Source organism: Pholcus phalangioides, unplaced genomic scaffold, assembly GCF_987345545.1.
Source record: "Pholcus phalangioides strain wild (caught in Gottingen) unplaced genomic scaffold, Ppha-v1.0 ptg000008l_1, whole genome shotgun sequence".
Lineage (NCBI taxonomy): Eukaryota > Metazoa > Arthropoda > Arachnida > Araneae > Pholcidae > Pholcus > Pholcus phalangioides.
In genome coordinates this window covers 8,496,976-8,569,064 of record NW_028301601.1, presented here as the reverse complement: position 1 = coordinate 8,569,064, position 72,089 = coordinate 8,496,976, and the positions used below count along the sequence as shown (strand labels likewise).

At 37.9% G+C, this 72,089-nt stretch overlaps 1 protein-coding gene and 1 long non-coding RNA gene across 2 annotated transcripts; one reads left to right on the top strand and one right to left on the bottom strand.

Annotated features, from left to right (window-relative positions):
* Positions 1 to 17,077: 17,077 nt before the first annotated feature.
* LOC149083602 (uncharacterized) lies at positions 17,078 to 18,370 on the bottom strand. The gene has a single exon (XM_089235210.1). It carries the CDS (start codon positions 18,368 to 18,370, stop codon positions 17,078 to 17,080), a length of 1,293 nt encoding a protein of 430 aa, XP_089091336.1.
* A 25,869-nt stretch (positions 18,371 to 44,239) lies between these two features.
* LOC149083601 (uncharacterized) lies at positions 44,240 to 58,271 on the top strand. The gene is made up of 3 exons (XR_016193018.1): positions 44,240 to 44,298; positions 45,752 to 45,906; positions 57,701 to 58,271. It is a non-coding gene; the product is annotated as an uncharacterized LOC149083601 (long non-coding RNA).
* The last annotated feature ends 13,818 nt before the right edge of the window (positions 58,272 to 72,089 follow it).

Below are 72,089 nucleotides of genomic sequence, written 5' to 3'. Positions count from 1 at the left end.
GTTGCTTTGTCTATTTTCCTAACACTGACCATCAGATCAGGTTAGGATGTAGTAGACCTGATTCAGACCCGCTTGATCCTGGTTGCGTTATTAACAAAATCTTAGGCCTTGTAATTATGAAGTTCCGCAGAGGTTACTGAACGAGGTGCATGTGTGGTTTAATAGTAGCAGTGAAACTTTGATTTAACGGACAAGAGTTGTCTGTAAAATCGTGATTCTTCTCTAGAACAAAAAAATAGGAATGAGGAAGTAGAAATTTAATTTCTTAACATGATTTCACACTTATGGGCGCGGTCTTATTAAAGCTATTACACGCTTATTTCTAGGTAATATTGGACCCATAAATTCATACTTTCCCGGGACCCAAACTTATGTGGAACGAGCCGTGACTTGCTTGTGGCAATTATAACGAAAGAGAATCATTGCGGTGATTTACGATTCATATCAAGATGAGGACTGCTTCCTAAAATGCATTGTGCTGTTTGAGTTTTAGGCAACGGCGATTCAAAAATAATAGGGTAGGGTTCCTATTAAGAATCCTCCAAGGTTCTCATAATATATATCTTTGCTAGCGTGAAAAGACATCGTCACCTCTGTCGGACAGGAGAATCCGATCATCCCCCATTTCGCATTAAGATCGAAATGCATAATTGAATAAAATCGAACATGATTCATTTTGGGATCACACACGCCTAAATTATACCTGTTACTAATTATGATAAATGCACGATTTTTAACGTATAAGGATGAGAAATAAGATGGTCACGTGTGTTACGATACTTCGTGAATCAAGAAATGACCTCAACTCTTTCCTGGAGGTCTAAGAGATCGAAACATAATTATATCAGGCTTCTAGATTTAGCTATAAATAGTATGTAGTAAGATTCATTTCAGCCCGGCATTACACTGTAAATGTTTTATAAAAGTTCTTTTACAAAACTTGAAAAATTGTAACGAATAGGCTTATTGGTTGTTGTTTTTTTTTTCTAACTTTTGTAAAAGATCTTTTGTCCACCTCTTAAGGTGTAATCCCGGCCTTATAGCAAAAAATAGTTCACATTTTATTATTTCAAAAATAGTTCATTCAGGCGGTCTTGTTTATAGCTTAGAGCAGTGGGTGTTAGCGCCCCCTTGGGGGCGATGGAATGTTCCAGGGGGATGGTAGAAGCTACGGGTATAACATAGGATCCTATGGACTAGATTGCGTTGGGGGGCGATGGGGGAAAAACATTTCTGAAGAAGGGGGCGATGGAACAAAAAAGGTTGGGAAACTATGGCTTAGAGCATAATTTTCCAAACTTTTTGTTTCCATCGCCCCCTTCTTTACAATTTTTGCCCCTCTCATCGCCCCCCGACTCCAGTGAGCCCATAGGATCCTATGTTAAATCAGTAGGTTCTATCGCTCCCTTGGACCATTCCATCGCCCACCAGGCGGCGATATTGCCCACTTTGGGAGACACTGGCTTAGAGCAAGAAGAACCCAAAACCCCGAATCAAAAGAGGGTGGAGCCCTTCACTGAGGGGAATATTGGAAACTTTTTTATCCCTTCCGAAATTATTCCTTTCATTAGTACCGAACTTTCATTAATTCTGGAATTATTTCATTAATTCCGAATTTTCATCAATTCTGGAACTATTTTTTTCATCAGACGAATTCTCCTTTATAGCTCTAAATTTTCACAAATTCAAAATTTCCATTAATCTTTTTGATGACTCACATTTAATGTTTTTGCTTGTATGTATACAGTAAAACCTCTCCTTTGCGGACACTGATGAGACATTAAACATTGAAGGACCGGACGCACCCCGCTTCCCATCTTAAGGAGATATCAAAGCGTTCCCGAAAGATGGGTGCATCCGGAATTTTATTAAATATATATATATATATATATATATATATAAATTTGTATAACAGAATAACAAGTCCAATTACAGAAGTAAATCAACGGAATAATTATGATAAATCGTGATCTACGAATCGAAATCTAAATTGATATTATAGCGTCCTTGGCACGTCCGGACTCGATAATCAAATTCCGTTGGTGGCGGTCCGTCCGCGTTCGTTGGATGTCACTAGTCGTGTAGGCCGTACAACGACGAATCGATGTCATGTTTGCGTCACATGTCCTGGTCCAAGTGTCCAAGTCAGCCAATGTTCGGACACCCAGATGTTTTAGCTCATTCTAGGCACACATTCCTGTTCCATAAGCAGCCTACGTCTTAATTCTCCTGGGCAATTAGGAGATTTTCATCATTCCCGAAGCTACATCGGCTGGCTAGCTGGATTATGGGTGGCATTGATTCACCTCATTAGCATGTTAAGTGCACTGATGAGACAAAAAAAAAAAAAAAATTCGACCGTGAATGTAGGTGACCGTTAATCAGGGGTTCGAAATGCATGCCGGGGAAATTATGTGACCGTGAAAAGTTGGGTGACAGCATCTGAAGGGATGTCCGTTAAGAGGGGTTTTACTCTTTATTTTCTAATTTTACAACTTTTTGTTTTTTGTTTTTCTGTAATAATGTGTGTTTTTTGGATTCAAATTCCCACCACCCACACACAGTAAAAAATATAAAGAACTGGGGCTAGATGACGAGACCCAAACATTTTTGGGGCGCCAAAATTGTCAAGACATCTCCGGGCCGGGCCCAATATTATTTACACACTGGGTTCCGCCACTGGTGAAGGCGACCCAAGTTGCCTCCAAATATATTTGCTCTAAAATATTGATTCCCTAATTTGTTTCGAAGACCACAAGAAATGGAATGGCATGAACACGATGACCGAAGCTTTTTTTGTGATCTTTATGACGAGGGCAGCGCAATTAGGGGGAAGCAGGCGGGTCTCGTAGCCCGGGCGCTGGACAAGAGAAGGCACAAATTTTATTCTCAAACCTCTCCTTCAACATTAAAGGGAGCGCCAAAATGCGCGCTTGCCCCGAGTGACCACGCATCTAGTTGCGGCCCTGTTTATGACATGAAACGATCACATCGAATCATGAGTAGGGATCACATTAGTTTGGAACGTTGGAGTAGCGTCATCTATTGTCGGAGAAATGAACTTCATAGAATACATTTTCATGTGTTCATTTATATATTATTATACAATATTCCTTTTTTTTATCATCATAATTTAATTTGTATGAAAAAATGCGCAAACATTTATGAGAATTACACAAGGATGATCTATAAATACAGTATTTTTGTACATCAATTGCAATATTGTAAACATGCGTAATATATTGTCAAAAAATTCATAAGTTGACAGTGAAACTCGGCTGTTGTGCCATCAAATGGCAGTCCGAGCAGATTTTGAGATCTATATATATAAAATTGAATTTGTGTGTGTGTGTAGGCATGTTCTCTATACAAATCTACAATTTTAGATCGATCGTCACCAAATTTTGCATATATACCAAATGGGACCCGACTTGGACGATAGGCTACTTTAAAATTTTGTCAGAGCAGGGCAAATGCCCCGAATGGGCAAAAAACGGTTGGGCAACAATGGTTTTTGGGCCTCAACAATCACTTTCGGAACGTTTACTTTGGTTACCGTGGTTCCCTAGCAATGCGTTTCAGACGTATATATATCTTTACAACGGTTTGTCACTTCTTTAATCCTGTTACCATATGTATAATAGTTTATGCCTTTATAATGGTTTGCCACTTTTTCAATCCTCCCAGTAATGAGGCTTTTCGAATAGAATAATCAGCATCAGTTTGAGGGTCAAGCAAAGGATAATTCCCATAGAAATCAGTGTTAAAATTGCCGATTTTACTGTAGAAATGTGGAAATTTGGCGGGGCTTTCCACCACATTAATAATTTTAAAAATTGTATAGAATTCTCGATTTTTGAAATATTCAGTTCGCTTAGAGATAGATATACGAAGCCCAGGAGATTAAATATGAAGTAATTAGTCGGACCTACTTTCGAGTTGGATATCCATGCAATAACATTGATTTCAACTGTTTATTTATATCTTCTCAAGCATGAAAATTAATGTCTCCGTATTGTCTTTTGATATTTATTTGCATAAAGTCATATGGGTTAGGATATTTTAAAATTAGTTATGAGCCCGTAAAAAGTGGATCGAAAAAATTCCACCACTTTAATTAAGCATTTTTTGAAAGTTAAAACAGGTAGATGGGTAACTTGAAGTTCAGGGGGTGGAGGTTTATCGAAATACCTAGCGCCCCTTAAAAAAGGAAAAATATATATTCATTTCTACGTTTCTGTAAATCTAAATTTCTTTATTTCATGAATCGCGCAGGAAGTCGCCATATTGGTTAACTTGGACACGGTTTATATGTCCCTCAAGAAAAAGAGAGGGAGATATCACGTGATCCAAAAAAGCCTCATTGAAGAAACCCGGGCAGCGCCGGGTATTACAGCTAGTAAAGAATAATGTTGACAAACCTTTTTTTGCTTGATAAAATCGTTGGAAAGCAACCATCGGATATGACGATAATTTATTTCGTCACGTTTGTTTCCGTTTTAAGGCCCGTGATACACATGCTATCAAGAAGCACAAAAGCACGCAACTTTCGAGCATGTGTGACCAATGAAATTATGAGTAACATTCGTATAAATGCTACAAATAATCTCATTGTTTGCATGTACTCGAAAGTGGTATGCTTTCGTGCTACTCCGTGTGCATCACGGGCCTAATGGCATTTTCCTAAGATATTCTAAATTGATATTAAAGCCAAAACAGCATTCATTGAATGTTCGTCTGTTGTTCGGCTGTTATCTAACCATGAAAAAATGTTTATATTGCATGTTTGACGTTCCGGCATTCCCATTGACAAGACCACTGTACGAAAAACTTCCGTATCTTGTCCCTTTTTGACGTGAATAAGTCTTTTAAATCATCTGACGGTACTTGGTGCATTCGTAAAATGTTGCGTAAGAAAATCCTTTACACAGGGCCATCCTTAAGGGGTGGGGGGGGGGGGGAAAGGCAGGTGATGTGAAAATATTTTCGGGGCCCTGACATTATATAATTTGAGTGGGAGGGGAATCGGGCATCCAAACAATCATACATTATCTTGGAATTTTTAGGAATGCTGGAAAATATCTACTCACCAATAAAAGTTCGGAATTAATGAGAGAAAAAATCAAGAATTGATGATAAAAGTTCAAAATTTATGAGAGAGAAAGAGTCTCAGAATTTTCATTATAATTCAGTATAAATGAAAGAAAAAATTCAGTATTGAAGAAGGAAATTTTCCAGAATTGATTCCTACAAAATTGTTCCAGAATTGATTAGAAGTCAGAACTAATGACAGAGAAAGTGCCAGAATTTTGATAATAACTCAGTATTAATGAAAGAAAATGCCCGGGGTTGAAGAAAATTCGGAATTGATGAAAGAAAAAATTCAGTATTAACCTTTTCCCAGCCGAACTAAGATTAGAATTGATTTACTTAAGGGTTTTCTCTAATTTAACCTTTTGATCTCCTTTAGTTTATCAACAAGAAAATTTATGGAAAAAATGTACCTGTATATTTCCTGAACTTGCCCATGACCATGGAAACATTAAAATTAAAAACAAAAAAAAATTAAATTCATGTCATAAGTGCTGAAATAAATGTTTTTTTTTGTTAAGTTGAGTTTGGAATCACTCACATTTAGGAAAAAAACATCGAGTGGTTTCATGAAAGAAAAATTAATTTTTTCCTAATTAATAAAACCGATGTTTCCAAGAAAACATTGGCCGTTATAATACTAATGAAAGAATATTCGCAGAATTGATGAGAATTTAAATGTCCACCGACACGTCTGCGCTCTACCAATGTAAACATTTTCAAAAAATCAAGTCTCTCCCCAAAGGACCCTAGGATAGAGATATCTTCCGGTTCTGGTGCTTCGCTTGCAAATACATTTTCTAGAAGTGGTAAGACTTCCACATCTTTCACTTGAACTCCGTTGGAGTCTATGCGACCCCACGCCACACCGGTACTTTGTATATCGCCTTCACTATTAAAGACTGACGCGAAAAGTCATTGAAAGCACTACAAATACCTACATTGCTAAAGATACTTTGCTCATGCATACACAATAATATTCAGAATAAAAGAATGCAAAATGGAAAAAAAAAATTTCTCTCATACAAGCTCACGGAGCCCTTCTCCAAAGACATCTGGTCAAAACTAACTGTATATCAGTGATTCTTAACCACGATTTTTACTTTATATACAAGTCAAAACTCTATGTTTGATCAATGGTTTTTAAGTAGGTTTTGAGTCAATTATTGAATAAAACGTAAACTGCAGCTCCAACGTAATGACACGAAAGTTTCCCAGTGTAGAGGTTTTCGCCCGAGTGGCGTGGTGGTAAGATGCTCGTCTACCACTGCGAAGGTCGCTGTTAGGTCCTAGGTTGGAACCGGCGGAAGAATATAGAAAGCAAGATATTTTCCACAACAAGCTTGAGTCGCCACCGATAGACGGTGGCTTCATTTCCAACCCAATTCATTAACGGCAGTAAATTGCACTATAGCGATGTGACCGGAGTCGGTGTGTGATGAAGTATAGTGTACAGGTTTCTTTCATTTATGTATTTTCATGTCTGTTACCAGAGGTGCCGACATGAAGAAAACATTGGGGGGGGGGGAGGGGGGGAGTCTGAAAGGTGCTGGTCGTCCCGTCTATACGGGACTCAAGCGCGTACACGGGAGAGTGAAGGCGCATTGAATTTTTTTTCAGAAATTATTGAAATAAAAAATAAAGTTTATAAAAACATCCTTTTTTAAATTCTGATTCGACAGGTGTCAAAGTTGTCAAATTGGAGTCCCTCCTTTTTCACTTTTTATCAATAAACTCGATCGGGGTGTCGATGGGATTGTTAAGAAATTCGCAGATGACGTGAAGCTAATGGAGGTAGTCGAGAATCCAAGAGATAGGGGATATGCATCATCCAAACTTGAATATGAATTGGCTAATGAATGGAGCATAATCTTTAGTGTTGATGAGTGCATCGACGCTCATTTTGTTTACAACAACCAATGATACACTTACGAGTTGAATGGTATTACTATCCCGGATGCACCTAGTCACCGATTTCGGAATTCTCATTGACGAATGACGAGCGGCTTAGTTTTTCTGAACATTGTTCAGCGGTGGTCGAAAAATTCATTCTTAAAAAAATGTCTCTCCGCGTTCTCCTAAAGTCATTCTTCTGCTTTTTCGAGGCTTAGTTCATCCTTGGCTGGAGTATGCCGTCAGGTTTTGCGGAGGTAGCTACAGAGGGCCAGAGATTTGGTTTGTGGGGGGGGGGGGGGGTGCAGAGAAGAGCTACACGTGTTTTTTTCGGCACACAAGGCTTGAGCTGTGAAAACACCAAACATGGTCCCGCTCTGTCCCTTGTGGGATAGGCTTGAGCTATGAAGAAAAACTAGGTGTTTCTTGAACATTCTTAAATTAGGTGAACGCAAGTGTCGGGGATGTGATCAAAGTGTTCAAAATTTTCTACGGGATAGAAGCTATCCATACTTAAATGACACCGCCATGATCTTTTTTATGGGCAATGTATTATACAGTATTAATTATTAATATTTTTGATGATATATGCTTTGTACAACTGTTGTATTTTGGTTATATTTGACATGCATATTTTTAGGACATAATTTTTCCGTCACCTCGTTGGGACAATTGCCCATTGTGACCTCTATATTTGTATAATATTCAGCATGGCCCCCACATCCTGGAGGAGGGCCCCTAGGCTGAGATCTTTGTAGGGCCCCCAAGCCAGACTTTTCACGGGCCCTTCTGTATTGAATTTCCAGCATGAAAAAACAAAAAAGAAGTAGTGAAACTGACCCGGGCCCCAGCTCTGCAGCCTCGTTAGCCACACCCTTGTGGCAGCCATGCCCTTCAGGGCAGGGCCCAATAAATAAAGTATATATGAGTGCTGCTGTAGCGGGACATTGACTATCCTAGGCTATTTCATTATAGGCATTTGTTGAGAAAATGTATTTGTTTGCTTAAACTTTTTGACGTAAAAGACCACCTTCAAAATCGGATGGCCGACAAATAATTGGAAATGATTAGTTTAGCATCACGGTTATTGAGAAGAAGAATACTTGAAAACGATTATTCTTAACGATTATAATCGAAAATCATTATTTATCATGGGACAATACAGAGCGGGGTGGGGTTCGCGATATTTTTACAAAGGTACGCCAGTATTATACTATGAAAGTTGCGTATAAATTCTTTTATAAAACTTGGCAAATGCAACCGACAAGCTAATCGGTTGCATTGACCCAAATGTAACTAATAAGCTGATTGGTTGCATTCCACACGTTTTATAAATCTTTTGTAATGTAATAACGGTCTCAACGATCCGATTAACGTGGGACTTGCGCGTTTAGTGTCGAATCAGATTTGCTTGGTTCCAGACTATGTCGCCTGAAACTGGAACTTTCATTGCTGTGATCATCTGAAAAACAAATAATATAATTTGAATTAATTGTGAATATATAATATTCCTCTTTTTCTAAAATAATTTATATGCTCGAATTTTATTAGAACATTGACTAAACAAAATATTCCAATATGCTTGAGATCACCACATTACCAAATTATTTTTGCCAGAAAAAAATAAATTTGATACTTTCTGTGAAGCGCTAACAGATGACGCTGTTGCTGAAATGCTATATATCACAAGACTCGATACCGATGAGTATCAAAATTAACATGGATCCGTTGAATGAAAGTTCCATTTGACAGAAGGTATATCAATTGATATCGAGACATTACATAAGCAGTAGCGAGAAAATTCTTTGCAATGTCCAATAAATGATCTGGGCGATGTTTATTAATCATTGTATTGTATACATAAAAATTATTTTTGTGTAATTTATTAGCTCCTACTTTGAATGAGGAGCTTATTTTCAAAAAGGAGCAATTTACATTTTTGCTAAATTTGCACACACGCAGTACGAGTAAAAAACGTATTTCTCCGGAATACGTTTGCTTTACAAAAGTAGAAAATAGCCTAACAGGTTGCATATAGAAATGGAAGAATAATATTTAAATATTATGTTTCTCTTGATCAACACACAAGAGAGATATTTACATTTGAATTTTGGAAATGTTCCGTTTTGAAAGAAAATCAGAGGAAATGTTGCCTTTTTCGATTAAAATTTGTGCTGGTCAAGTCTGACAAATTGGGTAGTACTACGCAAAACGTTAATTTCCGAACGTTTTAACTCTAGCCCAAGAAGACTACCCTCTCGTTATTAACATATGATCAGGACTCTCCAGTCGTGAAGTTCATCTTTTTGCTCAAATCCGTTGATTCTCATAAAAAATTTTGAATAGAATCTTTTTACCCAACCTATAAGCCGACTGACCAGAAAATTAAAGTTTTCACTCTTCACCGTGGACTTCTTTCCATTAAGCGGAAGGATTGTATTAGCTTGACTTTGGAATGTCTTTGGAAATAACATTAAACGTAAGTTGCACGTTCAGTGCACACGAGCTCTGAGCAGAGATTGAGATATTCATTGTCTCTATAGTCTAGTGGTCAAGGGCGCTCACAAGGCGTGAGACGAAGGGGGTTCAATTCCCAGCAATGGCAGTTGAATTTTCTCTATTTTCTAAAATTCATCTCCGCATCAGCCAGCTGTTATATACCTTCGTATGGTATGGCAGAGAGACGCATCATCCTCGAAACGTGAGTTGTTTCGAAAGCAAGTTTCAGTCAAATAATCCTTGGCAATGTAAGATGACCATAGTCTGTCAATCACTAGAAGTGAAGAAAATCGGATGAAGTCATTACATGTCCTACATCTACGTTGGCGATGTCTAGCAATAGCAGGAGTTGGTAAACGCATAAAATGAAGTCTCTGTGTCCAAATCCTCTGTTATCTCAGTATAATCTTTGCGAAGAACAAACGTGATTACAAGAGGTGTTATTTCATTGTCAGTTCAATTCTTAAGAAGAAAGAAAAATAAAGTTTTCGAAAAAGTTCTTGACGTTATAACAAAAGTTTTATCATTTTCAACTCGCTATAAACGAATGTTTTTTTTTTCTTTAACGTTGACTTTTTTTAAATCACTCGTTATAAATTGGATTTTAAGTGTTACTAAGTTTACACTAACTGTTACAATTACATAATTGAGTAATTAGTCCAACAACAAAACTAGGACATTGTCACAATACCCGTAAATTTGCAATAATTTTCTCGACGCCGTTCATGTGGCATCAATTACCGTTTGCACTATTTATCTCATTAACTGATAAAGCTTATTTCATTTGAATTCTCGTTATTGCATTTATTTTGTTAATGACATATGTTTGGAAATAGAAATGAAGCGTTTGGCAGAACAACGGTCTATGTGGATTTTTAAACTCCAGAGGAGGCACAATTAAGCCAGTGTGTGCTCTATTAGGTAGAAAACATATTTTTTGCTGGAATGTAGCAGTTAGGTGATATTTGGCGCCATCTGTTGGTTTTTGAAAGAACTGACTTGAGGAACGTGTACCAGAAGCTAAATGGAAGGCTATTCACTCAAAACAAAACGATTTCATAAATATGTATAGCGTAGACTTTTATTTTCGGCTCAAAGTTCTAAATATTCAATCTACGTTTATAGGAATTTTATGTCACTGACTATCTTAGTATCATTCAAATTTATTGAAAGGTAATGTTTTTCAATACTTATTGCTAAGATAAAAAGTATATCAGCTTGGAACTCGATAAATATGGGTTTATGAGCTCTCGTGCTTGCGGGCCATATTCTGCCTAGGATTAGTCTAGCCGGCTGTGAAAGAGTCGAATTCACCGACAGAGTTAAACTGTAAAAGGAAAATATTTTTCGAAAAGTTTTATAATTTTCAAGTCCCTATGAAGTAATGATTTTTATTTTGCGTCTTTAACATTAACTTTATTTAAATCACTCGTTACATCGGATTTTAACTGAACACTAAGTGCATACTAACTGTTACAATGCAATTATATAATTGGTCCGGCAAAAAAAAAAACTAGGACGTTGTCACAATACCCGCAAATTAGCAATAATTTTCTCGGTAGATTGAAGAGTGAAATGGTCTAGTTTACAAAGAGAATTTTTTAGTCATTCTCGAACGTCACAATCATACTATTCAAAGCTTAATTTAAATACGTAACTGAAATGTATTTTGTTAGTCCGAGAAACTTGACGGAAGAGAAAATGGCGTCTAGTGCACGGCATGAATTCATTTGTGTTTCGATTACTATGATATGATTCATAATTATCAGTAGAGCACGGAAGTTCAGCCGCAAGTGCTTTTTTTTTTTTTGCCTATTTTCAAACTTTTTGGGAAAAAAATGCCGTTTTTAAAGTTTTCCTGCCGTAAATGCCTATTTTAACATAGTTTTTAGTTTATTAGTGAATTTCAGAGGCCATATAATAAATAAAATTTGGATATTTTCAGCATTGAGAACAAAAGAATTTGGGGAACTTTTCGTTTCGTCATGAAATTAATTTTGCTTTGACCTGATGGTGTTAAAAGAGAAGAATCTTGTTTCAGATTAACGCAACCCGTGTATAAGAAAATTTACATGCATATTTATTTTATTATTAGTCCAAAATTGACCAGAGTCGTCCTCAGGGGTATGTGACAGATGTGGTCACACGGGGCCCGCTTGAAGGAGCCCCGCATGCGTGGTAATATTAAAAAAAATAATTTTTTTGCGACAATATAATAAGGTAGCTATGTTTCAGCTATGGAAATGATAATGGTTATTCCAATTAATAGAAACAGCTGACGGACTAATTGCAACCAGTTTTTCAGCTAATTTCACACTTTTAATATGTTAGCTTTTATGTAGTTATTTTTTTTTTCCTTCCATATATTACAGTCCAATCCCATTATAACGAACTGCAAGAGACCGGAGAAATCACTTCGTTATAACAAAATTTCGTTATAAAGGAATTCCATGTTTCTCCATTGTTCCCACGTAAACTTATCTTGGGTGATTAGAAAAGTGTTCGTTAAAACGAGATTTCCGCTGTAGTGGTATTCGTTAAAACGGGATTTGACTGTATAAATGCCTTTTTTTCTAGTCCCTATTTCAGGCATTTTTAATGACTCTTCGGTGACTACATTTTAGTATGTAAATTTCCGGGCTCTAGTTATTAGGGATATCTAAAGCAAGTTATGAGGGTTTTTTTTTATTACATTTAGAATTACGATAATTGTTGGGAATTTAGCAGAGATGTCGTTTCAAAGCATGAACTGCTCATCAATTAAGTAACGAAATATCTAGTTTATTATAGATAGATAGATAGAACCGCTCACAACCCCGGACTGATGCAAAGCACCTTACTTCCGTTCCCTCAAAAGAGGCAGAGTTGTGTCGGAAAAGTAAGCAAAGATTTATAGTGATGGCTCCCCTTGCCCCGTGCTCGCAAGTTTCGAATTACTCGCGTCGTTCTCCCCAGGAAGACAGCCATCAACCAATGCAACATACAAGCCATACAATACAGTTTATTATAGAGATTAATATAATCACACGATAAAACACAATACGACCATTTCACACAAAGAATTCAATATATATATTCATATACGAAACCCACCTCTTAAACATATAACGATCAATGCGATTTTCGTGATATAATGCAACGAACATAAACACAATTGACATGAAATGCAACACAAAATTTTGAATCAAATAACATGCATTACACAGAATACAATCCCAGCAGCTTACAGCAATTTTGATGTTTAGTCTTGCCAAGACCTTTGGTGAGCATGGCATGTTCACGATATCTACAGACAAAATGTTCGAAAGCCCGTATTCTGTTCCCTGATTGGTTAATTTAGTACAGGGTGGTCAGGCCTGGCCATTTATCGTTGGCGACAAAATAACGTTAGCAAATATCCTGACATAAATACCACGGGGAAAAAATACTTAAAGCATAATAGCTAGGGATACGTAAATTTCGTATTTACGAAATAACCGCGATAAATGCGAAATTTGCTAACTTTGACGAATAAATGCTGAAATTGATTTTTTTACTACTTTTTCGCGAAATCTAGGTAATTTACACTTTTTGAAGTGGAAAGTAGTAATTTTGCTCAGTACTTGTGAGCGTGCTTGAAAGGGAAACCACAAGCATCACTTTTTCCCTTTTTGGCGTTGTGTTAGAAGTAAATACAGTCGAGTTCGGTTACAACATAGCCCTAGGTGATTCGAGAAGTGGATGTTATAGAGAGGTGTTGAAATTAGATTACGTAGCAATGATATATATGCATTATTGAGATTGCCGTGGAAAAAATAAGCTTATACCTCAATATACCTCACATAATTCAACTATAATATAGCATGAATATATAATTTTTGATTGGTACCTGGAAATTTTGGAAATTTATTTAGAAACGAGATAATATACATCAACATGCAGATATTTTTTGAAATGTTAATGAGAGAGAGATTTTTTTGAGTTTATACTAATGGTTTTTCCCTTTGAAGTTGACAGTATTGTACAATTAAAAAATTCAGAAAAAATAATCCCACTCTGTGATGTTCATGAATTCCCCAATCTATATATATAAAATTGATTTTCTGTGTGTGTGTATGTTCTCTATACAAATCTACAATTTTAGATCGATCGTCGCCAAATTTTGCATATATACCAAATGGGACCCGACTTGAACGATAGGCTACTTTAAAATTTCGTCAGACGAGGGCAAATGCCCCAAATGGGCAAAAAACTGTCGGGCAACAATGGTTTCTCGGCCTCAACAATCACTTTCCGAACGTTTACTTTGGTTACCGTGGTTCCCTAGCAATGCGTTTAAGACGCGTATATACCTTTACAATGGTTTGTCACTTCTTTGATGCTGCCAGTTATGCCTTTATAATGGTTTGCCACATTTTCAATACTCTCAGTAATGAGGCTTTTTGAATAGACGTCATAATCATCACCATCATCGCTTTGAGGGTCAGGAAAAGGGTGATCCTCATAGAAATCAGTATTAAAATTGCCGATTTAACTGCATAAATACGGAAATTTAGTGGGAGGGGGGGGGGTTTCCTGCCACATCAATAATTTTAAAAATTAAATTGAATTCTCGATTTTTGAAATATTGAATTCACTTGGAGATACGAAGCCCAGAAAATTAAAAATATGAATAATTTGCCGGATCTACTTTTGATATCCATGTAATAACATTGATTTAAACTTTTTATTTATATCTTCCCAATCATGAAAATTAATGTCTCCGTATTTATTCTTTAATGTCTTTTGATATTTATTTGCATAAATTCATATAGTTTAGGATCTTTTTAAAATTAGTTATGGGCCCCGTAAAGTGCATCGAAAAAATTCCACAGATTTAATTAAGCATTTTTGGAAGCTGAAACAGGCAGAGACGGGGATAACTTGAAGTTTAGGGGGAGGGAATCGAAATACCTAGCACCCATCAAAAAAAAAAGGGGGGGGGGACTATTCATTTCTATGTTTCTTTAAATTTAGATTTGTTTATTTCATGAGTCGCGCAGGACGTCGCCATATTGGTTAACTTAGACACGGTTTGCATGTCCCTCAAAGAAAGAGGGAGATATCACGTGGTTCATAAAGCCTCATTGAAGAAAACCCGGGCAACGCCGGGTATTATAGCTAGTTAATAATACACTTGAATTGACCACGAATAAAAAAAGATCGCAAAGTTACAAAAACAGGTAAAAATTCCATATAATTAGAAAAGCATAGACGATAAAGTTCTGCACAGCAAGACAGGATTTTATAAAATGTCAAAATTTTATTGCCAAAATAGTTACATTTATCATCGACAGATAGCGCTAAAGTTTTCCAATTATAATATTCAGTGCTATCTGTTGGTTAGAAAGTATAACTATTCCATCCATGTATTTTCGCGTTTATTGAAAAAATTTAGGTCTAAGATATTACCCGTATACAATGAATGTTGTCCATAAAAGGCTGTGTTTTTGACTATATAATTTTGGTTTGTTTTTTTTTGCAGTATTATATCTGGATTATTATTATTTTTTGGTTTGTTATATCCACAGTGTATGTTTTAAGCAGGGTATGTTATAACAGAGATAAAAATCTATAGACGCGAATGGTCTAAATTTTAAGGATTTCACAACCGTATTTTTTATCCACCGGTTATGTTATAAGTGTACCCGACTGTATATGCAACTTTTTTGAATTTCGGAAAATGAATGCTATAAAGAGCATTTGAAAAATAAGGTTAAATTAATAGAAAATATACTTCTTTTTTTTTTAAATGCGCAATTTTTGATTTAAACCGTTTCATTTATTCGAGTTGTTCTTCGCGTGTGTGAACGAAAGTGAATTTTTTTTTCATTTGGAATTCGTTATTGTGAATAAATGCAAAATATATATATGTATATATTTCTGATTTCAAAAAAAAAAATTTTTTGCGAAATTTACGTATCCCTAGGAATAGCAAATATTGAAAAGAAAAGCCCCCCCCCCCCCTTTTCATTGGATTTTTTGTGATATGAATATTAATTTCAAGAAATAATCTTTTTTTTTTTTTCATTTCATCGCTTTTTCTCTTCCTTCTTTATTGTGTAAAAAGGCAAAAATATGTGGATATGCAAACGATGGAACAGATGCGCCACGCTAGGAAAATACAAGCACCTAGCATAATTAAGTTTTTTTACGTTTCTGCCCACCAGAAATGGTCCTATTCGGTTCACGCGGATTTATTATTGCAGATTATATAATGAAAAAAAATTCCCTCCCCCAAGAGTTGAGGGGTGGGGGTTATTTAATGTCTGCTTTGCCCAAGGCCATGGTCCTCACATCCTGGAGCAGGGCTCCCTAGGCTGGGATCTTTCACGGGACCCTATATGATGAATTTATAACGTGAAAAATACTGAGAAGCGTCCCAGGCCATCTCGTCCATATTCCTGGGCCCCAGGGCTGGAGATCTGTCCTCCCCGCTCTGGTGGGGGCCATGCCCAGAGTCCCTTGCAAAAGTTGGTTCCTAAGGTGTATACCCCGAGCAGGGCCGCAACTAGAAACTTTGTTATCCGGGGCAAGCCGGCATTTTGGCGCCCCTTGATGTAGAAGAAACAGTTAAAAGGTGAATTCGGCGCCCCCTTCTGGTTCAGCGCCCGGGGCACCAGACCCACCTGCCCTCCCCCTGGTTAACTAGAAACTGGAGAAACCGCGAGACACCCAGGCTCTTTCGCAAGAAGCAACGTAAGCTCCTCGCCCCCCCCCCTCCCCGAAGGGGGGAGGTCCAGGGCATCTCCGGCAAAACCATTATTTATTGATACGTCAAAAATTACATATAGTGAAAGGAAATTAAGAATTATGTAAAAAGAAGAATCAAATTAATCAAGTTAAAGTCAAAGTGCAACGGGCACGGATAATAAATAATCATGGAAAGTTGTATGAAATCATATCGCAAAGGCGCAATCAGAAATTTGATTAAATTAAATAAATAAATAAATTGAAATTAAATAAATAAATAAATTGAAATTAAATAAATAAATAAATTGAAATTAAATAAATAAATAAATTGAAATTAAATAAATAAATAAATTGAAATTAAATAAATAAATAAATTGAAATTAAATAAATAAATAAATTGAAATTAAATAAATAAATAAATTGAAATTAAATAAATAAATAAATTGAAATTAAATAAATAAATAAATTGAAATTAAATAAATAAATAAATTTGATTGATCGAGGATTGTTTGACAGAAAGGCAGAGCACCCCATTGCGCTCGGGCAGTTTAGTACACTCTGTCCAATTCCCTTTTGATCACAGTTGAAGGTATTTAAAATATCTCTTGACACTTGATTATAGATTTAGGAATCATCCTGCTCCCCGCCTTCAAACAGTGCCACCAGCGCACTGTCAGGGAAAAAGACGCGGCGATCTCCTTAACGGAGGTGCTGGTACCGCAGTTGCAGGAGGAGACGGATCCCTTATCTTCCCACGATGTTCCTCACGGAATTTCACAATTTTTCTTATCTTTTCTCTTGATTCCTCTCGACGTAGTATGCCAAGCATCCATGGTCTGTGTAGATGGGCAGCCGGCGAACGGAAGTGATAGGGTGTCGTTTCTCAACAGCATGTGGCGTAGTGCAGGGGCGTGCCAGGCTCAAAACAAGAACACTTGTCAATGGCAATCACTTTAAAGCGATGTAAGTTTGCCGGGAAAGGTCCATGACCGGTGACAAATAAGATGAGCTCGCGTGACCAGCCCCTGCTCCTAGTATATACTTTCTTTATAACTTCATGAGTTGATCTTCCTGATGCCTCCGGTATATCCCAATCCAGTTGCCACTTTGCTATCATGTCCCTCCAGACGAGAGACTTATCGTACGAAGCTGGATATAAGAGTTCCTCGCAAAAGTCTCCGGTATCGGTCGCTTCTTTAGCGCCGCATCCGCTAGCTCGTTTCCCCACTGGCCAGGAGATGCGTATTGAAGGGTGAGATACAAGTATACTCCTGATCCTTCTGGCCATTGCGTTTTCAGAGAGTGGATTTAGAATGGCCTGGATACTCGAACGGCTATCCGATCTTATTACAGTCCGTGCCCTTTTTGTAGCTGCATCCAGAGCTGCTGTAAATATAGCGAGCATTTCAGCTTGATATAATGAATTGTTTTCTTTTAGTTTAGCAGCCCATTTATCCACGATCTTCGTTCCCACGGTTTTTATACAAGCAGCTCCTGTACCTGATTCTGATTTGGAGCCATCAGTGTAATACTGCCATACGACGGATTTCTCCTTAGGTATATCGTCCTCCGAAGAATCTAGAAGAACTTGATTGACCTGCAGAGATTCTGCGGGATGCGAGGACCAGCCTATAATCTTCTGCTCGAAGGCGTCCGGGACTAATGTCCCCTCAAGCAATGAACATGACTTGTGAAGCTTTAGAAGACGCGTGACTCTGGCCAGGAATTCTATCTTCAGGGATAATAGCGGAAGCCCTAGAATCACCTGAAGAGCATTTGTAAGTGTAGTTCTGCACGCACCAGAGATATATAAGAGAAAGGGTCTTTGTATTGCATCGAGCCGTCTGAATATCTGGATCTTGGTAGAATGCCATATTGAAGCTCCATAAGCTATCATAGGCTCAACCACATTCAAGTAGAGTGATCTCCTTAGAGCCCGTGTCAATCCCCACTGTGGTCCGGCCATCAGGCGCATCTTCTGAAGAACACCGGACGCCTTTCTCTTCTGTTCCTTGATGTGATCTTCCCAGCTAAGTTGCTTATCGATAAAGACACCTAAATAACATAGCACGTCCGTTTTGTTGATAGTTTTTCCTTGGAACCAGATAGTGGGAGGCCTCTTCTTTGATATCCACAAGAATTTTGTCTTAGCCATAGAAAGAGTGAGCTTATGCATGTGCAGCCAATTTGACACTGTTCTGAGGGCTTCCTCTGCTAGATCGCCTGATCCCTTGAGAGTAGGGGCGAATGCAATCACCAAAAGGTCGTCCGCATAAGCCTAAACTTTGACATTTGAGGGCCACTTAATTTTCAACAGCTCATCAAGAACAAGATTCCATAACGAAGGGCCGGAACATGAGCCCTGAGGAGCACCCTTCTCAAGTTCTTTCTCAGCTTTACCTGCGTCCGTGATCAACACCGCACGACGGTGGTTCAAAAGGCCCGATAAGAGAATCTTGAGCCCTTGTGGTATGGGCGCTGTTGCTAGACGACGGCGTATAGACAAGTATCTGAGGTTATCAAAAGCTCCTTCTATATCCAGGGATATGATGGCTACGTCATTACCTCGATCTCTTTGCGTCTTGACCTCTTCCATCATATTTTGTGTAAGCTACCGTGAATGTAATAAATATAGTGATTATGGACCATCATGGCCCCCATAGCCTGAAGCAAGGCCCCTAGGCTGCGATATTTTGTGGCCCCACAGACCAAACTTTTCATGGGCCCTTTCTTCAACAGTGAATTTGTAGCATGAAGAGAAATGATTGTCCCGGGCTCTACCTAACCTTGCGGGGCCATGGCGACCATTATATATTGCATATCATCGTGCCCTTCCCCCAGAACTTCTCTATGTATGCCTTACACGGGTGGAACAGTGTCATCTTAACACAAACTCACCCGAGCCTGGCGGGATCGTCTTCAAATTTTCTTTAGTATACATGTAAATTCATAGGCAGACCATTTTTATTCAGGTAGGACCTCAGAAAAATCTTGGCCAGACATCCACCTGCGTCTCAGGTAGCTGTTGAAGATCTGAAGTTCTCTTACATAGCCAGAAATTTTTTCTGCGGGGAGAGAGAAATCTACCCCTTTCAATGACCTTGCTTTGACTACACCCAGCATAATGTTAATTCTTGAAGTGGTTTCCAATTGGGCTGTTGAACAGCACTCTTGGGTGCTAGCAAGCAATAGGCGAGATGAGTTTTAAATCATTAATCTATAGGGAAAAAAACAAAGGCATCTCGTTACAGCCTTCGCTCCTCTGGACCATTTCATCACCCTCTCAGAAGTTATTGGTTGACAACGAGGAAAAAATTTTAAGTTTGGGAAACTGGGTTGATCACTTCTCCATGGTGTCAGAAGTATTTCAATCATGTGGGTGATTGTCTTGAGCTTCACATACGAAATTTTTAATTTCTGAATCGATTCTGGAATTATTTATTCTAATAATTCAGGATTCTCATCAATTTTGGAATTATCTCTATCATTAATTCTGAATTCTCAATTAGTTTTGGAATAATTTCTTAACTACATTTTAGATTTCTTTCATTCATTCCTAGAATAATTTCCTTCATTTATTCTAGAATTATTTCTTTTATAAATTCCGAAATTACAGTATTTATTTCTTCTTGCATAAATTCTGAAATTACTTTTTTCATTGATTTCGAAATTATTTCTTCAATTACTTCTCTGGAATAAATCGTTTTTCAATGTTTTCAACTATTTTCAGAAAATGATCAGCGGACCACACGTTGAAGACAAAGCGAGAAAATTTTCCGAGAGAAATGTATAAAGAACGTGATGGTAACCTCTCCTTGCAAAATTTCCCGCAAAAAATTTCCCTTTTGACTAAATTTTTCCCCACGCATTCCAAAAAATGTGCTGCCATCTGCCGGTGAAAATTATTCAAGTATTTTACAATAGAAAAGTATCGCAACAGCATTAATATTTTTTATTTTTATTCAAAAAATTCTTTTGCTTGATGAACTTTCAAAATTTCCCACAAATGCTAAGAAATTTCCCACTTGGCCAAATTTTGGCCAATTTTTCCCACGAATATGGGACATTTCCCATGAGTTACCATCACATCAATTAAAGAATGACACGACATGGCCAAGCAAAGGGAAAGTAGCCAAACAGAAAGTGCTCCGGCAACCTGTGTTTCGTCCAATCAGGGCGCAGAATCTGGACTCTCGAACATTTTGTCTGTAGATATGGTGAACTTGCGTGAGCATGTCAGCTGGCATATCCAAAGCAGCTAAATATTTTACATCAATAACACCATTTTCATAAACTTAGCGAACAAAATGATAACGTATATCAATATGCTTGCTTCTAGCATGAAACACAGGATTTTGCACAAGCTTTGCTGCTGATTGGTTGTCACAAAACACAGTCACGGGTGCAGTCAATGAACTTGGGGACAGTTCAAGGATGAAATTCTTCAAATATACAGTCTTTTTCGCAGCTTCGGATAACGCCATGTACTCCGCTTCAGTCGATGATAACGCGACACTTCGTTGTTTTCGGGATTCCCAGGTCACGGCTTCTCCAGCGAGTGTGAACGCGTATCCAGAGTATGATCTTCTGTCATTGATGTCTGAAGCCCAGTCGGCATCCACATATGCAGTCAATGGCTTTCCCGAACGCTTGAATGTGAGACCTTGATCCATAGTGCCCTTGAGGTACCTCAGGATTCTCTTAGCTGCAACCCAATGACATTTTCCGGGGTTGTTGTTGAATTGGCTGAGAAAATTCACAGCATGTCAGGTGTAGTTGCCACAGATAGATACATCAGAGAACCAATCAAACTTCGGTACGGAACGTCTTTCATTTCGGATTTTTCCACATCATTTACGGGACACATCTCTTTGGGCAGCTTGATGCCGCTTTCCATCGGTGTGGATACAGGCCTGGCGTCTTGCATCTTGAACTTCTCCAGGATATCCTCGGTGTACTTCTTTTGATAGAGTCCATGGTTTGTTCAAACTCGATGCCCAGACAATAATACAGCTTTCCAAGATCCTTCATCTTGAAAGAATTTGCGAGATTATCCCTAATGATTTTGTAGTTCTCTTTGGAATTTGTAAACACAATTAGATCATCAACATACACAATGATGATTGTTTCTGTGGTAGACGCATTCTTGACATACACACACTTATCAGAATTTAGAGGATAGAAATTCAAAGATTTAAATTTTTCATCCAATTTCTTGTACCACTGTCTTCCGAGTTGTTTCAGTCCGTACAGTGATCGCTTTAATAGGCACACTTTATCAGCACTCAATTCCTCCTGGAATCCGTCTGGGATTTCCATGTAGATTTCTTCATCTAAATCACCATTCACATATGCCATCACAAAGTCTAGTTGATAACCCGTGAGATTATTCTCAACTGCATAGGCGATTACAGTTCTGATTGAACTCAGCCTTGCCACAGGCGAATAATTTTCTGCAAAGTCCACTCCGGGTACTTGAGAGCAACCTTTAGCGACGAGCCTTGCTTTATATTTTTCCACACTTCCGTCAGGTTTGTACTTCAATTTTAGTACCCATTTGCAGCCAAACACCTTTTTGTTTCTTGGTCTATTGACGATATCCCATGCTTTTTCTTGGGTTAAGGCATCATATTCATCGCTCATGGCTTGTTTCCATTGCGCTCGATGCGGCCCACGCAAAGCTTCAGAAACAGTAGGATTATTGTCGGTGTCATCAACTACTATGCTCAAAACAATTAGGGGAGCGCATGGTTTTAACAAAATTACGCAAAGATGTATACCGATAAGTAACATGAAATGAATCATCCATAATTTAAAGCCTAGCAGGAAACGGAAGAAGAAAACTTCATATGCAAATCAAAGTTCGTGACGTCAAAAACCAGAAAAAGGAGATAAGGGCAGAAATCGGGATGTTGCAGAAACGTCTGTTTTACTGCCGTAACTGTGAAATTCCATTGCGCAGTATTGTTTTTTGAGACAAGGTGACTTGAGGATGTCTCAACAACGTGATTTACCGGAATCCATGGCAAGGCGTGTTATAGCCAGACTGGAATCCGGGCAAACACAACGTAGTGTCGCGGACGCTGTTGGAGTCGCCAGAAGTGTTGTTGCAAGGCTGTGGAATCGATTCCAAGAAACAGGAAATGTTAGACGTCGACCAGGGCGAGGTCGGCCACGCGCCACTACAGCAACTGATGACCGGTATGTACGGTTAAAAGCCCGTCGAAACAGAACAGAGAATGCTACGCAGCTGCAGACAGTTGCTCTTGGCAACAGGACGAAGGGTGTCCAGCCAAACAGTACGTAATCGGCTTCATGAGGGAGGGCTCTATGCACGTAGGCCAATGGTCTGCATTCCGTTGACCCCACGCCACCGTGCGGCACGAAGAAGATGGGCTGCTGAACATCGAGATTGGGAGCAAAATGATTGGAGCCAAGTGCTGTTTACAGACGAGTCCCGATTCAGTCTGGAGTGTGACACCCGACGTGTTCTGGTATGGAGGGACAGGGACACCCGAAATAACCCCGCATTCGATCGTGAAAGGTCACAATACAGACGAGCTGGTTGGATGGTATGGGGTGAAATCAGCATAGGCGGACGCACGGACCTGCATATCATTCGGAATGGCACTTTGACGGCCCGAAGGTATGCAGACGAGATACTGCGACCTCATGTCATCCCTTACGCTGGAGCCATTGGAGATTCCTTTGTTTTCCAGGATGATAATGCCCGACCGCATAGAGCTCGTCTGGTGGAGAACATGCTTGAAGCTGAAGCAATACAGCGTATGGAATGGCCAGCGTGCTCTCCTGACCTGAATCTAATCGAGCATGTCCTCGGACGACGCATTAAGGCCGTCTGTTACTGTCCGAGACTTGCAGATTGCACTTCTTGAGGAGTGGAACAGTATTCCCCAAAGTCTGATCGATAGCCTCATCGCATCCATGGCAAACAGGTGTGCAGCAGTCTTAGCTGTTCGAGGAGACCACACGCCGAATTAAAACTCATGCATCATGTCTAAACAGTACTTTTTTTTATCGTTTACATGTAACCGAATTGTTGCCCTAAATCATCTTTTCATGTTTTTTCCATATTTTCAAAGAATTAAAGCTTAATTCCAAATCTTTTTACGTCTTTTTTCTGTATTGCGCATTGATACGCGTGTACTATCCATTGTATGCCAATACGTGGCTGTCTCGCACGGTTTTCTTCACTTTTTTGCTTGCTCCCCTAATTGTTTTGAGCAGTGTAGTTGCACGGCCTCGTTATCTCGGATTGTTTTTATTTGGTACTCTTTTCGCGGTCTTCCTCTTTTTCCTGTTTTGATGAGCTTAGAAACGACAAGGCGCTCGCGCTTGAACAGAGGGCAGGGTAGGAGATGCGTCGCTGTCCGAGTCATCTTCGCCCCCCTCAGAAGAACTTCTTTCGTTCTCGCTAGAATCAGATGATGACAGAGTTACACCGTTGTTGCCTCTTTCGGTGTTTACGGTTTCGCAGTTGTATACAGGAAACGTGTTTTCGTTTTCATCATCACAATCGCTTACACGAGTTTCGGTTGGAAATACACATTCGACTTCACCATCGGAAGGAAGATTATTTTCAAACTCGTCGATAAATTTTACGTCACGGCTTGCAATCACGCTTTCGATTCATATGCATATCCGATGACAATATGCTCTTGCGATCTTGGCTCAAATTTGCCTTTTAATCGCTTGTTCAACACGAACGCTTTTTGTCCGAATACCCTGAAGTAGGATACACTTGGCTTGATGGCAAAAAATGCTTCGTATGGAGTCGTCATTTCTTCGACAGCCCTCGTAGGTGCTCGATTTCGGAGGTACACAGCACAATTTACAGCTTCCGCCCAGAAACTTGCGGGTAGCTTTGACTGGATCAAAAGACATCTTGCCATTTCCACAATGGCGACGCTCGGCGACACCGTTTTGTTGAGGAGTGTATGCGGCGCATTTTTCTCTCCGAATTCCTTGCTGTTGCAATATTGGTCAATTGACCCAATATTGGGTCAATTGAGACCCACAATATTCCAGCCCATTGTCAGTGCGAAGTGTTTTAATTTTCTGCCCGATTCGATTTTCCATTTCGGCCTTGAATTTCACGAATGCACCTTTCACTTCGTCTTTAGTTTTAAGAAAATATACATGCATATTACGAGATTTGTTATCAATAAATGTTGCGAAATATCTCGAACCACTTAATGATGGGACTTTCATGGGACCACACACATCGGAATGGACAAGGTCCAGCAAATTTTTGCTTCGATATCGCGACTCTTTTGGGAACGGTGTAGCCGTTAGCTTACACTGGATGCATATTTTACAGTCTCTCAAAGAATCGGAGTTTCCAAATGACATACCTCGTACCATTTGTTCTGCTTTCAGCTTCTTCAGGTCCGTCTCGTTCAGATGGCCATATCTTTGATGCCACTTCTGAAGATCGGTGACAACTGCAGCGGTTTCGATGCTTGGTGTCACGTAGTATAAATCCCCATGACGTTGCTCTCGTAGGAGTACGGACCCATCTGGCTCGATGACTGTTGCCTCTCGCTCGGTGAAAATGACGGACCGGTTTTTCGCAGTAGTTTTGGACGTCGACATCAGATTGCTTTTCAGCTCGGGAACGCACAAAACATTTTCTAGACGAATTGTTCTGGTCCCGCGTCCATCTGGCACCTTAATGCGAACGGTTCCTTTTCCCGTCACTTCGGCGGATTTATCGACAGCCAGTTTCACGAACGAGTTCGATTGCTTGTTGATTTCACAAAACAGTCTCTCGTCGTTGCACATGTGTGACGTTGCTCCACTATCCAGGCACCACTGTGTTCGGTAAACCTGATTCAGTGCAGTCTGTGAATCCTGTGCAGCAGCCATCGAAGCTTCGTGCTTCGGAGATTCAGCTTGTCTGTCAGCCCTCTTCTTCCAGCACGCTGAAGCTTTATGGCCTTTCTTGGAGCAGAAGTTACAGATGATGTTTCGCAACGGCTTGTTTTTCGGCACATTCTTGTTGTGGCTTGACCCCATTCTTCGGTCGCTTTCTTTTTGACGTTGCTGTCCCTTCTTGTCGGTGGAATAGCAAGCTTGCTGGGAAAAATCCACATGGTTTCCTATTCTCGCGTCGCAATCTTCAAGCAGCTTTATTTTCAAAGCTTCGGGCGTAGGTAGCTCGTCACGGGATTCGATAGCGCATCGGAAGTTTTCGAAACTTGTGGGGATACTGTACAGCAACAAAATCGACAGTAGGTCGTCAGCTATGAGAATGTCCATTTCATGGAGCTTGTCGACGATGTCGAAAAAAATATTCAGATGATCAAACATACCTTCAGAGTCTTTCATCTTTCGAAATAGCAGCTGTTTCAACAAAGTTGCCTTTTTCGCTGGCCCCTTGGACTCGTATATTTCCTTGAGTTTCTTCCAGACATCATTAGCTGTGGTGCAGTGTTTCACGTGCATAGTTCACTTGGACATGTCCGCTCTGGCTTTTTGATCGCCCCGGGTCCATTTCTTGAGCTTCTCGATATCAGCGTCCGTTGTACCTTCCGGAGGCTTTGTTTCTTTTCCGTTTGCCAAGTCCCAATGATCGTTTTCGATGAGCTCCGCTTCAATTTGTAGCTTCCATGTCTCGTAATTGTCCTTACTCAGCTTTTGTATGCTTGTAAGCTCTGACATCTCGCTCAGTACACGACTTGCGATGATACGAAGACGAGAACTAAACAACAAATACGCGGTCAACGGTCAACTTTGAAAACGACGCGCAGTGGTTAAGTTACGTTGCCTGGTCCCCATAACCAGATTGTTGGGAATTTAGCAGAGATGTCGTTTCAAAGCATGAACTGCTCATCAATTAAGTAACGAAATATCTAGTTTATTATAGAGATTAATATAATCACACGATAAAACACAATACGACCATCACGTCTATCGACTAACAAGCTACTCTCTCTCTATATTGGCGGGAAAACGTACATGACCTACTTTCTCTCGCTGCTATATCAGCGCCGCCACACTTGAATTACAGAGGAGGTAAACTGTGAAGAAAACATTACATGAAATATCTCAACAATAATTTTAATAATAATGTTACAATTCTTATTAATATGATCATTATTATAATGTGATAATTATTGCATTTAATGACTGTTTCTCAATTTTTATCCAAGTGTGTCGGGACTCGATCCCAACGAAAACACACTGCTAAACCAGACATGCACCTCGTCCATATTCCTCTGCGGAACTTCTAACGAATTGGTACATGCTGGAATGTGTGTGTACGTATAGTGAACCTTCCGTGAAGTTTGTTTCTGTGTAATGCTTGTTATGTGTAGTGCTGCCATCTACAATCAAGTTTTTTCTTTAAACTATGAGTTGTTTTTTTCTCAAGTTATAGTGATTGAGAAGTGTAATGAATGAATAATTATACCATTGTGTGTGCAGGCCTGTTGCTCTCTGCGGCGAGACCTTTTAACGGGGAGATCAGATCAGCTCGAAGTTGGGAACCACTGCGCTGACGGTGGGGTTTGAACCCGGATCCTCGCCCACCACAGCGGTGAACCCAACGGCTATAATAGACTGGAGTTATTACTATTTCTTTATAAAGAAACTGGCTGATCTGCATGAAGTACGTCTTGTGTATGCATGTATATGTTTAAGCACATATCACAATAAATAAGCCCTAACATTAGTGACGACCAAGCGACTATCGGAATGAATATTCCATTTGATAGCCATCAACTATTCGAGACACCGGCACGTGACATAACTCTTCTTACATGTAACACTATCACAATGGAAGATTGGCTATTTACCCACTAGGAAAAAAACTGCCATTCACATTTAAGAGCAAAAATTTGAAAGTACACCAGAATGAAACAGAATTCAATTTATTTCGCCGTTTCCCAGCGCAATGAGGCTGTCTGACGACTTACAAATAGCCTTTTCTGTGGCGTTGTTTGAAGAAGAAAGGCAAGTAGTTTGTGCATGTATGTGTAAAGCATGAGTGTGTGTTTTTGTAAACAAAAATCCAGTCCAAAAGTAGTTTGCGCTCACAAACGACCACAATCACGGGTAAAATTGAAACATTCAATGTTTCAAAAGTCATTGAAAAAAAAAGCCCAAATATTAAGAAAATGAAACATTTAGAAATTAGATTTATATGTATTATATTATCTTTAAAATTAAGTAAAAGTATTTGAATTAAACAAATAAAAAAAATAAATAACGTGAATTTTATTTGAATCACGCTATATGATATTTGCCTTGAAATATTCAGATTGAATAATACTTCAAAGTAAAAAAAAAATTGCAATTGCATGGTACAGATGGCGCGGTGAAACATTTGGCATTTTATATACAGTCGAATCCCGTTATAACGAACTCCAAGAGACCGGCGAAATCAATTCGTTATAATGAAATTTCGTTATAAAGGAATTTCAGGTTGTTAGAATTGTTCTTATGAAAACTTATTTGAGGGATTAGAAAAGTGTTCATTAAAACGAGATTTTCGCTATAACGGTATTCGTTAAAACGGGATTCGACTGTACTATTGTTCGCCATCGTTAGTTACACACGTCTTCAATCAGATTTTTTACACGTTGTGAGGCAAAAAAAAAACCCAGATGCACGGTTTTATGAATATAAAATAATATTTATTTCTTTTATCAGGGATCTCGTATTCATATGAACTGTATACATTATACAGAGTGTACCACGTAATAAAAGCAAAAAACTACTTGCTATGATTCTTCAAATAACTTGGTTGTTGGTTTTTTAAACCGATGGACCGCACGAAGATGAGGAGAAAATGGTTTGCTATTATACAGGGTGTCCTCTAATGCTGCCTTTATGTCATCAACCGTCTGTCGTAAAGGTATGATTCCAATTGTGTGTGTACTACATATTCTGTATAAAGAAAGGGAAGCAAAACTGCTCGGCACTGTGGACGGAGGCTTTGTTTTAGATCATTCGAATCTTTCACCTCAACATGCCAACTTCATCTTCTTACTTGCCTCACAAGTCTTTTCCACACTCTGCGGTCTCCAGCCCTTATGTGCCACTGGGCGCTCGTGCAATTTTTCTCCCTGGTCATTGGGTTCAGCTATCCATTTTAAATGACTTGTACGTTACATCGAGGGCAAGGATGCCACTACTACTAATCTTTGCTCATTTTTCCGACACAACCCTGCCTCTTTTGAGGTAACGAAAGTAAGGTGCTTTGCATCAGTCTGGGGGTTATGAGCGGTTCTATCTATTCTATATCTATGATTCCCATTTAAAAAAAATTTTCAAAACGCGTTCAAAAAAATTACCCTGCACCAATCGTAAAAGTGCACAGTGTATCACAAAATAGAAAAAATATAAATTTTTATACGGTTTTCGTCCTCTTGTCTTCTAACTTCTAATAAGAAAGCTGTCGCCCTGTCTTTCCTGAGCCCAAGGAAAAAATATCCCACGGTTTTAACTGCGATATTCACTGAGATATGTTAGTTCAAAAATCGAAGAAAAGTTGGGAAATAACAACCAAAACTGACGTACAACTCTACTTTCCCCTGTTTATGCTGTCCTTTAATATACTTTTCTGATTTTTGAATCCGAATATATTTCTGAAAATATAGCAGTTAAAAACATATGATCGCTTTTATTTGAATCAAAAAAGACAGGGCAACAACTTTCTACTTGGAAGTTAGAGAAGAGGCGGACCGTACAAAAATTTAGATTTTTTTTTTTATTTTATTTTGTTGCACACTGTTTTCACTCTCAAAACTGATGCAGAGAAATTTTTGAACGCCTTTTGAGCATTTTTTAAATTGAAACTATACCTCTGTGACGGACGGTTGATGAGATAAAGGTTGTGCTAACACTTACGGGACACCCTGTATTTTACAAGGGAATTATGAGATATCGTGAACAAAATGCATGCTATGTTTTTTTCGCAATTCCTCTTGATAGTCTCTCTCTCTCTCTCTCGTGGTGCAAATATATCATATTTTATCCATTTCTTATTTTTAAAATTCCTTCAGTCACATAATCTGCATCCGTTTTCAAGAATATGCTACCTATTTCAAGGCGTGAAAAGATGTTTGACCGCACGTTTTTCGCAAAATGCATTACTTGGACGTTCATCATATAGTCTGATGCTCTGTAGGTTTTCAGTGGCCCAGCGACGGGGACTTTTTATTATTCCGACTCTGACTCCACTGATGGAGTCGAGCATCCACGGATCCCGGCTTAAGGTCTGGGCACACATTTCCGTACCTTGCCAGGACGGTAGCTCAGACCTTAGTCTGGCATTGACTTGGCTCGTCCTCCCTTGATGTTTTCCATGTGTTGCCCGTATCGTTGCCGTATACGGGCTGCTAGCTTAAACCGAGCTGTGTGTCGTCTACTTCAAGATTTCAGCTCAGCTTGTTCAGTGTAATAAAAATGTTCAGAATATTTAACAATAGTGAGTTGGCTGCAATAACTCTAGTGTAAGTCACAGTAATAATTAATCTGAATAATTCTGTAAATAATCTGTCTTCATAATATGTGTGCAAAATTTATTTTCTGTCAGACTGTGGTGCACACGTGTATTCTGAACAGAAATTTCTACTTCGAAATGATCACCAATTTTCTTCGTATGTACCAAATGGTTGACGGAAATTTCGCCCCCGACGTTTCACCGCCAACTTTTCGCCCCAGATACTTCGCCTGCCCTGACCGTGTGAGTGAGTGAACGAATTACCGAATGTTCAAATGAATCACCAAGTGAGTAGCTGATTGAACTTATGAGTGACCAAGTGAATAGCTGATTGAGCATATGAGTGAACAAGTGAATGACCGTATTAGTCATCAAGTGCGTGACAAATTTAGTGTGGTATTCCCTGTTTCGAAATTCAAGACGTAATTCATGTCGCATAAATAAAGTGAGGTCCCCCGGTATAATGAAAAAGGTACTATCTCCATCACTACCAATATCATGAACCTAAATTTCATTGTTCTTTTTCAAAGCAAATACTTGGCCATAAAGTTCGTTTCAGTTGGCTTTCTATCCAATCTGTGAGGGTGGATTCACATCTTCAGACTCTCACCGTGTCGTGTCAGACACAGCAAACAGCGGTTCTCAACATTTTTGAATCGCGGAGCCCTTTTCAGTATATAATTTCTATGGTGGAGCCCTGTTTGACTCGAGGAGCCATTTTTTGTTTATAATTTTTATGGCGGATCCCTGTAGACCTCTTTTGTTTTATTTATCTATCAAATTCATTGATTTATTTTATTTTCCTCCAGTCGCCGTGGAGCCTTCGGTAAATGCACACGGAGCACTGGTTGAGAACCGCTGCTTTAGCATAAAACCTACGAACGCATTCATATCTATCGTATTGTAGCTGCGCTGGCGCAGACGGACGTCATTATGTTAAAGAATGTTTGCGCGTGTCTGACACAACACGGTGAGTGTCTGTAGAGGTGAACTCACCCTACGTCCACTAAACGTGACCTAAAATTCTATCAGGAAATATTTATAGAATTAAATGATGTATATACTTTTTTTAGTAGCAGATTGAATAAATTTTATGTGAAATAATTCATCGTTATTCCGAAATAAAATTATGTTTCTTTTTTTCCTATTGAAATTGGGATAATCCAATTCATTGTGCTTTTAATGATTTTTTTCCTTAATTTTCATCCAAGGCTACAGGGTGGTTACAATTAAACTGACACTACTCAGACGTATGCAGCGCCCATTCTGATAGAGGTATTTTGATGAAACTTGGTATATAGGGATATATGGACACCATGGGGGGAAAATAAAGAATCTGTAATAAAAAAAATAGTTCAATTTTTGACCACCAGGTAGAAAATTGGTGCTTTTTTAACGCAGTTATCTTTTCCCCATGGTTCAAATAACGTGTGTGCCAAGTTCCAAGTCCAGCACAACGGGCGCCACATAGGTCGGAGTAGAGTCAGTATAATTCATCTGACACTACTCAGCTTAGTTATGCTGACGATACTCCGACCTATGTAGCGCCTGTTGTGGTGGACTTGGTTCATTGAAACTTGGTATATACGCTATTTGGGTCATGGAAAAAAAGACAACTGCAATAAAAAGCACCACTTTTCACCTGGTGGTAAAAAATTGAATTTTTTTTTAATTGAATCTTTATTTCTCCCCATGGTCTTGATATATCCTATATATCAAAATATCTCTTTCAGAATGGGCGCTGCATACGTCTGAGTAGTGTCAGTTTATTTATAACCATTCTGTATTTGAACTCAAGCCCAATGGAGGTAGACCGGAGTTGTGCTCCTACAGGAAAAGTCGAACGGAATGAAAACGACTTGTGAATGCATGTATCTAAGCATATCACATAACAAACGAGCCCTTACATTGGTGGTGAACAAGAGGCAACAGTAATGAATATTCCGTTGATTGTTATCGGCTATTCGAGAGACCAGCACGTCCACACAACATTTACAAAACCCTAACACGTGACTACCATCATTGATCCATTAGGCCAGTGATTCCCAACGTGGGCGTTAACACCTCCTGGGGGAACGATGGAATGTTCCAGGGGCGGCAGAAGTTACGGGTTTAACATAGTATCCTACGAGTTAGATTGCGTTGGGGGGCGATGGGAGAAAAAAATTTCTGAAGAAGGGGGCGATGGGACAAAAAAGGTTAGGAATCTATGTATTAGGCTAATATTCACGTCAACAGGTATAATTTAAACATTACGAGTAGCAAGTTACGCAAATACAAAGCCACAAAAGGCAATACGCCTAATGAGATGGCCGAAACAGAACAGAATTTAATTTATTTCGTCGTTTTCCAGCCCAATGAGAGTGTCTGACGACTTACAAATAGCATTTCTGAGGCGTTGTGAAGGAGAAAGAAAAGTTTGTACATGTATGTGTAAAGCATGAGTGCATGTTTGTGTAGAGTAAACAAAAGTCCAGTCCAACGTCATGTTCAAATTACAAATGTAGTATGCACTCTAAAAGATCACAATAAGGGGGAAAAATTAAAATATTCAATATTTTAAAAAAAATCGTTGGTAGACAAAAAACATATAACACATAGAATACATATAAGACATATAGATAACACATACAGATACAAGAATGAGTACAATATACCAGTGGCAAAGTAGATAAAGTGGGATATAATAAGATGACTTATACACAGAACAATAAAAATAGAAATGCACAGTGTGTATAAGTATATATTTTTTCAAATCTATCTCCTCTTTTTTCTATAATTCAATTCCATTTTTTTTTATTCCTTCTTTTTTTCTTTTTTCTCGAAAACATTTATAACAAAATAATAACAGAATACATAATTTTCTTTATCAGTAGAGTGTCCAGTCAGCGTGTAATACCCTTTCTGGCCTATGGTACATTGTTCTCTGTAAAGGGTCGTAATCCACTATCTCATTGAGATGGCCATATTCAAAGTTCTCTAGTTTGTCATAGTGGGTTGTAAACAGCTCCTTGATGAAGTCCAGTATAACGGGGTATACATAGGTCTTTCCTGATGTCAGCTCCCCGTATAAATTTAGGTGCCCTCACAAGAGACCTTAGGATCTTGTTTTGCTGAGATTGTAGATTTTGCATGTTGCTATGACTTGCGTAAGCCCAGACCGGGGCTGCATATGTCATAATTGGTCGAAGTATAGATTTATATAGTAGGACTTTATTCTTTAAGGAGAGACGAGCTTGAGGAAATGTCATTTTGGAGAGCATGCCTAGGGCTTGGGTGGCCTTGTTCCTGACATAGTCAATCTGCGGACCAAAAGTCATTGGCCGGTCCAGAATACAGCCTAGGTAGTTTACTTTTCTCACTGGTTCCACGGCCGCTCCACCGATATAGATGGGAGCGTTTCCTGGGTCCGTTTTTCTTGTGCACCAAATAAATTGGCACTTGCTGTGGTTCAGCTCAATGGCGTTGATGCCACACCAATTCTCAATGGCCTCGACGATTTCTTGAAGATTTTCATTGCATTTTTTAGATTTCCTATGATTAGTGAGTATCGTGGCATCGTCAGCAAAAAGCGCTATGATTCCTACCAGAGGTGCAGGAATGTCATTGATATAGATGGCTGAAGCAAGAATTATGAATGACTTTCAAGAGGAATTGTAGAAAATATATAGAATTTATAATATATTATTTCATAAATTACATTAACAAATTATTTGAATTTCGTGAATGAGAGAAAAAAATTATTTCTTTGATTTTTTTTTCCAGTTACATTAATAGGTTCAGAAAAATTTCCAATCAAATATCAAACGTAGTGACAAGAAAAATTTGTAGTGCAGATGGCGCTGCAAAACATTTTACATTTTTCAAATTTATTCCCGATCAAATCGTTATACATATCATAAATTAGAATTCCTGTATTTCTTAAGGGGAAAAACAACCTAGATGTGTTTTTTGTTTAGTTTGCGTTATTTAGTTTTGTATTACGGCTGATCGAGGTATTGCACGCGCAAGTCGTTGAGCGAAGCTTAACAAACCGATTCACGAGACGTTTAAACTCAATGAAATCCTCCTCCATCGCGCATTTTTTAAATAACAAATTATGAAAATTCCACGTGAATTTTTTTAAGAATTTGCCGTAAGATATATTTTCACATGAAGTAATATACGAGACGCATTGTATCCATGCCCACAATGTTGCAAAATAATCGAATGAGAATTATAAAATTTATTATTGGATTGTAGAATCTAAATTTTTCGGAATCTCATGAATTACTACAAAAAAAAAGTGTGACATGTCCGTCAATTATGGTGCAAGATTTTTCATTGAAGGAGAAAGTATCGTAAATAGTTGAAAAAATATTTTTTGAAAAAAAGAAAATGCCGCTCTAAGGGGTGTGCAACATGAGCAGGGGCACCGGTCCCCCCACTTACGGTGATAATGATTTTTTCATGAACTCTGTCATCACAATTCTGGAATTCCGAATCGTCATAAATTGCTGGGAATTCTTAATTATCATCAGTTATGCAGCTATGAATTTTCATGTTACAGAACTCTTTTCCATCTATAAATATTTTTCATAAATTCTGAATTTTCACCGATTTTGGAATTCAACATTTTCATCTAGGTATAGATAATGCTGAAATTTTTTCTTCATTATCATCAAGAACTATTTCTATCATAAATTCTGAATTTAAATCAAAATTCTGGAATTTTTTCTTACATTAATTCTGAACTTTCATCAATTTTGCAATTCTGCATTTTCATCAATTTTGCAATTCTGCATTTTCATCAATTTTGCAATTCTGCATTTTCATCAATTTTGCAATTCTGCATTTAGAAATAAATAATTCTAGAGTTCTACATTTTTATCTAGAAAGAAATAATTCTGGAATTTTCTGCACTTTCGTCGAAAAGCACCATTTATAGCATATTTTTGCTGATTTTATTCAAAAATACGGGAGTTTCATTATTTGCTCTCTTTGATGGTGATAGATGGCAGCACGTTTCAAAAACACTGAGAGTCATTATATAAAAAAAATAAGGATCTATACTTATGCCAATAACATTACTTCTGCGAAGAACTTGAAATTTCCTAGTTTGATGAGCATCTGCTCAATTATCGAAAAAGTTCGAAACGATCTGCAATCATTTGCAAGTGCAGTTTTTGTCAATACAGTCGAATCCCGTTATAACGAACTCCAAGAGACCGGAGAAATCGCTCCGTGATAACGGAATTTCGTTATAAAGGAATTCCAGATTTTTAAATTGTTCCTACGCGAACTTATCTGAAGGATTTAAAAGAAAAAGTTTTCGTCGAAACGAGATTTTCGTTAATAACGGTACTCGTTAAAACGGGAATCAACTGTATCTAAATGTTCTGTGATTTATTTTCCGTAGGAATGATAAACAATTCTAACCGCTTAACGAAGAAGCGGGAGTAATTGAAAAACGAAACTAAAACATGTTTTCATTACGTTTGTCAAATATTTTTTAGTCATTATTCGAATTACTTATTTAATTGAAGCTATTTTATTGGTGACTAATTCAGTGGTTCCCAACCTTTTCTTGGCTCCCTCTTTAGTCTATAATTTCAATGAGACCGAGCCCCATTTAATTTATTTATCAAATTTAATTATTTATTTTATTGCCCTGGAGTGGCCGCGGAACCCCTGGCAAATGCACAAGGTACCCTAAGATCTTCTAAGAGAACTCTGCTCGGCTCTCTCTCTCTCGGCTGAGAACTCTGCTTTATTTGTGTGTGTGTTGTGTGTGTGTGTGTGTGTGTGATTCCAGATAACGGCTAAATATAAAGTTTATTAATTTGGAGAAACACACACGGTACGTTAGACATGTAAAAAGAAACGAGAATACACCAACACATAGAAAATGACATCTTGACTCTGTAAGAAACGAAAGCCTTCTCTCTCAAAACAGAAAAATAGAGGTAAAGAAAAGGCGCGCTCACGAAAACGATGTGTTGGCAGATTTATTATATTGTAATGCCAACACCTATACGCACTCTTGCCGACAGCACCGCTACAAGTAATCATGCAGAATATTGCCAACGGATAGGGACGCCGAAACGTTGTCTCACATGGGTGAGAATTTCCTCTCGACCTGCCTCAGTCAAATGCACTTCCTAGTTCTTCATTCAAAATCCAATTACAAGTTTTGAGAGTTGTTTAGGTCTTGGTTCCCACACACACACACGATGATCATTTATATTTATACAATTGAAAAACACGAAATTTCCGTAGTTTGGATGTTAATAATGGCGTAATTATGCTTCATGGATATGTGTGAAATGCTTTTTAAGGAATCGTCGTCCATCTTTGAGCAAAGAACAGGTTTGCGACTCTGACTGATGTCTGAAAAAAAGCAGCATAGGGGCCATCGATTGACTATAACGATAATAACGACGTCATGCTTTCGCTCGAAGATGGTGGATTAGCCAGCCTAGTATATCAAGAAGCTCTACACAACGATATGGAATATATACAACAATTGACAACTGAAAGTGATGTCTACCGCTTTATTGCTCAGTAATTAGGACTGAAAAAAAAGGGATTCATTCGAGATTCAGCGTATGCTGTCACACAGTATACCCTGAAAGTCCTTGATAAACAGTACCAGGTTCAGCGAATCCACTGTGTTTGAGAAATAGTGTGACGTCAATATTATCGCTAGAGCCAATCGTTGTCCTTTAAACTACGCATAGCCAAACAGGGGGTACGATATTCTGCTTGCGAACCGTTGATCCTAGAGGTATATTTCCAATCGGAAAAGTTTCCAATTAAAGTGTAGCACTTAGATATGCCACTCATGTTTGAAGGGTTTGTATATGGTGTGTGAAAAATATGTGTGAAAAAATATATTTTTTCACACAGTCCCCGTGTGTCCCAAAACCCGATTAAAATGTTCTTGGGTTCTTGAGAGCAGGGTGTACATGTACAAAGCTCATTTTTTTTTAATAATTATACAACCCCTTAAAACATGAATGTCATATCTGAGTACACGTTGTTTGGGAACTTTTTTAATTGAAAGTATACCTTTATAGGATCAACGGTTCGCCTGTAAAATGCCATAACCCCTGTTTGCTATGCACCCTGTACAAACCCTGTACAATAAAATCAACTGTCGTAATCATCAATGAAGTTTTTTGCATTTGATTATACGTATAACTTGGGTTTTCTTCATGGGAATGTTGTAATCACTTCGTGTTGCTGGCCTGCCTGTTAGTTGCACATTATCACTTCACGTATCAAGTTTGTTGATTGTTTTATTTGTGGCGGCATCTATATTTAGTCAAAAAAAAAACAAAAATGAGATGATGACGAATATGAAGTTGTACAATTGTCATCAATCATCAAAATTTGAATGCACTGGGTGAGGAACGGTCGAATAAATATTATTGATCAGTATGAAAATATTTTTGAATAATAATTTCAAAAATTCCAATGTTTGTTAAGGTGTTAAAACATAAGTTCACGTACCAAATTGCAGTAATGTTGATTTTGCCAATTAGTAAATGTTGTGATTGGCACGTTCTCCCCTTAAGGGTCCATGTAAGTGAAAATTGCACTGTTCATCTTCAGCAGTCAATTTATCGAATTTCTCATGGATTAAAGAGAAACTGATAAAAAAAGACTGCTCGAACGAATATTTTACACAACTTTTCTCATCATAAGCCAAGGATTGACGGACTAATAACTGATTAACGTAAGGGCGTAAGCATAACATACGCTTGGGAGGAGAGGGTATCTGAGTTTATCTCTTCCAGATAATTTCAAGTAACTTATCTCAAAAAGTTTTAAATTAACGGAAATTGAGAAGATATTTTATTTCGATAAAAAATGTTTCAATTTTTATACATAAAATTTTTATTTTATTTTTATTCCCCCCCCCCATGCGTTCTGTCTCTCTTCATACGCCTCTGGCCATTTACGGTAACACACCCAGCCTACCTTTTTTGTTGTAGTTGTAGCACATGCACCTCTGAACATTCATCTGAATAATTTCTAATTAATTGGTGTGCGGGAGTCTACAATGAAGTCGAAACCCAACAGATTGCAGCACGGGTGCAGACTGATGAACACGGGGTGGGGAGGAGGGAGTTTCTCTCTTAACCAGAACACACATTATCGTCGACCAATGCTCTTCGCCATGTGGCTTCGATGCAGACGGGTTTCAAGTTCTTGATGTGAAAATGTTAAATAAATAAATAACTATTTTCGTTACAGTTGCAGACGTGCTTCAGCTCGTGTTATTATTACGTATATACATCCAAGGTATGATTTGAAGACATGCTTCCTTGTACGCAAGGGCCGTAGCTAGCCATTCATTTACCCTGTGCAAGAATTTGAATTTAGGCCCAGAATGGGCCCCTCCCCCTTACAAGTGGGCCCTGTGCGAGTGCGCCTCTTGCACGTGCCTAGTTACGGTATTATGCATCGCGAGCGCCAACGCTCGTGCGTACGGATAGATGTGGTACTAATGCATTTATGATGTCACAGCGTGTAGCACAACGCACGCAAGTTTCAGCAAAGCAAGAGCAGAAATGCCGATATCTAGGCCCGAGGATTGAAAAGGTTATGTATAATACATTCTTGCTGTAGATGTTGTAAAACAATGAACCACGAATGGGAACCTGCCATTCGAGTATTTAAATAGAAAAATGAAAGTATTTAGTTTTTAATGTATGTTACGGTTAAATGTGACAAATCGGTTATTATACATAATTCGTTATTATGCATGCTTACCAGTCTTGGTAAGTTTGATAGATTTATCACTTTAATCTTCGAATATGCATAATACCCAAGCGTCGTTGGCGAATTTGATAAATACTAAAAAAAAATTCACTTTTACCGGAGATATGCGTTGTTTGATAATAATAGTAATTTGATAAATACTAGAAATTTATCGTCTTTATCTGTGATTCTGTATAATACCCTAGGGCAATTGTTGAATTTGATAGTTTTGTCCATTACTCTAAGGCCGGTATTACACTATAAAAGTTTGATAAAATCCCTTGTATAAAACTCAAAAAATTCAACCAATAAAGTTCATAGGTTACATTCGAGCAAATGAAACTGATAATCTTATTGGTGGCATTTTACAAGTTTTATAAAATTACTTTTACCAAACTTTTATAGTGTAATCCCGGCCTAACACCAAGTAGTGTAACACTAGTTGTGGATCATGTAACTATGAAGAAATATTCTGTGGAAATTTCCCAGCGTTTGCAACAGCGCCGGGAACGAAAGGCTTAGTATCTGTTACCATTTTACTGAATCCCTGTACGTGAGAAATTATAGTAAACCAATAAAGGTCATATCTAAACATTTGAGGCTGGTCCTGTCTGCGATACTCTTTCTAAGAAAAGGAGCAGAGGAGATCTCCCAGGGATATGGACAGGAGCTCAACGTGCAGTTATTGGAAAATAACACACGAGAGTTCAAATCTGAGCAGAGAGTTGATACTCACTATGAGTTCAGGTATTTAGTATAATTAAAAAAATTTATCAAGTTGTAAATGCTGGCTGCATTTACTACTTCACTTAGTGTCACCTGATGATCACCAAAGTAGTTCGCTCTCGGGACAGAGAAGGCGGGACATCGTCCCACACAGTGGAGTGCAGTTTCGTCTTCTTCTCCACACACAGGACAAATAGGTGAATTTGCATAGCCACAGTTGTGTATGCGTTTCGCTAGGTTAGCATGACCAGTGATGGTCTTTATAACCTGTCGAATCTGTTTTCCGTTCAGAGAGATAAGATTTTTTTCAATATTCGGTTGCGTTCCCAAGGCCAGTTTGGCCTGTATGCAGTCCTGCCTCAGTTCCATTGCCGATAATGTTTATTTTCCATCCATTGTGTTTGACATCTCCTTTTATGATTGGCATCGAAACAGGATAGAAAGGTTCAGGTCCAGATAGTTTCAGGTTCGCTGCCTCTTTGGCTATCTGGTCTGCAAGTTCATTTCCCTGGAAATTTACATGTCCGGGAACCCAGTAATGGTTGATGTTGTTGCCTAATGCTGCGAAGTTATTCAGCATGTCAGTGCAGTATTTGACGCACAGTTGAAACTTGGGGAAGTTATCAGTGCTGCTTGGCTATCAGAGAAGATAACAATTTGTTTATACAAATACAAATACAACGCCACAACAGGCAAAATGCCCAACGAGGTGGCTGAGAAAAAGATGCCCATAAAAATATGGATGTCATATATTTCAAAAATACAGCAACCGAATTGAAAATGCAATTAACACAAATTATAAGCAATATATACACATATCGCATGTGTCGAAAGTAATTTCGCCTCTGACGGATGGAGGGATCCGACAGATTCGCACGTGCCGAAAACTATTTCGCCGCTGAGATGGACGGGGAGTCCCGACAGCTTTACACGTGCCGAAAAAAAATTCGCCTCTGTGGCAGACGGAGGGTCCCGAAAGTTTCGCACGTGCAGAAAACAATTTCGCCTCTGCGACGGACGGAGGGTCCCGACAGTTTCGGAGGTGCCGAAAACGATTTCGCCTCTGACGGATGGAGGGACCCGACAGATTCGCACGTGCCGAAAACTATTTCGCCGCTGAGATGGACGGGGAGTCCCGACAGCTTTACACGTGCCAAAAAAAATTTCGCCTCTGTGGCAGACGGAGGGTCCCGAAAGTTTCGCACGTGCCAAAAAAATTTCGCCTCTGCGACGGACGGAGGGTCCCGACAGTTTCGGAGGTGCCGAAAACAATTTCGCCTCTGTGACGGATGGGGGGACCTGACAGGCTCGCTCATGCCGAAAACAATTTCGCCTCTGACGGATGGAGGGACCCGACAGATTCGCACGTGCCGAAAACTATTTCGCCGCTGAGATGGACGGGGAGTCCCGACAGCTTTACACGTGCCAAAAAAAATTTCGCCTCTGTGACGGACGGAGGGTCCCGACAGTTTCGGAGGTGCCGAAAACAATTTCGCCTCTGTGACGGATGGGGGGACCTGACAGGCTCGCTCATGCCGAAAACAATTTCGCCTCTGACGGATGGAGGGACCCGACAGATTCGCACGTGCCGAAAACTATTTCGCCGCTGAGATGGACGGGGGGGGGGTCTCGACAGCTTTACACGTGCCGAAAAAAATTTCGCCTCTGCAACGGACGGAGGGTCCCGAAAAAGTCACTCGCGCCGAAAACAATTTCGCCGCTGAGATGGACGGAGGGACCCGACAGGTTCGCACCTGTGGAAAACCTTTTCAATTTTTTTTTATGTTTCTCTTTTTCTTTCTTAAATGGCTCTGTGAGAAATTTTATTTTTCGTAATATTTTAACACAGTTTATTCCATGGCAACTCAACGAATGAAGGTTACCGACTCGAATTTTTTTCAAATTCTGGCGCATGCACAGACAGGGCCAAGGTATGAAAACACCCCAATTTTCAACGTCCTGCTCAGAGTATTTGTGGAGCCCTTGAAAAAACCGAAAATAATGGTTTTGCTCTTTTCTTCCCCCCCCCCCTTGTACAGCAACTGCATTGAAGCGATACAGTACTGATGGGTATCTATGAAAACAGTGTATTCTCTGTATATTTCCGAATAAAAGTTATTTTAGCATCAGATAGTAAAATGTGGGGAAATTGTATCACACACACCCTGAACTTGAGCTTCTAATTTTCGAAATTTCTGATTTTATCGAAACTCCGCCATTCTTTTGAAGAAAAAAGCTCGAAGAACCAGGGTTTTCAATTTTTCCTCTTGCAGCACTAGTATTTGGTGAAACTTTGAGTTTGATGAATTTCTTTGTGTCACCTTCCGTTTTTGGAAATATTTTAACTTAACCTGTTCAATGTTTCTGACGTAATATAACGTCGGGAGTTTTATGGAAGAAATACAAACACCATTCTTCCGCCTGCCGAGGTGAGTGCATCGTTCAAGACGGTAACATTGAGAATTATTTTTATGAGTAAATTAAAAACATTTTTTTTTGTTTTTTTCACTCGAAATCTTCTTTTCCCTTTTTTCCACGCTTCCATTTTCATGTCTTATCTTGAGGGGTCGGTCGTACATTAGAATAATTTCCCAGGGAAAGGATTTAAAATCGACTAGTGCGTTATCAAATTAGAAATGATATCAAGTATAATATGTAAAGGCTAGAAGTTGGGCCGGCATTACACTATAAAAGCTTTTAATCTTTAGAAAATCAGAATTATTTTATAAAACTTGAAGTTGTGCAACGAAATTCGCATCGGATACTTTCGAGCAAATGCAACCATTATTTTTTTCCAGTTTTGTAAATGATCTTTTGTCACACTCTTGTAGTGCAATCTCGGCCTTAATGAAATTATTGGAAGTGTTTCAAGAATATTGTGAGGCGGGGAGGGAAGGGGAGAGACTAAAGGATGAAACCCAGTATCTCTGACCGGGAGATTAAAAATTACTAAAAATCTAAATGAACGGCCCCTTAAGACAGCCCTGGTTCCGGTAAAGGTGGCCCCAATATAAATTCAGAATATTTCATTCATTTTGCTTTAAAAAAAACATAAAAAAACTCTTAAATATGAATTAATGTTTCATGAAATTTTTCTATGCCCCCCCCACGTGACTTTCTCCACCCCACCCCCCCTTATCTAATCTCCTCTAGTTCTTGGGTATAAGGGGCCATTCAAGTATTACGTCTGCATCGCTGGGGGGGGGGTGGAGTTTGGATAATGCCTACGTCATCAACTACCCTTTATTCATCAGCCACCTTTTAAGAAAATATGAAATATTCTTAATGGCATCTTACTTTGTGCCTCAAAAACCTTTCGATAGTTTGGCACATTGATAAGTACCCTACAGATCCACTTTAGTGATCTCTAAATGTTTTGTTGGATCCAAGTGATCTGTAAATGTGTCCGGGCCGCTTAAGTGCTCTGGAACCGTGCCACGCTTCACTCAAGTGATCCACAATTCTGCCACGGATCACTTAAGTAATCTGGGAATGTCCCGCGGGTAACTAAAACCGCACAGGGGCCGCTTAAAACTGTGCCACATGGCACTCAAGGGATCTCTAAATGTGTCACGGATCGCTTAAGTGTTCTGGAACTGTGTCCCGGGTCATTTAAGTGATCTGAAAATGTGCCGCTTAGTTCATTTTTACGAAATTAGATTTGAGGAGCGCAGGCCGCATCAGATAGCCCCCAGGGTCATATTTGGTCCGCGGGCTAAGGGCCTTCATGCGATTTATCATTATACGGCTTAGAGGGTGGGTCGCAATGAAGTTATTAAAGATAAATTTTGAGTTCACAGCCTACAAATAACATTGAAATTAACAACAGAAATTGACCCACACATAAAGGTATTTTCTTCCGAAATTTAAATTTAAAAAATATTTTTTGCATTAAAAAAAAAATTTTTTTGATCGTCGTGGGGAGGGCATGAACCCCCTATGCCCCCTTCCCCGTATACGTCTCTGATCCCACCAATATGTGTTAGGATGCTGATGACGAAATTTTGCTTACAAGGGGTAAAAGGGTCTGAGTTTTGCTGACAAGGGGGGGGGGAGTCAAAAATGGCTAAAAATTTGCTTACGTAATACTTGAACGGCCCCTAAACCAGTGGTTCCCAACCTTTTCAGGCCATGACCCACCACCGAAGCATCTCTGAAATCTTGGTGTTCGCCGTACTGTCGTCAGTGCCTCTCCCCCCACTAGTGAAACGTCATAAGAGGGTAAAATGTGTTCCAGGAGAAATTTCTTGTTTTTTTTTTGGTTTTTTTAAAATGTAAGAACATTCTTACATTATTGTTTGCTTTCCTCTCCTTGAATTTTAAGCGCCCCCCCCCCCAATTTTTGCTTCATAATAGTGGGGTCCTCGGCGAGAATTCAGGAGGGTCCCGTAAGCTTGGATGAGAAAACAACCAACTCTTTGTTTTTACATTGCTATGCACAGAAAATTATTTTTTTGAAGGAGTTTGTGCGTGCGTGCGCGTGTGCCCCCTTCATTTTTCTTCATTGAAGGGGAACAAAAAACATTAAGAACCCTTAGTCAAACCCCTTCCACTGAAAGAGGAAAATGGGAGAGAGAAGTGAAGTCATCAAGAAATTTAAAAAAAAATTAAAAATTTGAAATTAGTTCGGAAGGTTAAAAGCTTTCATAGGAAAAACTCAAATTCTGGGGCAACCGAGACATTGCCCCAAGGCCCTGAGCTGAATGAGAGCTTCACAAAAAAATATGTACACTTATTTTTTGCATAATAATAACCCTTTCGAGGCGGCCTCCAAGAAAAAGTCTGTCCCAGGGCCCCCGAGAAGGCACGCCACGGTCCTGCTCAAATTGGCTCCACGTTGGGAACCCCCGGCTTCCAAGGAACACCAATCAGAGGGCTTGAAATTTCCCGCTCGAATACCATAGACAGAGAGAGAGCAGACGATTTTTTTGCCGTCTGCTTGTCTCTCACAGCAGTATAAACAAATTAGCAACAGCGCCCGGATGTGGAAGATGGTCCGACGACCAATGAGAAGGCTTGAAATTCCCCGCCAAATTCTAGACAGAGAGCTGACGACGGAGCAATTCTACTGCGCAGTTGAATTTCAGGCGTCATCAGTGACGTAACTACCTCCCGCGCCTCCTGTGTTTCCGAGAGTGCGATTTGTTCTTCCCTTTCTGGTGAGTTTTACAGTTAAGTTTTTCATGAATTAATTTATTTTGTAAATCAATGAAATTTATAGAAAAAAAAATGTTCAAGTCGTCTTTACCGGACGCGGGAAACAGTGCGAGAATAAAGAAGGACCAGGGCGTCCTGACAATTTCGGGACCCCCGAGAAGCTTTGGGAAGTGTGGCGTCTTTCTATCCCCCAAATGTATTTTGGGCAAAGGGGAATCATCTTCTAAAAATTCGGAAATTGTAACCTACTGGGAAAAATTATTCCAGCATCTAAGTAAAATTTCCGAATTAATGAAAGAAATGCGGTAAAACCCCCTCTTAACGGACAGCCCTTATCTGCGGTCACCCCAAAATTTCTTCCGCGAACGAACTTTTTTTGTTTCGCCGGTGTCCGCAAAAGAGAGATTTCCGTTGCAATTCCAAAATTAATGAAAAAAAAAAGCTCCAGAATTTGATGAAAAAATTCAGAATTGTTGAGCAGAATTAGTGAAAGAAATATTTCCAGAAATAATGAAAAAGAAGTAATTCCAGAAATAATGAAAAAGAAGTAATTCCAGAAATAATGAAAAAGATGTAATTCCAGAAATAATGAAAAAGATGTAATTCCAGAAATAATGAAAAAGAAGTAATTCCAGAAATAATGAAAAAGAAGTAATTCCAGAAATAATGAAAAAGAAGTAATTCCAGAAATAATGAAAAAGAAGTAATTCCAGAAATAATGAAAAAGAAGTAATTCCAGAATTAATGAGAGGAAATAATAAAATAAATGATTTCACGATTATAATGAAAGAAATAATTCCGAAATCAGCAAAAATGAAATAATTCCAAAATTAATGAGAGAAATTATTTCACGATTAATGAAAGAAATTATTTGACGATTAATGAAAGAAATAATTCCATAAATGAAGAAAATTGAGAATCAATGAAAGAGACAGGAAACTATTTCAAAATTGATGAGAATTCAGAATTATTGAAAGAAACAATTGCAGGATTAGTGACATATTTCAGGAATTCGGGCCGCCCTGATTGATTCGGGGCTTTGGGTCCCTTCGACTCACCACTAGAAACAAAGTAAATTTAATCCTAACATCTAAAAATTTCGAGTTGAGAAAAGGGTTAATCTGGCGATTATTTCATACGTTTTGTATTTCTTCGCTTCTATTATCATGAGTGCTGGGCATCCTGGGTTATCCCCAGCGCGACCCAACCCGCAAGGGTAAAAGGCTTATATCCCTGGAGGGACAGAGCCTGGGCCGTGACTGGTTTGTCGGGCATCCTTTAAACGTGGGCTCGATGCAACGGCACTTGTCGTTCACACAACCCCCCTGAGAGCAGCTCTGAGACAATGACCCTGAAATTGTAAAATTACGAACGTATTTAATTGTAAGTAATAATTTCAAGTATTTAGAACTACTTTTCTTAAGTCAAATATTAATTAAGTTTTACGTTTTGTAGTTCAAAATCTACCAAGCAAAATGCCGATCGCTAGCGGAACCGAGAAAATGTCTCCTCATCATGAATTTGTGCATTTATTTCCTCTCTGGATTGAAAGCTAAAGAAGGCGACGAACTCTTCTCTGCCGAATACAAATATACAAGAACGTGTACGAGGTTAGTGTGTTATATTTCTTCTTTTCGCGAGCATCCGCACTCATAATTTTCATAAACATGTCGAAAGTTGCGGATTGATAAGTACATGGAACTTTTTTGCTTGCTCAGGATATTACAAATATAAAAGAATTATCATTTTTTTTTCTTTTAAATACTCGATGCCTCTTCTATGTTATTTTAATTAATATAGCAGTGCCTATTTTCCTCGCATAAGCAAACGAGGCCCTAAAACTATGGATCATATTTGCTGAGCTTCCACAATTCTTCTTATGAATGTTGGTTTTGTGAAAGTAATCTAATTTTTGCACGAATTTTTTACACGAATTGTTACAATTCGTTGAAGAAATACTTCGGGGGGGGGGGGGGCCCAAAATTTCATGTTTGAGGTATAATTCAACGTACTCCCCCCCCCCCCCTTGTTCAACCATCACCAGTTGACTAATATATAGCTGGTGTTGATTAAACGAGTTATTCTGAAATTATTACTTTCATCAAATATGAGTTTGCTTTAATTCAAAAATTATTTTTTAAATTAAATTTTAAATCTGTTTTTCTTTCAATTCTGGATTCACCTTTTTCATTAAATATGAATTTTCACAAATTTTGAATTCATTTCAATTAAATATCAATTTTCGCTAATTATGAAATTCGTTTCAGTAAATATCAATTTGAATTAAATCTATAATGATATCCTTCATTAAGTATTTGTTCTTATCAAGTCTGGAATATGATTTTTCATTGGATGTAAATTCAACGTCAGTTCTGAAATTACTTATTTAATTACTTATTACTTACTTCATTAAATATCAATTAAAGTTGATTTTGAAATTTCCTTCAATAAATATCAATTTGCATGAGTTCTGAAAAGTGATTTCTCTCATTATGTATCCATTATTATTAGTTATGAGTAGAGGCCGGATTATATGCAAATGTATACGTGCATATGCATTTGCATATTTCCGCCTTTTTAGCATTAATGCATATAAATGCATAAAATCAAAGAATTTTCGGTATAAGTGCATATTTTTGAAGGTTCATTTAAGCTCACTCAATTTCTTTTATAATTTTTCAAATAAATATTGTTCGTAACAACGATTTTTTTCGCGCAGGAGAAATTTAGTGAATTAATATATTAATATTTATAAAACATTTTACGAGTATTAACCGTTTTATTGTAAGGCTATTTCTAGAGATAAGTCAAAGTGGTAAATTTGGTTTTAGAAAAGATTGTCGAAATTCTTTTGTTACTGGTATTTTCATTATTGAGCAGCTACAACAAACTGAAAAGTAAAAAGTGCCTGAATAAAAAAATATGGAGAAGTTATTTGTATATATGCGGTATGTATTTTTTGTAAATGAATACATATGCACGAAGAAATAGAAAAGATTCATTTTAAAAACACGTCTTTTTTTTTGCATGGGAATGTTTTTAATGCATATTTTCTCATTTTTTGTGCATATTTCGAAATTTTTGACTTTTTCAAGATTTCTAGTGCATATTCTGGGGTATTTAATGCATATTTTGGGATTTTAAGTGCACTATTTGTATCATAGCATTTTTAAGTAAATATTTTTGCTCATTTAGGTGCATATTTTTGCATATTTAGGTGCATATTTGCATATTTTTTGAGCATATTTTACCACTTTTTAGTGCATATAATCCGGGCTCTGGTTATGAGCTTATTTTGCTCAATGAATGTCAATTCTCATAAGTTTGAAACGATTTCTCTCATTAAATATTATTACTAATTGCGAAATCATTATTTTCATTAAATGTGAATTTTCATCAATTCCGGATATCATTTGCGTTAATTTTGAAGTTTCCTTCATTTAATATGAATTTTGTGTTTATTTCTGAAATGATTTCTTTCATTATCCTGTAAGTTCTGAAATTATTTTAAGTAAATGTGAATTCTTTCATTAAATATAAATTGGCATTAATTAAAATATGTTCATCATATCAAATTGCTTCGAGGGGGCCTCAAATTCTTAATCTATTTCTATATTTGTTTACATACAGCGAGCGAATATTTGTGCGTTGAAATGAACAAAATATATTTTTACAGCATCAATTACTCTTATACGGTTACCGATATACGTTTGTTAGAAAGTGTGAGCACATGAAAATATTCGATTAAAGTTCCATTTATCAGTCGATTAATCGATTACATTTTTTCGATCCCAACCACTTGAAAATTTCCATCAATTGCCGACCCTAGTCTTTTTTTCGATGCTGACATAATCGTTCCAATATTAAATGATATAGAGTCGGCCTCACTTAATCCTCTTCAATACCGCAGGCTACGACTCTTTGGTCTTTGTCTTGGTTGTCGTCTACTACAAAGTGCTTGAGCAGTGACGTCACGCAGTAGCTCCGAGACCACGCCCATCTGAGCCACAAAGAGATGAAAAAGATGCCCTTACTCAGAGCCGGGCTTAGGAATTTCGCGGCCCCGCCCCCAAAAAAAGTCACTCCTCGGCTTACGAACAGAAGTATTTTGGCCATAGTGGTGAATATTTGATTGTTTGTGTCGATATTTGTCAAACCTTATTCAAACTTACCTTATAAGTCAGTGGTTCTCAAACTTTGGTCACCCGCGGCTTCCTTGCCATGATAACGTTTATTTGCGGCTCCCCAAAATAGTTTGGCAAGGAATGATAATCGTTTAAAAAATAACTTTTCAAAAGAGAACTGAACAAGAACTCATCAATGTCGCACCATTCATCGCGACGCACCCTTTGAGAACCAATATGATAGTATTAGTCAGGTTCGAATTTTCCAGAATTTACAAATTAATTAGCGTAACGATCTGCGAAATGGGAAATAAAACGCAGCTGGAATCTCCTTGGATCACAACATCGTTGAATTCATACAATGCTATCACGTGGAAAGTAATAATGGTACTAGTCCAGGGCTTGAAAAATCCCATGCTCACGGTCGCCATTGCGACTAAAAAGTTGACATTGGCGCTTAATTTTTTTTTTTTTTTTAATTACGATAACTGAAACGAAGTCTGAGAACATCATGAAACTATCGGAAATTGTTGGCATGCCTGCCAGCATAAGAAGGGGTCCCTAAATCCCCGGAGAAATAAAAAAAATACGCTATTTCGAGCGGATTTTGTCGGGAGATAAAATCTTGGCGTCTCTAAGCTTTTTTCCGATTTTTCTTGCCCTGCACTAGTCACACCAACAATTATTGCAGGAAAATACATATTCAAGTGGGAAGATAAATATTTCTGCTTATGACATCTGATCTAACACCTGTATCTATTTCACTTAAAAATAATCCATGTATTACAAACGTGTGAGTTTAAATTTTAAAAAATCAAAGTATCCACAACAAGTTCATTATCCAAGAAATTAGTAATTTAATTCAGATTTAATTGTAAAACAAATGTAAAAACAACATAAATTTAGTTTTATCAACATTTAATTTAAGCTTATTGTTTTTAAACCAGATATTTATTGAGCTAAGATAGTTCTGCATGTTATTCCTCAAGTTTATAGGCGGAGATAGACTTGGAAGTCTGAGGGGGGGGGCACGGTCATTATTGCTGGCGGGGGGCGATGATGATGATGTCAATTCATACATACCTATGTATATTAGATCAGTCGACTTCATCTTTGACGCTGGGAGGGGGAGGGGCAATACCCCCCCCCCCGTATCTCAGCCCATGCTCAAGTTAACCGAAGAGCTTTCCCAGAGTAACAAAGAGTTAAATCATCGACTTCATTAACAGTTCAAAAAAAAGGAATGTGATTTTGAGTGAAATATAAAAAAATATTGTTGGAGAAAGCGGTTTTTTTCGAATATCCTAGAAAAATATCGTTATAGAGGGATTTATCATAGTCAAGTTTATACAAGGCCGCAACGAGATGCTTAGTCAGCCGAGGCAGATACGCATTTTGGCACCCTCCCCCTTGTAATATTGAGTTGGAGGAGGAGTAAAGGCACCGTATCTGCGCCCCTCAGGTACAGCCCCCCCCCCCCGTTTTAAAAAAATTCCCGTGACCTAGCGATGCTAACCCTGCAAATCGTTTTTTATTTCGGTTATTTTTCCAGTTTTTATGCTTCTTTAAAGTTTGTACGGGCTTTTCGCCCACTCTGTACATATATGTATGTTACCGCCAAATCCCGAAATTGGCAAATTCACGAAATGGCCGGTGATCCCTGGCCAAAGTCCGATAACAAAAGACATGAGTCGTGATCATCGTCGAATTGGCGTATTTTTTTCGTGATAATTATGTCCACGTTTGTTATGGCAACCCATCAAACCACAGTCACGATGCAGTAATAAGTTTTTCCCTCAAAATTTCGGCAGAAAATACTATTTGTTTATGTAATTAGTTTCAGTTTTTTTCTCTCAAATTTCACTTTTTTTTTCTCTCGTCACTTGGAGCTAATCCAATAAAGCTGTTATACGTATATCACCCGTTGGCGATTAAAAAATTGGATTCGGCTCCTACCGGGCCGTCTTACATCAAGCTTTCGCCAGGGATCTCCTGCCACTTCGCTAAATGACCGGCCAAAGCCCGAATCATTTCTGCAATTCGGACTTTGGCAGCAACATATGCATATCAATGCGCTAAAACGGTTTACCCCCGTTGTGGTTAATTTAATTTTTTTTTTCTTCCGTTAATTTTTCTTCCTTCCGTTAGTTCTGAAAATTTTCATCTATTCTGGATTTCTCCCCTTTATTCTGAATTTCCCATCAGTTCTAGAATCATTTCGTCCGTTAAATTTGTATTTTCATCAATTTGGGAATTATTTCTGTCATTGGTGCTGAATTTTCACAATGGAAAGGGAATTATTTCTTCCGTTAAGATTCTGAATATGCATCCCCAATTGTGTAATTATTGTTTTTTTAGTTAGTTTTGAATTTTCATCAACCCCGAAACTGTTCCCTTTTTTAGTTCTAATTATTTCTTTCAATTATTTTTAATTCATCAATTCTAAAATTTTCATTTGTTTCGGGAATTCTGTTTGAAATTATTTCCAGTGCTAAATTTTCGTAATTTTTTGTTGTGTCAATTTACATTTTACAACTGTGTTTTTCAACAAAATTTTCTGTATGGATCTATCTCGGCATTCATGTGTGTGCTGAAATAGTGGATGCGATTCCTCTTCCCCCATAATATATATAAAATCGGGGCAAGGGGGCTCCTAAACATTTTCGGTTTCTAGAAATCCTCTGTCTGGTGGCCCTGCTGCTAAGGAGGAATCACTAACGGAAGTTAAACATGTCAAATATAAACGCTCTTTGATGGCTTGGTGGCGTTATCCCATTCCATCCTAGAGGGACTGAGTATATCTATATTTTTGTTTATTATAATCCCAATGTTTAATATCTCGGCAGTGGTAAAGAGTCTGCCGACAAAATTCGCTCGGGAGCCAGCATGGAGAAACACGCGAAACCAAAACACGCCATCGGCGTCTCTGGATTGTAAATTATTGCTGTCAACAGCAGAACACATGCCTTCTTTTGGCCAGAATGTAAGCAACTACAAACATTGAAAGACGGCACATGAATCGGTTTTTCCCATCTCTTTATTTTATTTATTTTTTGTCTCACCAACACCGATTTCTTCTTTCACGGTGATTGATTCATTTTTGCTTTTGCATCAGATCTATGGATCAATGAGTGTGGTTTTCGCCACATGTTGGACATCTTTCAGAGCTTCTACTGTATGCTTCAAGACATTCTTTTTTGTTTTGCACGTACTCTTCCTTTAACGGATAAGTCATGAAATGTTTCACACTCGTAAATTGGGTGACTCCACTACCTCCTATATATAAGAAACATAAGCAGGCACTTCCAACGGGAGAAGGAGAAATCACCGAGAGTTTTCAGTCCTTCATTTAAAAAATCTTATCATTGTGAAACTAGGGTGTGGTTCAATCAGACTTTTTCTTTCCTTACCTTACCGTTATCAGACGCAAGACTATCAATCGGCGGGCCAGATATGCCATATTTCTGACACTTGCAAGCCAGAAGCTTGTGTATATAGAGAGTCCGGTTTGTTTTCTTTATTTTCAAGGAGGCTTAGTGAATTTCCATTTTTTTTTTTTTTTGCACTGAAATCAATAATTCAGATTATTTTCATGACTTATGAACAAGGTTGGCAAGTTTTTTTACACATGACAGTTTTTGACGGTTTAAACTGTCACGTCAAATATCCCCCCCCCCTCCTCAAAAACCCTCGTCAAAAACTGTCAGAAACCTCTTTTCAATATAAAAATTACTATTGGAAATACACACGTTAATTGCATGTAATGTTTAAAGTGACTGTGTTATACAAAGAATAAATATTTAATATGACTCTTAAAATAATTTTCTACTTTATACAGAATTATTTTGCACAAAATATATGGGTTTTTTTTCCTTATGAAATATAAAATTTGAATAAAGCGTAACACTGAAGGGAAAACTATGAATGATTTGACATTCTCCAATTGAAGATGATTCTTGACCTTCCAAAATTTCTTCAACTGCTTATATATGTGTGCATTGATATAAACCATCTGCTGTACTCTTTTTACAACAGATAAATGTTTAAAAAGTTTATTACATCATATATATGTAATGTTCATTTCTGGTATTAAATTATCTAGATAATCACTGATACTTAAAACTCTTATTGTGTATAACATTGAAATATATCTAGCGATCAAAAAATACCAAATTGTAGGACTAAAATTTCATTTAATTTGGCAATGCTAGCTTGTATATGAAGCTTAAGAAACTCCTGTAACTTATCCTTAGTCAAACCTTAGTTGTTCTTACTTTTGCGCTATAGTATATTTATATATACTAGCATTTATAATGCAATGGTTTTCCAATTGAAGCTGTATTTAAATGTGCAAAACAAATGTATTGTGTGTATCATGTCCTGTCAGCTCTGCATTGATTGAAAATACTTTTTAAAACTCTTTGAATTTATACACCCTGAGCTCCAAGAAATTTTTAGGTGAAAATAAATGAGTTTAATTAATGTAATAACAGATTCTGCGTGAGAATTTTTATATGGAATATAATTTGGGGCAGATCAGAAAATTTATAATATCAAAGCAAATTTTTTTTTCTCAGTAATTATAATTCTGAATATAAAACCTTTAATCTACTTAAAAGTAAATGTTTTGTTATTCAACATTATCTATCAGGGTTTTTTTTTTCAATAAACAAATCACAAAAACACAGACATATATACGAATACAAACATACACATAGGTACAAACATAAAAACACGTAAATACACAAACACTTTGTGACCCCAAGGCTTATGAACTATATTATGATAATTATGACTATCAAAACTATTTTATCATATAAATATGTTCATCTTATGTTATTAGTCAAATATACTGTGTATACTATATTTTTATTTATGTGGTGAGTTATATTTTTAACCATTATGACTGATGGTAAACTTCTGTTTCCCCTCCATTGACAATTTTTCTGCAATTATAGCGACATTTGACCAAATTTTCGCCTGTAGTGAGCAATTTTACTTGCTTTTGAGAATTTTGCTTTAATTGGCATCTTTACTTGCATTTAATCATTTTTGTAAAATTACTATTGGGGGTTCTCCTGGGGGGGGGGGTGGGGGGGAAGGGGGTCTAGGTCAATTCATCGCGCCCAAATTGTCGCATCGTCAATTCGTCGTGCTACAAACTCGTCGCGGTACAAATTTATCGCACGCTCATTTCGTCGCTGTACAAAGTTGTAGCGAAGGCATTTCGTCGCGACAAATTTGAATTGCTTTAAAATTCAAATGTTTGTTGTGATCTTATAAATAGGGTAGTTGCTTTAGGCGTAAAAAATGGAACTAATTTTTTTTTCTCATTTATTGGAAATGTTCCCCCTTCCCATATCTGTTTTAATTTTTAACAAATAAAGGAAACTATTCGTTGAAGTCATCGAGGGACACTGGAACGTACACCAAGAAATAAGTTGGAATCCTATAAATTTTTAAAATTTCATTTTCACCATATAAGCCACATTTCTGTCGGGATTTCCATCTCTCGCAGTGAGGGCGTTGGGGGTGCACATCGAGATAATAAATTACGAACAATGTGCCCTTCTCCCCCCCCCCCAGCACGATTTCCGTAATTCACTATTAAATGTATCCGTACAAAGAATAATCTTTAAGGAATTTTTTATCAACAATGTATCTAAGTGTTTCATGTGTAACAGCTGCGAAAAGTCTTATTTTGACATTATTTTTTTGCAATGCAATGTACATTTCAAATCACTTTGTATTATCACACCGAAATAATTTTCAAACACTGCGACCATAGGCACCAGAACTGGGGGCTGATGCCATTTGAGCCCCCCCCCCCTCCCACTCCAATAACTCGTAAATATTCAATGCAATGCACCATTTCACCTCCTGAGTGCGGGTTTGAGTCCCTTATATACGGAATGAATGGTGATTTTTGCCCCCCCCCCCTCCTTCCTCAATATTTCCTTCATGTCGGCACCTTTGACTGACCAAGGATGCCGGAAGTGTTTGGAACTTGTGGGTTCTTGTCTTGATCTTGAAATAGGAAATTTTGATTTCTGAATCATTTCTTTATGTGCTCATACCCATTCCATAAAGTACCCTGAGCACCCACAGCATCCCTGTCTCTGACACCACTGCAAATGTCAATCGATTTTTGATTTTTTTTTCAACTCTAAAAAACAACTCTCAAGTAAAAGGAATGAAATCAGACTTAATTAGCCCATTGTAAAATATGTAACTTCATGTACACGGCACTCATACGGCTCCAGTCAACGATTAGTAAAAATTTCTTCTTACAATACAAGTAAATTAACATTAACAGACAATAAATGATTATATTCACAGAGGTATATTTCCTGGGTGGGGAGGGAGTATGCGGGCTTTATCCCAAGATGACGAGTTCAAGTGAAAGGGCGTAACCAAAATTGAGTAATTCGTGATCAAGAACATGAATTAGAAAGGAAGAAGGGAGGCAAAGTTTGAATAGCCCACAGGTGAGAAAGCTATAAATCCGCCTCTGATTGTAGCCTACATTTATTAGGATAATTTTAATTTTAAAAACGATTCGTATCGTACATATAAACACTCCACAATATCTAAACCTTTATTTATTTTCAGTTTGAGTCACATTTTATTTAAACACTTATCTAACGTGAATATCGCATTAAAAAGTCAGATGATTATTAATAAAATAACAAGTGATGCTATTTTAAATTTTTTTTTAACGATACGTAGGAGATTTCAGTTTATTGCAATTTAAATTGAATTCAAACAACTTAAATTTAAAAAGTACTACATTATTTTTTGTCATCCGTATAACCTGTATCTCTCTTTAAGATACAACAAAAAACTCAAATAAAGAAAATTAATATTAACCTAATTCATTGAATTGCATTAAAAGTTTTTTTTTAATTTCGGAACATGAATTATGGGGGAAAAACTTTTAAACACACACGCAAACCAAAATATCATTTCCACGTTCGGTTTTGCAATATTTCATGTTTTTGCCGACAGAAATATGTAGACCAAGCTCACCAACCTTGTACCAAAAACGTAGACGCTAAGGAAAACTATGCGAAAATATTCAAACAAGCCAGCCATGAATGAATGAACGCTTGGGTCTCTGCCACCGGACTTATCCCGTTGCCGAGATCTCTTCCAGCCCAGCTTCGTGGCAGAGTCTGGAACAAAGTGAGTGCACTTAACAGTCTGAGTGTGTAGCTAGTGTTGTGTCTGGTATTTCAGTGCTGCCATCTACACTTCAAATTGTGAGTGAAGTGTAATGATTGAATATTTGTAACGTTGTAGGCCTGTTGCTCTCTGTGGCGAGACTTTTTAACGGGGATATCGGCTCGCATTCACGTCTTGAAGTTGGGAACCACAGAAAACCAACTTCAGCCGACCACCACTGTGGCGCCGGTGGGGTTCGAACCCGGATCCCCGCGATGCGAGTCCGTCACTATGACCACTCGACCACCACAGCGGCCAAAACAAGCCAGCCAAAGATATGCGACTGATTATAAACACATAAGATTAATGGTTATATTATATCTATGCGACTGACCCATAGTCGTCTTTCTTATTGGTGATTACATGGTCTTTGTCGGTGCTCATCCTGTGGGCAATATGAAAACTTCATCGAATCATCATTCATAAGCACTGTACATTTCTACCCTTGATCTGCACCCAACTATATTCTCTGTAAGAAATAGAAATCCCAACAAAAGCTGGAAGTGCGGCTTATACAGTGGAAATTAAATATTTATTAATTAAATATTTTAGGTTCTTATAGAGATACTCTAATGCTAAATGTTGGTGACTCTCGGAGGGGGTGGGGGAGAAACGCTCGAGCCCATGGGGCAGACAGAAATTCACCGTTAAAGATAGGCTCACTGTAATTTGGGAAATATCATTCAATACAAGATATATACAGAAGACTGGATGTTGTGAAGATATTTATTATTTGAGATGTTAATTTTTTAAGGAAGGAAAAAACTCATCTCTGCCTCTACCGGGTCTTCTGTATATCTCGTATTAACAAGTGGAGAGCGACATTCATGTCATATATATAGCCCTCTGGTGGCTCGTCGTCCATGAGCTATTAGCTGAGCGGTTCACCGTCCATTGCACGGTTCCGTTCGGCATATATACGCTCTAGCGAAGGGAAATCTCTATCTCCTCTGTAGCTTAGTGGTCAGAGCACTCGTCCGGCAATCGAGGGACCCGGGTTCGACTCCCGGTAGAGGCAGAGGTGAGTTTTTCCCTTCCTTAAAAAATTAACATCTCAAATAATAAATATCTTCACAACATCCAGTCATCTGTATATCTTGTATTAACTAGTGGAGAGCGACATTCATGTCATAAATATCGTACAAACCGAAATTTTTCCACATGATATTGAAATTTTATCACAGCAAAAATCAATTATTTAACATATTTCAAATTTTTATAACTGAATTTTCGAATAATTAAATTTTTACATGCAGTTAAAATTTTAAATGTTATTGATTATGTGAATGTTGATTTCGATGACCTTTCCGCATTGACAAAAATTAATTATTTTCAGATAACTGCGTGTACACTTTTGTTTTTTGTTTTTTTATTTCACGTGTGAGACAAAAACCTACATACAACCTTGCGTGGAACATGTACAGTGAAGAATCGACGGTTCGACGAATTGATTCCGCGCTGTAATATATAAATTGACGTCACGATGAATTGACACGGCGGCAAACTTGTAAAGCTACGAATTGGAGCTGCGACAAACTTGTACCGCGACGAATTTGTACCGCGACAAACTTGTACCGCGACGAATTTGTACCGCCACAAATTGAGACGCGACAAGTTGAGTGCGAAAAATTGACCGGCTACGCTCCTGGGGAATCCCGATTTTCTGTATTTTGTATGAAAGAAATACATCCAGTCTATAGGTTTTTATAGGTACGTTTGTACCGGAACGCCAAGTTGCAGTCTTAAAGGAGTTTCACTGTATTTGTTATTATAATAGTTATCTATACTTTTTATCGTCTGTTCTCAAACACATTCCTTTACTTTTTCATAACAGTAGTGAACAAATAAAAATTGTATAGAAATCGAAGTAATCGACGAGGGAATTTCACGTCGCATAATTTTTATCGCAGAATTTCCGCGAATCATAATTCACAACGTCTCTGACGTGACGTGATAATCATGCAACCTCAGTATAGTGTGTTTTGGCCTTCACTCAGATGTGATTGCATGCAGTTACTACTATAAAACCCATATTGCATATTAATTTTACTTTCAGGTTTTCAAATCCACAAAACAGCTGTGAATTGCCATCCAAAAGATTAGAGGAGATAATATCTCATAGCAATTATGTAAGTGCGCATACTGAATTTATGATCTTGTTATCATGTCTCATGTTTTGTGAATGGAATAGATGTGTGCGTTGTCCTTGTCTTGTGATTTGTTTTTGTGTTGTGATGTCTAGTGTTGTATGAAAGGGATGGATGCGTGTGTTGTCCTTGTCTTGTGATATGTGTTTTTTGTGTTGTGATGTCTTGTGTTGTATGAAAGGGATGGATGCGTGTGTTGTCCTTGTCTTGTGATATGTGTTTTTTGTGTTGTGATGTCTTGTGTTGTATGAAAGGGATGGATGCGTGTGTTGTCCTTGTCTTGTGATATGTGTTTTTTGTGTTGTGATGTCTTGTGTTGTATGAAAGGGATGGATGTATGCGTTGTCCTTGTCTTGTGATATGTGTTTTTTGTGTTGTGATGTCTTGTGTTGTATGAAAGGGATGGATGCGTGTGTTGTCCTTGTCTTGTGATTTGTGTTTTTTGTGTTGTGATGTCTTGTGTTGTATGAAAGGGATGGATGCGTGTGTTGTCCTTGTCTTGTGATATGTGTTTTTTGTGTTGTGATGTCTTGTGTTGTATGAAAGGGATGGATGCGTGTGTTGTCCTTGTCTTGTGATATGTGTTTTTTGTGTTGTGATGTCTTGTGTTGTATGAAAGGGATGGATGCGTGTGTTGTCCTTGTCTTGTGATATGTGTTTTTTGTGTTGTGATGTCTTGTGTTGTATGAAAGGGATGGATGCGTGTGTTGTCCTTGTCTTGTGATATGTGTTTTTTGTGTTGTATGAAAGGGATGGATGTATGCGTTGTCCTTGTCTTGTGATATGTGTTTTTTGTGTTGTGATGTCTTGTGTTGTATGAAAGGGATGGATGCGTGTGTTGTCCTTGTCTTGTGATATGTGTTTTTTGTGTTGTGATGTCTTGTGTTGTATGAAAGGGATGGATGTGTGTGTTGTCCTTGTCTTGTGATATGTGTTTTTTGTGTTGTGATGTCTTGTGTTGTATGAAAAGGATGGATAAAAGCTTTCTCATCTTCTCATATATTTTTTTATAGTGCCATATCTCACATTGTTTTTTTTTCTTTTTATCAAATACCATTGAGTTGCTGATGAAAAATTTTGGTATGAAAGTTCTCATCTGTCATTCATGAGAGTTGAAGATATATGATGTTCCGTAAGTGGAAGGGTATCATTCTAATTTCATCGCTGTGGTTCTACAAGTTACTCAGTTATTAGGATATTTGCAATGGTTGGGTAAGTATTTGTAGAACCTAATATCATCATTTTATTTTTGTGTGACTTTGTTTAATCTGTTTTATTTTCTCTCTGACTTTTTGTAGTTTCAAATGTCTTCAAATTTTGTGGTTTCTTTTTCTAAGTTATGAACTAAAATAATCCTCAATCTGTCTCAAGTAGTGAACAGGATATGTCATGCATTTCTTAGAATCTAATCTAGCATTCCTCAGTTTTTGTGTATTATTGATAAGACATCTTCTTTCAGAACTAGTCTACTATTCATTGGTATTTTCAGTCTTGTCCATTTTGTAAATAAACGAAATGTCCAATTTTTTTCAAAACGTCATATACAGGGCATTCCACAAATTCATTAATGGTTAAAAAATTCTTTGAATTAAAGGAATTGGTAATTTGCACGCGGTTTGCGAAAAATTTATTGTCACGTAGAGGGTTCTTTTTCTTTTCTTTTTTTTTTTTGGTATAGAAAAATCATTTGGTTGAAATTTTTGTCTTTAGAGCGCGCTGCACAAAAGAAAATCACTGGAAATATGCAAATCAGAATCGTATAAAATGCAGGGTGCACTATTAACAGTTTATTTCTGAATTTTGCTGTTACTAGCCCTTACATAAAGTTAACGCGTTTTCATTGTGATGTTGACCATTGGGGGATAAAACACTAGTTGAAGTTGCTTCATCTCAGCCACTAATGGCCACCTGAAACTACAAATGTTTCGGATGCAGAAGAGAATTGAAGAAAAGGTCAGGTCCAGAACTCGGTATGCGATCATCGTATTCTCATCTACTATGATGCCGAAAATTTTAATTTTTATTCAGATTTTCTTCGTGGTTCACGGACGGGACTGCTTGAAATTTTTGTATATTGTTCACTGAAATGCAAAAAATACTACCGGATTATCATGTATCTCGGATATTTTCTTCCTCACTTTGAGCCAAGAATTGTGTTCCTACGTCATCTCCCCCTCGTTCGCTAGCTGTCGTGCCTCCCAGATTTGGACATCTCCCATGTCACTTGCTGCCACCTGGAACTCGATCGCCGCAAAAGGGGGCATCTCCCCGCTTGTATAAATTCATCATTCTACTGTACCACGTTGGATGCGGGATCGTCGTATTCTCATCTGCTATGATGCTGCAAGTTTTAATTTTTATTCAGGTTAGTCCTTTTTCTGTTTATAATCTATACCGCGTTTTAAAATTTTTATTTTACACTCTTGTTGTCAATATTCTTCCGCCGATCCCGCATCCATCTTTTTCTGATCACTATATATATTTTTTTCCCTATGTTTTGTTTACCGTTCCACCTATAATATGTTTCCGATTGAATCGCCCCACCACTGTCACTTTATGTTAGAGGTTGTTTCATCCTATTCATTGTATTTTCCTCGCTCTCTCCCGGTTCTCACCCGTTCGTTCTTCTCTTGCTTTCCGGAGATATCGAATCCTGATCCTAAAGTTCTCCACTCACCCACAACTTCTCAAATGCAAACTAGATCCAATTCCCTTTCTGAGGCAGCCAAAGCACCTGATAATTCTGATTGTTCTATCCTTTTTAATATACAAGATACTCAAATGACTATTCTCAATCAACTGACACTTCTCTCACAAAAACAGGACTCTTTCAGTATCCAACTAAACGGCTTATCTCAACGCGACAAAGTACGGTTGAAGACAAATTTTTCCCCCATTGAAGACCTCCAAAAACAGGTATCCGACCTTTCATCAGACTTCTCTGAATTCCATTCGTCCCTTGTCAGCAAAATAACCGATTTATAATAAATCACAGATGTAAGGCCCACATTGATATCCCGATTTTGAACACGGCGATGTATCGTTAATTCCGATGTCTAATATCGGACTTGAAATGACGATACCGATATAACGAGTGAGCTTCCGCGATGTTGTTACATCGGTTTGTGATAGAGACGCAAGCGTATTTACAGGAGTGGGGGTCTAGGTCAGCGAATTCGAAAAATGAGAATGAGACAAGGGTGGCAAAATTCACGTTGGGGCCGTTCAAGTATTACGTCAGCAAATGTTTAGCCATTTTTGACAATCCCCCTTGTCAGCGAAAAGTAAGTAAAACTCTGACCCCACCCCCTTGTCAGCAAAATTTCGTCAGCACTGCCCCGTACCTCCTAACACATATTGGTGGGATCATAAACGGAGGGGGCATAGGGGCTAGTGCACCTCCCTAGAGAAGAAAAAAAAATTTAATGTAAAAACATTTTAAACAAAAATTTAAAATTTCGATGTCCGTGGCACATTCAAAGATCACTTAAGTAATCCGCGACACAGTTCCAGAACACTTAAATGATCCGTGGCACATTTAGAGAGCCCTTGAGTGACATGTGGCACAATTTTAGAGCACTTAAGTGCCCCCCCCCCACACACACACACACACGGCGGGTCTACATCACTCAAGTTACCCGCGGAACATTCCCAGATTACTTAAGTGATCCGTGGCATAATTACGGATCACTTGAGTGATGCGTTGCACTTTTCCAGAGCACTTAAAGGATCCGTGAAACATTTAGAGATCACTAAAGTGGCTCTGTAGGGGACTTATCAGTAGGGAAAATGTTAGTTCAGATGCCAATACGCCAATGTCGAAAGGTTTTTCCGTTTTTGGCGCACCGAATAAGATGCCATTAAGAATATTTCATATCTTCATAAAGGGTGGTTGATGACCTAAGCATCATCCAAAACGCCCCTTCCCCCTTGTCATAAAAAGTCAGCAAATTGCAAACTACCCTTCCCCATCGCGATGCTGATGTAATACTTGAATGACCCCGTTGCATATATCGAGTATGTCGATCGTCGATAGTATCATCCGATATATCGAGTGCACTTGCGTGATCTTCTTATATTGGATTCGGCTGATATTAAACATCGAAGTTGAAATAACGATAAATTTAGTGTTTAACGAGTATATACGAGCCATTAATTCTCAAAAGACTCAGTGATACGATTGGCTGGTGAGGGAATGACGTAAGCATTAACTGACTTATCAGTTTATCATATTTGGCTAGAAATCATACTTTTTAATCATTCACGTTTCCGACTGCTAATTTTATTAGTACATGCACCTGTAGGCCGAACTCCGTCACGGGCCTGCGGCCTGCAAACGGCTCCGGACTGAAATTATCAACTATGTTTCAGCCAGCCAGCCAGCATCAGACCTTGACTTCCATGCCCAGCCCAATGGGCCGATTGTGGAATTACAGACGGGCCTAGTAAGGCCTATGAAGAAGTAGAGGGGATAGTGATATGTAAGTCAGTGTGTGAGTGCATGAATGTGAAAGAAAAGAGATATGTCAAGTCCGGTAATAAGCTGTCATATCCTACAAAATTTATGCCTGAGGTAAAACGCCACCACAACCTGTATGGAAATAAGAGTTCGTTCATCAAAACAATATATTGATGAATTACTCAGTGTCAACCTGTTGTTAAATTCCTTCTCTTCAGAAACAAACATCTACACAAGATTCAAAGTTCGTCCCCTACATTCAAGGTGGCTTTTTCATTTTTCATTTTTTTTTTTTTTTTTTATAATAATGAATAAAGAAGAGATTAAATAGGTGCCAAGAGTAAAGTATATAATTGCAAGTTCAAAAAATTGAATAAATAGGTGCCAGTGTTATATATTCAAATATTATAGGTGCCAAGTGGTATATATTCATATATTATAATTGTCATTGCTATTTGTTCGAGTATAATAGGTGCCAATTGTCAGTTAAAGAAAACTGTAAGGTTTATATACAATATTTACATTTTTACAGATTTCCCCACGGTAAGTGGAAAATCTGCTTTGGCCTTCTATATATCTTTTTTCTTGAAGTTCTAGGTTCTGGTTGTTCATTATAATTGACAATCTCTCTGATGTGAGGATACTCTGATTCACTCATTCGATCATATGTGTCTTTATTTATTTTTTTAATATATCTAAAAATGTGTAGAATTTTTAAGTCTTGACGTATATTTTTATTTCTAATGTAGTATGGTGCATTAGCAAATCTTCTCAAAATTTTATTTTGCCCTTGTTGTAAGTATTTAATATTCCTCTTATTTGCGTGAGCCCAAACTGGTGAGGCATATAATAACGTGGGCCTATTATCAACTATGTTTTCACCACAAACCAGAAACATGGCAAAACTGATAAGTTCAAACAGAATGTTCCAAAAACCGGCCAATTGCACTTTTTGCGGATAACGGTGCTGTCCTATGCAGTAGCAGGAACGCAACACAAGCTCTGGAAAACCTTCAGGAAACAATTGATTCAATCGAATACTGGTGTGACGAATCAGCAGTTAAACTAAATTTTGGTAAATGTAAATTTGTCTGGTTTACTCGTCGCCGTAAACTCCCCAGACGACCACTTTTTATTGGCGACCAAGTTTTAAGATCTGTAAGTCAAGTAAAATAATTAGGTTGTTTGCTCAACAAGAATCTTTCTTTTTCACCTCATATTAATTTCGTCAAAAACAAAATTATTTTGTACAAGACAACACTTAGACCCACGTTACTCTATGCTTCTTCTGCATGGTCTCATTCTTGTAAAATGAATATTTGGACACAGACCATGCAAAACAAGATCCTCAGGAGATTTGCAAAAGCGCCCTGGTTTATTAGAGTAATCAATATTAGAAATGATTTGGGTATTCCTCATATATTAGATTACTTCAAGAGTATTAATAAATATCAATTTAACAGAATGAAAGAATCTACATATCAACATCTCAGAGATATTGTGGACTACGATACCCAAGTGATACCCAAGCGTTGAGGAAATACAAAAGGCCTCAACCAACAAATCTTTCATTTAGACTGAAATTTGTTAATCTGCTTAACTCCTTTTTGTAAATAATTGTAAATATTGTACATATTGGGCTCACCCGCTTCTCTTTTGCATTAATGTATAAGATTTTCAATAATTTTTGTTCTGAAGAAGGGGGCGATGGGACAAAAACGTTGGGAAACTTTGATCTAGTGCAAAATAGAAGTTTTTTTGTTACAAATTCATAAAATGTGACAAAACGTCCCGTTTTCAGGGACAGTACCGGTTTATAACTAATAAGAGGTGTGGCGAGTTCCATACGCGTTTCGTCCTTGTCAGAAACTTTCCTGACACAGGGGGTACTACAGAAACAGCAACATGACCATATCGCATCAACCATTCGGTGAGTATGAAAAAAAAAAGTCTGTCGTTCGGAATCGGCAATAAATTGTAGGTCCTGGTCTAATTAGCCCTCGTGTGCAGAAAATGACCGTGGTTCGACAAAAATGATCAAATGACATTTTGAGCTTCTACAAATCACTGTAGAAAAAAATTGTTTCAAGAGAAAAAAATCATTCATCATAGCGTGGTGATCATATTTCGTTAGCAAAATATGGAAAATTAAAATTTTATATAAAGAAAATACGGGACATCACTGAAGATGTTGGCAAAACTACCAACTGTTTTAAAATTTCTGAAAAATTAACGAGAGGTGAGCAATGACGGGATAATAGAAATCGCAGCGAATTGAACTCTAATTAACCGAAAAAATGTTTAGTATGGAAAATACACGAGATGAGATTTTAATAATTATCAAAATATTTTATAAATTATGAAAATTACCTTCATTCACAATTTCAGTAGAAATTTTAAATTCAAATTAGCATTGTTGAAATATATAGGAAAATTGCATAAAGAAAGTCGGAACGGCCAAATTTACGTGAAAGTACGTGAATGTCCCGTAAAATAAGGGACTCGTGTGGTTACCCTTCTGAGAATATCCTATAAATTAATGTAAAGTTGAAAAACGATTTATACTTTTAATAATGTTTCCATGGTTGTCATGTAGCCTTCTACACACTTATTATAATAAAATTATTTTTCAATTATGCTGATATATGTGGAATGACTATACGTCCTGTATTTCTCGGAACATCCCCGTATTTTCACGTAATTTTTACCATCCTGACTTTTTGGAATATGTCCCGTTTTTTTTCTATGGATTTTCAATCAAACCAACTTGAATTTTTATTCTTCATTGAAATCAAGTATTAAAACTATCTTCCTAACTCATAAACTATAATACGATAGTTACGACTATAAATAAGAATATTCACCTCGCATATGGCCCGTGGTTTTTCTTGAAGAATTGATATCAATCCACTGTCTTTTACTGATAAATGCATTGTCTTGAAATCTATGACAATAATAAAATTTGATTTCAAATGGAATCTATCAAAATTGTGGAACTTTTCAAGCAGTGACATTCGGAATTTTTAAGTGAAAATTTTTCATTTTATCCCGAATGCAATTTAAACTCAGCCAAGAACTGGTTACGCAATATCTCGGCTGATAGAGATGGATTCAAACAATGAGGAACAATGTTTGCACATAATCAAGACTTTAAATAGATTCTTTTACATGTAAATTTGCGGATGCGTGCACAAAAGCATACCCGAACTTTTTGTAATTTTTTACTTTTCCTCACGAAGTTGAGGAATCAAACTACGCTAAATTATTAACGTAGCTCAAGGAATTCAAACATTTCCACGCCTTCCTGCCCCCCCCCCCCGTATCTCCAGCCATGTTGGCATTGCAGTCAGAGTCGACATAATTGAAGTTATTTGTCGTATAAATGAAAAATTTTAACATTAAAATCTACAGGGAGGAAGTGTGATCACTGTTATCAGAAAAAACAATTTTCAAGAGTGATTTCACTCTTCTCCAAAGTTTTAAGGGATAATTTTGTGTAGAGAGGAATATTTATTTTTATTACAATAAAAAAATGAAATTATATATGACTACTTTCCCCCAATATATATATATATATATATAAGCATTTTATAATAATTTTGCATCAATTATTTACATCGATTAGATTTTTTCTTCTCTATTGAGGAATTCCCCTCATCATTGGGGGAATTATATAATTTATGTCAAAATATACTGCCATATGTTCATATTTTATCATTTATCCCGCAAAATTATTTCTTTCAGTATTTTAACGATAAATCAGTCGACACATGAGCTCAAAATAGTGCACTGAAAATGTAAAAATAATTTTAGCCAGGTTTTCGGGTAAAATACCTCACTATCCGTCGCATAAATGTGAAAATCCCATAAAGGAGATATTCTAGAATGTCGTATAAACGGTATCTACTGTATTCCTACAGTTCCACCTACATTGGTGATATCAGGGAAGTTTCAATACAAAGGAAGAAAGGAAATCTAATCGAAAGATTACTCTATTCACCAAGATATCACAAAAGAAAGGATTTTTCCAAGTAAAGAAAGGAGAGGTATTTAGTCGCTCAGGGCACGATGATATCCATCTTGGCCGCACAGGGTACGATTCCTTCAAGTCGGGTACCGTTTGGTACATATGCAAAATTTGGTGATGATCCATCTAAAGTTGTAGATTAGTATAAAGAACATACACACACACACAAACAAAAGATCAATTTTATATAAATTCTCATTTTATCTTTTTCTTGACCAGGAGCTGGATGGACAAAACAAAAGTAAAAGACCACCCCTCAACTTTCGGTTCGTAGACTCGGGTACAGAATATGTTTTTTGAACGTCGCACTACATCTCTGGGAACTGCTGTTGTGGAATCGAACCTCGAACTGGTAACTGTTTTGTGTCTCTGTTATCCAATTGATGTTTCCTCGCCTGTGTTTTGAGCATTGTGTGATCGCGTTATCGGTTAAATCACCACTGGACAAATTTTAACAACAATAACCTTCTTTTGGGCGTGTTTGCATTTTGTGACGCCATCAACTGCATAAATACCCGTGATATTTACATATTTTTTTGTGATGTGTGTGTATAGCAGCATAAAACAGAATCCGACCGGCCACCATGAAAATCGGGGGCATTGGTCACTTTTTGTCTCTCTAGTTTTCATTTGAGTTTCAATTTTTACTTGTATCTTATACCAACACCTTCTATAGCAGAATGCCTCCGCGTGAAACTTTGACGTCATTGAAGTCACCCATTTCACCTGCAGCCATGGGATATAGCAGTCCGACGTATGCGGAATATTTTCCTTTTCTTTTGCAGTACATCCAATACATGGCCCCACAAAGGGGGAGGGCCTGACAGGGCCCGGAAGAGTTCTCATCATTTTTTGCTTTTTCATGCTATAAATTATCTATAGAAGGGGCCCACGAAAAGTCTGACCGTGGGGCCGCAAAAGATCCCAGCCTAGGGGCCCCGCTCGAGGATGTGCGGGGCCATGATTCAATGACGACACAAGCTTCGCGTGGAGGCTTTCTGCTATAGAAGGTGTTGCCTATACCAAACAGGATTTCAAGGTAAACGATAAAGTTACTCTACTCTTTTAAGAAATTGTTGGAAAAAGATCTTTGTTTTAATGCTGTGGGACTGACCGAGTCTGAAATGAATGTTGTTATTTATTCACATTATACATCTCTCACCTAGAAAAGGACCCCGCCTGTGTTTAACAATGAACGTTAACTAAGTTTTTTTTTTCCTTCTCTTTGTCATCTAATAATACAGTTGAATCGTGCTCGTATCCGCAGTTGGAAACGGATGAGCTTGAGAAAGATTCAAGTTGAATGTGGGAATTACGCGCTGAATTATTTATTGTGTTGTATCTTGTACTGTGCTCGCGGTATTGTCATATAATCATTAGTTTTTATAAGTTTTTTAGTGTGTATTATTTTTTTCGTGATAATCGCTCTTATTATGGCTAGTAGTTTTGTTATATTTGACACTCATATTTTTTGAGGGCATTATCTTTTATCGGCTCGCATTCGCGCCTTGAAGTTGGGAACCACAGAAAGCCAACTTCAGCCGACCACCACGGTGGCATTTGTATCGCGGAATTTTTGTGCATCGCGTATTGCGTTTTATTACGGTATTGATGGGGATGTCTTAATTCATTACGTATTGTAAACTCGCATTGGGCGGTGTTGTGGAAATGTGCATTGCGTGTAGCATTTAATTACGTATTGTATCTCGTATTGTGGTGTATCCCGTTACTAGGCGGTATTCTAAAACTGTTGTGCATCGCGCGTATATTAATACTTTATAACGTATTTTTGGATGTCGTCGTTGTTGATAATTCTTATCGTGTTGCATCGCGTATTGTGGTGTATCTCGTACTGGGTGGCAATGGGCAATTGCTGTGCATCGCGTATTGCGATTTATTGCGTATTGTGAGATGTTTTGGTTCATTGCTGGTTCATATACGGGGAATTTCGCTTTATTACTTATTACTTCTGAAACTCGTATTGGGCGGTATTGTGGAATTTTTTGTGCCTCGCGTATTGCGTTTTATTACTTATTGTGATATGTCTTGGTTTATTGCGTATTGCAACTCGTATCGCGTGTTGGGCGGTGTTGTGGAAATGTGCATTGCGTGTAGCACTTCAGTACGTATTGTTGGGTGTCGTGGTTCATTACGTATTGTGGTGTATCCCGTTACTAGGCGGTATTCTGAAACTGTTGTACATTACGCGCGAGTATTATACTTTATAACTTATTCTTGGATGTTTTCGTTGTTGATAATTCTTATCGTGTTACGTAGCGTATTATGGTGTATCTCCTATTGGGGGGTAAGGGGTCATTCAAGTATTACGTCAGCATCGGGGGGGGGGGTTGAAGATCGCTTACGTCATCAACCACGCCCTTTTTGAAGATATTAAATATTCTAAGCTGCGGACGAAATTTTGCTGACGGGGGGGGGGGAAGGGGTTTAGTGTTTTGCTGACAAGGGGAGGGGGTCAAAAATGGCTGATAATCTGCTTACGTAATACTTGAATGGCCCCTAATGTGCAATTGCTGTGCATCGCGTATTTACGTATCACAGAGTTGCGAAACCCTTGTGCCTCGCTTATAGCATTTTATTACGTATTGCAACTCTTACAGTGTTGCATCGCGTATTGTGGGTATATCTCGTATTGGGTGGTGTTGTGGAATTTATGTGCATCGCGTAGTGAGCGTTATTACGTATTGTTGTGTGGGTGTTGTGATTCATTATTATACGTAATTGTATCTCACATTGTGTTGCGTCGCGTACTGTGGCGTAACTTGTATTGAATTCTGTTGTTATGCGTATTGGGTGTTGTGTATAGGGTGGATCGAATTTCAATCGATAGTAATTTGTACTATAGGGTGGATCGAAATGTATATAAAAGAATCTGCTTGGGGTATGCAAAAGTTGTCTTCTATGAATACTAGCATAAATGCAAAATTTTTTCAACTTCAATTGATTTCTTCCGGTGCCCCAAGACACTTAAATATTTGCCAAAGATCGATTTTTATTCAAATTTTGAAGAAAAAAAAAATTAAAAATGAGTTAAATAGTCGATTTCACAGGGAAAATAGTAGAGGCAGGAAAAAAAAGCATTTATTGTTTACTTTTTTTCGAATATATGAAATTATTTAGTATAGTAAAAGTTGGAAGAAATGGTGAAAATATTCATGCCATACCCAAGCAGTTGAAAGATGCATTCGCCTAGTGTGCTCGAGCACCTCAGAATTGATTCAGAAATCAAAATTCCTTATTTAAAGCTTAAGACGAGCGCTCATGGGCCTGAAACACTTTCGAAATGCCTCGGATCCATCATAATGGTGAACGAAACAAAAAGGCAAAATAAACAGTTTTAAAAGAAAAAAATTATTAAAATTGCATTTTTCATTGGAGCTTCATATTATTTTAATTAATCATATTCCCATAGACATTAATGGGATACTTTCCGAATTTTTAAAATAAATTGAAGGCACTGAACTAAAAACTTATGACGAGTTGAGAGTGAAAAATTATCTTCCCCTTTCAAAAATAAATTAAAAATATAAAAACCCCTTATACAAGGATAAGATTTTATTTTTCCCCTTTATTGGATCATGTAGATTACCTGAAGACGCGTTAAGCAGTCATAGTGCTTAAATTTATTTAGTTATTAATATTTTAAGAGAATTCGATCCGGCAAAACATGTTGAGTATAGGGAAAAGAGCGGTTTGTTTGGGCTTACTTGTCAGCCCATAGGGTTGCCACAACGGCTTCAATTTTCGTGCCTGATGTCACCTTGTATTATAACCTTCTAGAGATATGAAGATCCCTACCGTGTCGAGTGATATAAAGCACCGGTGGCATATGCCTAGGCTGACCATATTTCCTCGAGAGAAATACTGGACATTGCGTTTCCAAATACGGGACATCGCCAATTATCGCCAAAACCAAACAAAGTTGCCAAATATTGTTGAAATTACGGAAAAATCCCAATGGCGGGAAATGATGCAAATTGCAGTGGATTACAATGTATTCCACGAAAGACAAACGTTCAATCAAATGTGGGAGATTAATATTCTCATATATAGTTGTAATATAAAATAATTTATGAGTTGAAAAATAATGTCAATCTTTGACTTCAATAAAGAATAAAAATTCAAGTTGGCTTCGTGTAAAATACGGGAAAAACCGGGACACTTTTGCCAAAAAGTCGGGACGGCCAAAAAAACAGAAAATACTGGGACTGTCCCGGGAAATACGGGACGTATGGTCACCCTACATATGCCGCATCTTCTCCATCTTGGGGACCTTTTAGGGCCTTTAGATTTCAAATTTACTGCTATGCTTAGTAAAAGACAATTAAATAAACGTAGGAAAAAGAAGCGGGGGGGGGGGAAATAATTTTGTAGTAATACATTTTGATGAACATGTCTGGACGAATAGGAATTGTCTATTTATCGATTAAGATGAAATGTTTTTATCGTAGTATAATCGGAGTCAGTCTTCATTTTTCTCACCGTGTTGTTATCCTTCGTTCTGACTGGCCGAGAGGGTAAACCAGCTGCGTCCTAGATACGATGCGAGACAACATTTCTTTAAGCCAGCGGTTCTCAACCGGTGCTCCGTGGAGCCCAGGGCTCCGCGGCCGCTCGGAAAAAATAATAAAAAACAGTAAAATTCAAAAAAAAAGATTATAAATGTTTTTAAATAGTTAAAATAAATCAGTAAATTTGATCAGTAATTAAAAAATTTCCCACGGGGCTCCGCCATAGAATTTTTTTTTACTAAAAAGGGCTCCGCGAGTCAAAAAAGGTTGAGAACCGCTGCTTTAAGCAAACCTTAAGTACACTTTGAAGAAGGAAAGTTTCCCTGTGTAGTCATAGTGAAGTTAAGTTTTACCTGGCTTTTTGCAATTCTTTCCATTGCAGGCAGGCAATTTTAATTTTTCATTATTTTCAACAATTTTTTTGATCTCGTCTTTATTTAAGACTTTCGGATTTTTGTTTTGCGCCGACGTCCCTAGATGGCGTTGTTTATTGATACTGGCTTTTTATAATTTCTTTTTTATCTGAATTTATCGCAGCGCTCTTATTTTTCTTAATTAAATTACGTTTAATATTAATTGGATTACTTTCGCATCCTGGCCAGCTAGCTTTGTGTCCTTTGCCACAGTTTGCGCAAGCAATTTTATTTTATTTTTTTGAATTACAAAGGTATGTTCAGGGGTTTTTCCCGTAGAAGCAAGTTCTTTCCCCTACCGAACCTGGGGCGACCACCGATGGATGGAACCTTCATTTTCCACCCAACTCCTCTGGTTGGAAATTGCCGTATGGTGATATATGACCGGAGTTGGTGTGCGGTAAAGCAGTGTCTCATACGTAAAGTTTTGCTGTCATCTATCGCTCAGAAGTAGTACTAATTGATGGTTTCTCGTTCTTTTTTTGAACAATAGACGACATCATGTCTCCTATTTTTCATTGAGACTTTTCGAATATACGTCATAATCAGCATCACTTTGAGGGACAAACACACGATGATCCCCATAGAAATCAATGTTAAAATGTCCTATTTTGCCATAGAAATTCGGGAATTTGGTGGGGTTTTCCACCACATCAATGATTTTAAAAATTGAATTGAATTCTGCGTTTTGGAAGTATTGAGTTCGCTTAGAGATACGGAGATCAGAAAATTAAGTAAAAAATAATTAGCCGGACCCCCCTCCCCCCCTTACTTTTGAGTTATTTATTTACACAATAATGTTGGCCGAGGCCTAAACATGAGAAAGCGGTTGATGGTGACAGAAAAAAAGTTTTACATTTTTCGGAAATA

Excerpts from the sequence above, each read along its gene's own strand:
- LOC149083602 (XM_089235210.1), bottom strand. The coding sequence starts at position 18,370 with ATGCATAAGCTCACTCTTTCTATGGCTAAGACAAAATTCTTGTGGATA.